General features: G+C 43.5%; 10 protein-coding genes and 1 long non-coding RNA gene across 15 annotated transcripts; 6 read left to right on the top strand and 5 right to left on the bottom strand.

Moving 5' to 3' along the window:
- Positions 1-1,917: 1,917 nt before the first annotated feature.
- Positions 1,918-3,916, top strand: LOC4348846 (large ribosomal subunit protein uL14). Its single transcript, XM_015759457.3, has 4 exons — positions 1,918-1,975; positions 2,082-2,366; positions 3,524-3,565; positions 3,667-3,916. Exons 1-4 carry the CDS (start codon positions 1,963-1,965, stop codon positions 3,747-3,749), a joined length of 423 nt encoding a protein of 140 aa, XP_015614943.1. The 5' UTR covers positions 1,918-1,962; the 3' UTR covers positions 3,750-3,916.
- A 2,758-nt stretch (positions 3,917-6,674) lies between these two features.
- Positions 6,675-11,667, bottom strand: LOC4348845 (uncharacterized). Of its 4 annotated transcripts, none has more exons than XM_015758324.3 (5): positions 11,433-11,667; positions 7,916-8,734; positions 7,655-7,828; positions 7,387-7,512; positions 6,675-7,237 (listed from the first exon to the last, which is right to left on the bottom strand). In XM_015758324.3, exons 1-5 carry the CDS (start codon positions 11,484-11,486, stop codon positions 7,136-7,138), a joined length of 1,275 nt encoding a protein of 424 aa, XP_015613810.2. In that variant the 5' UTR covers positions 11,487-11,667; the 3' UTR covers positions 6,675-7,135. The 4 variants fall into 4 exon arrangements, with proteins under 4 accessions (XP_015613810.2, XP_066160773.1, XP_015613811.3 ...); XM_066304676.1 differs by lacking the exon at positions 11,433-11,667 and adding an exon at positions 9,479-9,626 and having other exon boundaries at positions 7,650-7,828; XM_015758325.3 differs by lacking the exon at positions 11,433-11,667 and adding an exon at positions 9,479-9,626.
- A 9,053-nt stretch (positions 11,668-20,720) lies between these two features.
- On the top strand, positions 20,721-27,758 carry LOC4348844 (pre-mRNA-processing factor 19-like). The gene is made up of 18 exons (NM_001423058.1): positions 20,721-20,942; positions 21,026-21,111; positions 21,222-21,293; positions 21,460-21,522; positions 22,084-22,170; positions 23,884-24,025; positions 24,114-24,232; positions 24,420-24,536; positions 24,825-24,920; positions 25,018-25,077; positions 25,274-25,348; positions 26,098-26,202; positions 26,320-26,436; positions 26,533-26,610; positions 26,689-26,785; positions 27,020-27,071; positions 27,163-27,233; positions 27,330-27,758. The coding sequence occupies exons 1-18, from the start codon at positions 20,930-20,932 to the stop codon at positions 27,461-27,463; spliced, it is 1,584 nt and encodes a 527-aa protein (NP_001409987.1). The 5' UTR covers positions 20,721-20,929; the 3' UTR covers positions 27,464-27,758.
- A 486-nt stretch (positions 27,759-28,244) lies between these two features.
- Positions 28,245-29,822, top strand: LOC4348843 (large ribosomal subunit protein uL11m). Its single transcript, XM_015757551.3, has 2 exons — positions 28,245-28,344; positions 29,058-29,822. The coding sequence occupies exon 2, from the start codon at positions 29,077-29,079 to the stop codon at positions 29,542-29,544; it is 468 nt and encodes a 155-aa protein (XP_015613037.1). The 5' UTR covers positions 28,245-28,344; positions 29,058-29,076; the 3' UTR covers positions 29,545-29,822.
- A 623-nt stretch (positions 29,823-30,445) lies between these two features.
- Positions 30,446-33,000, bottom strand: LOC4348842 (uncharacterized). Its single transcript, XM_015758318.3, has 7 exons — positions 32,810-33,000; positions 32,532-32,649; positions 32,386-32,429; positions 32,106-32,216; positions 31,627-31,719; positions 31,424-31,542; positions 30,446-30,894 (listed from the first exon to the last, which is right to left on the bottom strand). The coding sequence occupies exons 1-7, from the start codon at positions 32,899-32,901 to the stop codon at positions 30,767-30,769; spliced, it is 705 nt and encodes a 234-aa protein (XP_015613804.1). The 5' UTR covers positions 32,902-33,000; the 3' UTR covers positions 30,446-30,766.
- Positions 33,001-35,683: 2,683 nt separating this feature from the next.
- LOC4348841 (RPM1 interacting protein 13) lies at positions 35,684-38,996 on the top strand. Of its 2 annotated transcripts, none has more exons than XM_015758607.3 (4): positions 35,684-35,769; positions 36,023-36,625; positions 37,130-37,216; positions 37,314-38,996. In XM_015758607.3, the coding sequence occupies exons 2-4, from the start codon at positions 36,251-36,253 to the stop codon at positions 38,523-38,525; spliced, it is 1,674 nt and encodes a 557-aa protein (XP_015614093.1). In that variant the 5' UTR covers positions 35,684-35,769; positions 36,023-36,250; the 3' UTR covers positions 38,526-38,996. The 2 variants fall into 2 exon arrangements, with proteins under 2 accessions (XP_015614093.1, XP_015614094.1); XM_015758608.3 differs by having other exon boundaries at positions 35,684-35,774.
- Positions 38,997-39,259: 263 nt separating this feature from the next.
- LOC112936645 (uncharacterized) lies at positions 39,260-40,874 on the bottom strand. The gene is made up of 2 exons (XM_026020832.2): positions 39,789-40,874; positions 39,260-39,698 (listed from the first exon to the last, which is right to left on the bottom strand). Exons 1-2 carry the CDS (start codon positions 40,214-40,216, stop codon positions 39,458-39,460), a joined length of 669 nt encoding a protein of 222 aa, XP_025876617.2. The 5' UTR covers positions 40,217-40,874; the 3' UTR covers positions 39,260-39,457.
- A 181-nt stretch (positions 40,875-41,055) lies between these two features.
- LOC112936048 (uncharacterized) lies at positions 41,056-44,800 on the bottom strand. The gene is made up of 12 exons (XM_026020831.2): positions 44,602-44,800; positions 44,417-44,506; positions 44,224-44,301; positions 44,001-44,075; positions 43,716-43,768; positions 42,911-43,061; positions 42,571-42,687; positions 42,336-42,462; positions 42,121-42,224; positions 41,860-41,995; positions 41,566-41,618; positions 41,056-41,462 (listed from the first exon to the last, which is right to left on the bottom strand). The coding sequence occupies exons 1-12, from the start codon at positions 44,731-44,733 to the stop codon at positions 41,379-41,381; spliced, it is 1,200 nt and encodes a 399-aa protein (XP_025876616.1). The 5' UTR covers positions 44,734-44,800; the 3' UTR covers positions 41,056-41,378.
- A 684-nt stretch (positions 44,801-45,484) lies between these two features.
- Positions 45,485-47,022, top strand: LOC4348839 (large ribosomal subunit protein eL21x/eL21w). Its single transcript, XM_015758609.3, has 2 exons — positions 45,485-45,816; positions 46,552-47,022. Exons 1-2 carry the CDS (start codon positions 45,580-45,582, stop codon positions 46,807-46,809), a joined length of 495 nt encoding a protein of 164 aa, XP_015614095.1. The 5' UTR covers positions 45,485-45,579; the 3' UTR covers positions 46,810-47,022.
- Positions 47,023-47,894: 872 nt separating this feature from the next.
- LOC4348840 (beta-amylase 1, chloroplastic-like) lies at positions 47,895-50,585 on the bottom strand. Its single transcript, XM_026020830.2, has 4 exons — positions 49,831-50,585; positions 49,538-49,748; positions 49,339-49,449; positions 47,895-49,244 (listed from the first exon to the last, which is right to left on the bottom strand). Exons 1-4 carry the CDS (start codon positions 50,325-50,327, stop codon positions 48,456-48,458), a joined length of 1,608 nt encoding a protein of 535 aa, XP_025876615.1. The 5' UTR covers positions 50,328-50,585; the 3' UTR covers positions 47,895-48,455.
- Positions 50,586-51,830: 1,245 nt separating this feature from the next.
- LOC107279155 (uncharacterized) lies at positions 51,831-53,237 on the top strand. The gene is made up of 3 exons (XR_010736955.1): positions 51,831-52,047; positions 52,175-52,404; positions 53,067-53,237. It is a non-coding gene; the product is annotated as an uncharacterized lncRNA (long non-coding RNA).
- Positions 53,238-63,313: the final 10,076 nt, after the last annotated feature.

Genomic DNA, 63,313 nt, shown 5'->3' with positions numbered 1-63,313 from the left:
GGATACTGTTTGAGGCCTAGTGCCTAGCTTTTATGTTTTGTTATTCGAAACCTATATTGCGAGCTTAAATACTCAGACTATGTATCTTTGGGGCTGCGTATATCCTGCTGCAGGATGTATAGGTCGGGTTTTAATCCATTATTAAAAAAAATTAGTTATATTCATTCGTCAGCAAGAACAACACATTCAGCCGTTGCAGAGTGTACATATCTGCTTAGTGACATGATGACATTTATCTAGCCTTTCCTTACGATCTTATCTACTCATAATTAACAAATTTCTAGGTCGTAGTAGTGAGCATCTCAGGAAAGCGAAAAAAGGAAAACCACTAAGCCCTAAAGCTAAATCTAGCTACGAGATCAAAGTGACATTAGATGATGAGCTGATGACTCACCGACCTGATCGGCTGATTCACAGATCTCACAAAAGGACGACGGATGGCCGGCAGCTTTAGGATTAGGAAAGTATAGTTAAAAAGCACAAGTCAAATTATCCGAGTCACTTGGCGATCAGCTTCGAGCATGGCGATCAGATTCGAGCATGACATCTTTCTTAAGCTCATCAGATTCACAGAAGCTGCCACCTTAACAGCAACATTTATATCTGATCAGATAGCACCACATGACTACAACAACAAACAATAGCAATGGTGCTAGTTAATCCTATGGGATTTGTATGGGTTTTTTTTTACCAATTTACTTATGCATTATGCAGGATCTGTATGCATTCTATGTTCTAAACAGATCATTAAAGTTTGCTAAAGCATTTATCTGGCATGTCATATATGATTTCACTTTTTTTGAATCTCTCATTTTCCTCTGAGCCTGTTGGACGGACCGAGATTGGTGCAGTCCTTACTATAAGCCCTATCATTTTGCTTATTCGACGATATATTTACAAACAAAAAATAGTTTGTGAATAATTTTTTATTGTATATGTTCTTAACAATTTAAAAGCAAAGGCTAAAAAATAAACTATGATAAAAAATCATAAAAATAAACTTTAAATTTAAGGTTAAAATTTTAAATTTTGGTTGATAAGCATAAGCATAAGTGAAAAGATGAAACCATATAACTACAACTTTAGCAGTTGCACCGCAACTGATGGATCAAAAACCAACGGCTTAGATCATAAAAAAAATATTGTTCATGAATTACTGTAGCAAATCTACAACGGTGTTGCTATAATTATGTCAACACATTTTGTGAGTAATCACAGTCGATTTCTTGTTCAATTGATCTCCCTTGAGATTCGTGCTACAATTGCAATACCATGTGCATTGAACGTCTTTACATATTTCGTGTTGCATCGTGAAGCCAATCAATTTAAATTTCTCATCTCGTCAGCATGTGTTTTCATGAAAAAACTACTACATATATAATTTCAGGACTTAGATATGTAATTTTAGAACTTACATTATAAATATACTAAAATTACATATGTAATTTAGAGACTTACATATATAATTTTAGAATTTACATTGTAAATACACTAAAATTACATATGTAATTTAGGGACTTACAATGTAAATACATGCTGACTATTTTTTGGTGAAAAATATGGCGACATAAATATAAATATAGTTACTCCCAATCTACAATGTACCGATTACTGTAGCATCGATGGTGCGGCATGATGGCAGAGCAAATCCGAGCCGTTGGTTCCATCGATCCAACAGTTATTATGTGCTCCTTGCAGTCATTACTACTACAGCACCGATCTCAGTTCCTCTCGACACTGATGGATCATTCACATAGCCAAAGCCACTTTAGGGCTAAGTACTGTTCCTAGTAATCTAGGCCCAATTAAAACTCTAACATTAGCAGTAAATGGGCCGCATATTGAGCCGAAAGCCCAAAGCCCAAAGGCCCACATGCCTCTCGCCTTATAAGTAGCCGAGGCAGTGAAGCCCTAGCCGGGTCCTCGTCTCCTCGCGCCGCCGCCGCCGCCGCGGACGCCGCCATGTCGAAGCGAGGTACGTGCGAGCCACCTCTCTCCCCACCTCCGCTCCGTCTCCTTCCTCCGCCGCTGCTTCTGCGTCGCTGATCTGGTCTTCGCGCGTGTCGGAAATGGTGGCGCAGGGAGGGGTGGGTCGGCGGGGAACAAGTTCCGGATGTCGCTGGGTCTGCCGGTGGCGGCGACGGTGAACTGCGCCGACAACACCGGCGCCAAGAACCTCTACATCATCTCCGTGAAGGGCATCAAGGGGAGGCTCAACCGGCTGCCGTCGGCCTGCGTCGGCGACATGGTCATGGCCACCGTCAAGAAGGGGAAGCCCGACCTCCGGAAGAAGGTCATGCCCGCCGTCATCGTCCGCCAGCGCAAGCCGTGGCGCCGCAAGGACGGCGTCTACATGTACTTCGAAGGTACGCGGAAGCTGCACCCAATTTCGCCCATGCCGATCTGTGAAATCGTGATGCTCTCTAGTGTCTTGATGATTAGTGTTGCATTATGACGTGTTATGAGCTGCGTTAAGTTTGGTTTCTAAGTATTTTAGTGTGATCTTTTAGTCCACCTGCATAAATTAGTGTCAATTTCATTATGGGTTACACGATTTACCATATTGAGAATGCTGATCAGTTGTGGCTGCTACGATTGGAGCAATGCTCTATTTTTTTATGCTTACGTCATTACGTGATTAAGTTACACATTCTTATGAGCTACAGTGAGCTTGTTTTGGGGGCTAGGCTTTAGGTTGATTTTACTTGAACTATCATCAAATCTACCAGAAAACACCAAATATGTTAGCAGGTTTTTTTTAGTTTGGTGAATTATTTTTAAGCAAAAATTTATGTGTTTGCTTATTGTGAGTTTGTAACATGGCATAAAAGAGGGTACAAATATTCTTCTATATTTTACTGTCTTCACTAGGAAGATGTTTTAGATGGGGCCTTTTGGTTGGGAACATGATCTTTATTGCCTGACATGGTGCTGGTCCTACTTTTAATAACTATGGTGTTCTCAAAATATTTTTCAACTGGAAGATGGCTGGCATTACTTATCTGATTGCGCTGTATAGGCCAATTGCTGAATTTTGTTCGTTGGAGCTTGTTCTGTTATTTTATTTGCACTGCCGTAGGAAATACACAGTGACGGGAGGACTGCAAGGTTCTTCAGCTTTTTCTGGAGCAAACTTATATACATGTTTGCATATTCCTAAGTAAACGTCACAAACAAAGCATTGTTGGATGTAGAGGTTTTCTTATAAAGATTTTATCTTCATAAGAGTTCCTCCATCTGGAAGCGGTCACATATTCCATTGCCCTAGGTAGTGGCATCGCCGCTATGAAACTTTGGGACTGGCCATGTGACATATATTTTTGTCTTCTGATGCCATAAATATAATACATTAGCTTTTATTCATTCTACATGTTTTGTGTGCTTTTATTCTTTGGTCTCTTTTACATTTTGAGCAGCATTTCATTTGTACACTATTCCCTTGGCTATTTTGTCATTGGTTTTATCATTTGGAGCTGCCATGTGGTCTATCGAATTAATACCGGTTATGAAATTTGATGTGCAGACAATGCTGGGGTGATTGTGAATCCCAAGGGTGAGATGAAAGGTATGGCGAGAACACTACTATACTCCCATATGTTATGTGTTATTGTATTTTCTCTCGAAGCCTACCAGGCAATAATTTACTCACTGTGTATTCTTTTCCAGGTTCTGCTATCACTGGACCCATTGGTAAGGAGTGCGCCGACCTCTGGCCAAGGATTGCTAGCGCAGCAAATGCCATTGTCTAGAGCTTGTTTGGAGTAGTAGTTTTCAGTTCTGTGCCGGATGTGATAATGTGCTCCAGTTCTTTTTTGTTTCCAACCAAGTTTAACCTGAACTTGAAGCAAACCTTCAGTTAAATTTTCAGTGCGGATTGTGTCCTTGATGAATGGAAAATGGCATGTTTGCTTGTTTACCTTGCTCCTTTTAATCAGTTCACAGTCAGCAACCAGATCGTATTCTGGAGAAACTAGCTGAATGAACATCAATCTCACCTTTCTGCCACCTGAAGCTGCCTGAAGATTTAGGCTTTGTTCTATGCTTCCCTACCTAATCTCTACTCGCTCATTTTCAATGTGCCGCTGCACAACCTCTGCGATCAGCGACGGCCCATTTGACTCCTTTCTATGTACGTTCTGACGTTATGTGATGTTCTAGGATGATTTCCTCTGGGGTTAATTGGATTCATGCCACTACAAATATGCTAAATTAGAAAAATAGCACTACTATTTGTGATATCGGTTGGGTGCCACTAGAATTTGGAGAAATTAGAACCGTGTTACTCCGTTGGTTTTCCATCCACTCCTCGTTAATTTCCCAACTTCAGTGCTTGGCCTCGATGCGGCAGCGAAGGAACTTCGGTGCTTGGCCTCGATGCGGTAGCGAAGGAGCTCGGTGGCAGGGAAAGCGATGACAGCCTTCAAGCATGACAGTGACAATGACGTTTCCCAACTCTGGCGGCGAGCGGAGCTTCGGCGACGAGCGACTAGAGCGGCGGTAACTTGGGTACGCGGGGAAGGCGGCGCTCGGCCTTGATGTGGCGAAGGAGCTCGGCGGCAGGAAAAGCAGCGACGGCCTTCTCCGCTCTCAAGGGGCACGATGGCGAAGCACGCCGAGAGGGCGAAGCGGCGGCGACGGGCCATGGCTGTGCGCGGCAAGAGGGCGAGGTGATGGCGAAGGGTCTCTAGGGGCACAATGGCAAAGCACGCCAAGAGGGCGAGGCAGCGGCAACGGGCCATGGCTGTACGCGGGCGGCGAGAGGTCAAGGTGACGGCGGCGGGTCTCAAGGGGGATGATGGCGAAGCATGCCGAGAGGGCGAAGCGGCGGCGACGGGCCATGGTTGTGCGCGGGCGGCGAGAGGGTGAGGTGATGGCGGCGGGTTGTGACTCTGTGTCGGAGGGGAGAAGGAGAGGCGGCGGCGGACTGTGGCTGTGAGTGGGTGGCGAGAGGGCGAGGTGATGGCAGCGGGCCGAGGCTATGTGTAGGCGGGGAGAGCGTAAGGCTGCGCCGGTTAGTGGGGCGAGGGCAAGGCGGCTCGGTTGTGCAGGGAAGGCGGTGCTCGGCCTCGATGCGCGATGGTGATGGTGGGGAGTTTCGACGATGGTGGAGGAGATGGCAGCACTCGGCACAAACGAAAGATGGTGGCGCCAATGGGGAGTAGATAACGCGACGGAGTGGCATGGATCCAATTTCCCCAAATTTTAGCGGTACTAGTCGATATCACGAATAGTAGCGATATTTTTCTAATTTGGCATATTTGTAATGGTGAATAGTAGCGATATTTTTCTAATTTGGCATATTTGTAATGGTATGGATACAATTAACCCTTTTCCTGTAGCATAGTAAGAGCATCACTAACAGTCCTTATATTGTTCCCAAAACTGATTTTTATGTTTTTAAAACTGATTTTTATGTTTTTAGGTGAAAAATCGGATCCAACATAACCCCACACACGTTTTAGAGTTCCTTCACCATACTGATTGTAAGGGTTTTAAAGTGAAAAATCGGATCCAACACACGTTTCAGAGTTCCCTTCACCGTACTGATTGTAAGGGTTTTAAAGTGAAAAATCGGATCCAACAGATCATCTACACACGGATATAACAGAACCCTGTTTCTTCCAAAACTGATTTTAATGGTTTTAGGTGAAAAATCGGATCCAACATATCCCCACACACGTTTTAGAGTTCCTTTAACTTACTGATTTTAATGGTTTTTAAGTGAAAAAATGGATTCAGCAGATCCCCTACACACGGATCTAACATATCTCAGTTTCTTCGTGATCTATTCTTATAAAATTTAGGTTTTCTATGAGAGAGATCAGTTTTTTTTTCTATTTTCAGTTTAGAAAACCAAAAACAAAATTTTCTATTTTCAATTTAGAAAAAAAAATTGGGAGAAGATTATTCGTAATGTCTTGATGATGCTCTAAGTTCCTCTTGCGTAATTTTCCAATATTCTCAATGGATGTGCATTGTTACGACGATAAATGGTAATAACTGTTAAAATTTCTGCCAACAGGATTTTCAAAAGATTCAGCCTTTGGTAAGGAATTTCTTTTTTTTATCTGATTCTTTTTTTAGATAGTCGTGTTTTTAGATGCCACAGATTTCATTGGTCCCTCACTTGTATTTCCTAATGAAGTAATGATATATCTGGAGAACTTTTGGGTCATTTTTTTATTTTTTATTTGTGATCTTTTTGGGACCTTAATTAGTTGATTGTTTGAATCAGGCATTCTGTGTAAACAAGGTTTGCATAACAGTTTTATTCGGTGTGCTTCTACTTAGCTTAATTTTATTCAGCCGCTTATATTTTGACTGAATAGATTAGGTTTCTTGTTCCCAATTACACGACATGTAGAAATTACTTTGACACGCAAAAGGTTTGCGCGTTCGCGAAAAAAGACATATAGAAATTACTTCATCCGTATTCAAATATATGATGTTGTTAACTTTATTTAGTTTGTTTTCAGAAAAGAAAAAGAACTTTATTCAGTCAAACTTTTGAAAGCTTGATCATTAATAGCTCTCATAATATTTAGTTTGAAAAATACCGTATGTGTAGATTTTTCTTTACTGGAGCATTTACAATAATACAGTTTTGTTAGATAGTTTTGTTGTATTCTAATTTAAAAAAAAGTACTGCTCAGACTTGAACACTAGAGAAGGAATAAAGTCAATAGTATAATATATTCATATAGAGGTATTATACCGTCAAACATTTGCAAATATATCCTTTTCCTTTACACCCTCAGATTGCTAAAGGCCTAAATCTATATTGATTTTCCCTGCTCCAATTTTCTCAACCGTTTCCAGGACCACCTCAAAACATACTAGGCATTTCAAAATGCCTTCTAACATCGTTAAGTACACACGACATTTGTATCTATACAAATTATGCAAATTAACTCTATCTATTTCATTCACCTGCAAGAATGACAAACAAGTGAAAAGCAGATTGATATGACAACAGACCGACCCTACAGCAACTCCAGCTGATCAACATACATCAAATTTCTACAAAATTATTCAGAGGTTTGAAGTAAAGGACCGGTTAAATCTGCACAAAATAGGGTGGAAAAAAAAAGAAAAAGCAATTCGAGAGAGTTTCTCAGTGCTGTGTCGTATGAGTTTATATCCAGGATTCCACTGTGTGATTGTACATGTATGAGCTCATCCCGCTGATATGCGCTAGAGCGTCAGAATCAAGCATGTCTTCTCCCTTCACGCCGCCCTGCAAATTCAAGACAAAAAAAAAAGGACAAAAAGTCCTCAAATCATTGCCAAATTTCACTTCGTAAATATAATCCCAAGTTTCAAACCGATAATATCACTTTGTTTTAAAGATTTTTTTGAGGGCGTTCTTGGCATTTGAATGCTTACAATTTGTTCATACTCTTCGTGATTCTGCGAGCCGATCGACCTGGATGCCTCGCAGTAGTCGTCGTTCTTGGCGAACCTACCACGGACGCGAGGCCGGCTATCCGCGAGGGTTTTTCTGCAAGCGTACTGCAGATTTTTTTTTTAAAAAAAAAATCTGAGATGTCAGTAACGTGGTCGGCGGTGAGGTGAAATTCGTTTGAAATATGGGTTGGGGGGGGGGGTGATATTTTGAATTTGAATTTGAATAATTTGGAAGTTCTTGCCTCACCTTGATCTTCTTGCTGAAATTCCTCTCGTTCCTCTTCTTGATGTACCTGTGGATCTTTTCCTTCCTCTCCTCGTTGGAGAGGCGGACGGTCTTGAAGCTCGTGTCCTCCAAGCTCGTCGTCTCCGTCGTCCCCGTCGCCGGCAGCCGCGCTGGGCTACTCCCGCCTCCGCCCATCTGTGGCACCACGACCACCATGGTGAAACGGTCATGGCGTCATGCTGCGCGTGCGCGAGAGGTTCTTGCATGGCGGCAATGTCCTACCTGCAACTCTGCGGCGGCGGCGTTGCCGAAGGCCATGTCGGCGCCGTCGGCGGCGTGGGTGGCGCCGAGAAGCGCGCCGCCGCATTCCATCATCCGCTGGTACTCGCCGATCTCGTCCATTCCCATCATCGACATCACCATGCTTCCGCCGCCGCCGCCGGCCGCGGCGAAGAAGGCGGCCTGCGCCGCGTGCGCGTCCTTGCTGAAGAACGCCTCGCCGGCGGCGGCGGCGGCGGCGGGGAGCATCGCGCCGGAATGCTGCTGCTGCGGGCAGAGCGGGTCGTCCAGGCCCATGTACCCTCCCGCCCCAGCTCCGGCTCCAGCGGCCAACGCCGCCGCGAAGACCTCGTCGGTGAACCCGGCGTACTGCATCAGCTCGGTGGCGGTGCTGCTCAGCTGCGCCTGCAGCGCCGGGTGCTCCGCCGCCGCGCCGCCCATCACCGGGAGAGGCATCTGGGTGAATTGCTGCTGCTGCTGATGCTCCGGTGGTGGTGGTGGCTGCGTCTCGTCGACGGCGGAGAACGCGTAGTCGTCGATGGGGAGGAGGAGCTCGCCGTCGGCGCCGGGCGGCTCGTCTTGCTCGAGGAGAGCCGAGAGCGTGGAGTCCAGCGACGGCAGCGGCGGCGACAGGGTGTCGCCGCCGCCGGCGATGGGCGCGGTGGCCGTCGACGACGACGAGGCGGACGCGTCCTCCGAGGAGGCCGTGAACATGTCCGACCCTGCCGCCGCCGCCGCGTTCACCGCCGCGAAGAGGTCGCCGCCGTTGCCGTCGTCGCAGAAGTCATAGATGTGCTGCGCTATCGGGCTCGAGATGCCATCCTGCAAAAACAAAAACAAAATTCAGACAAAAACCATCAAACCACCAACTCGTAACCATTTCTTTCTTCAGAAAAAAAAACTGTATTCTTCTACAGGCCTGTGCAATGCAAACATTCATCGCCAAAATCCTGAATTGACAAAACGGTGATTTACAGATTTGTATTAGGCTATTTAAACCCATTTCTATGATTCTTTTATAATCTCTTTTTTTGCAAGGAATCAAATGCCATACTGTTGTATTTGCAAATTATACTGTTCTATCTGAAATCTGAAATCTCTGAAGATGTCAAGAACAGTAGAGGTATAGGTCCGTATGCCGTATGCTGGGGGGAATGTTACTGTTAGGATCAGGCAACTAATCAAAAATTCCAATGCGCAATGTCATAAAGCTCGTGGAGATTAGGAAGCAGAAACTATCAAGTCGAGGCATCGATTCCCATCTGTACTGCAAGAGGTCCAAAAAGCAGAAAGATTTTCGCAGGATCTGGTGCCCCTTTCCGCTTTAGTATGATAGCCACCTAACAATTATTGCTCTAGCAAAATCTGATCAGAGCATTAGCATTTGCCAATTGCCATTGCTATGGAATCCTAATATGCATGGGCAAGCAGAATGCAAAATAAATTATCAGACCATATGCATGCAGAATAACAACAGCAGAAACTGCTGAAAACAACCATGCTGAAACTGACTGAAGCTTGCAAATAACTGCAGAATTGAGCCTAATTTGCTTTCAGGAGATTTACGGCGAAAGGCTCGTCGTCGACGTCGTCGAGCATGATGGATCTTGCACCAAGGAATGCTCTAAATTGATACTGAGAAGGTAGAGGCTCATCAACGGAATGGGAATTTGAAGAGGAGAAAAGCTCACGACCCATGCTAATGGCAGTGTGTTCTATTTATAAGCCCATGAACAAGAAGACCAAGCAATAATCCAGGCTAATTATAGAGCCATAAGAGCCGGAGACCTAACAAGAACTAGATGCGAAGTAACCGTAGCACTTAATTAGGACAAAGGACAAATATATTTACATGTCACATGGTGAAAATGTAAGTACATATGCCCAAAGCTAAAGAAGAAAAAAAAAGGGGAAAACACCTATTTTTGTGCATGTTCTATGCCGTAATTCGGCTCCTAACGAACAATTAAACCGCCCTTTGTCTCTCCAAGATTAGTTTCCCCTTACTCCTAGATCAGTTTTTGACCGAGACGTCGTAATTTTCTTTTGCGAGAAAAAAGGGATATTGCTATCTAGTTGATTCAACACATGAACACATGATCATTAAGAGATAACAGTATGTGATATATATAGGTTTTCATTTTTTTAAAAAAAAAGAATGAAAGAGTTCATGGTCGCACAAGATATAGGATTCCAGTTCCTATTGTCTTTCTTTGTAATTCTGTTCGTTTGCGATGTACTCAAACACCTCATTACGTCTTAATGATGCGTATTCGCCAAAAAAAAGAATGTAAGAGTTTTGCCTGATATATTGTTTTTTTATCTCTGCAATACTGACTCGATCTCAGAAATTGTACTCCCTCCGTCCCATAATATAAGGGATTTTGAGTTTTTACTTGTAATGTTTGACCACTTGTCTTATTCAATTTTTTTTGAAATTATTATTTATTTTATTTGTGACTTACTTTATTATCCACAGTATTTTAAGCACAACTTTTCATTTTTTATATTTGCAAAAAAAATTGAATAAGATGAGCGGTCAAACGTTGCAAACAAAAACTCAAAATCCCTTATATTGGTACGGAGGGAGTAGTTGATTCTTGTAGGTACAATGAGAATTGCTTTGAATATGTTATTGATGTGCTTATCTCTAATTTGATATGCTGATTCAATGGTTCAAACGGTGTCTATCCCGGGTGAAATTTTGACCCCCTTTTTTAAAATTTTCTTGTCAAATATGATACATATTAACTTATCATTGCTTCATGAATCCGGAACTAAAAGGCGGAAAGCGAAAAGACACACTATTACTTTAGAGACCTCTGCATACATGCAAGGTTGGTCACATATCTAACTAAGCTTTGGATGTGCGTTTATAGATATTTCAGGAGAACTGGATGCCAAACGTCATGGAAAAAAGCAGCCAAGTACATGCATGCCTGCCAGAGATGTATATGCTCTTATGTGGCAAATTGGGGCTGTAAAATGATGATTGATCAATAACTGTTTGCATGCATGAAGTTGTTCTCTATCTAAAAGAACAACCTGGTCATTCCGTACAAAAAGAACACTTCATGTAACTGAAAAAAAAAATGGATAAGAATAGCAAGAAACTCAGGTCTCACTTGCAGGAATAGCACACAACTCTTGCATGCAGACATGCAGTCATCCATGCTGTGAAGCAAAGTCGCCGCGGCGACGCCAAGCAGATGGATGCCTGACGAAAGAATTGAAACTATTCTGATTCCAGACTGATCGAATGCATGTCTGTCAGACTGTCAGGCGAAGATGCACCTCTATCTAATCCCACAGTGCATATGCATATCGATCTCCATTTGATCATGTTCAACGTAGTGATCATCGGTTCGTCGTTATATATAATTGAAGTAGAAATACTAGTATCCAAGTTAACAAACACACTCTGATTATTTATGCATGTATGCAGATTTTATTTTTTGTGTGTGTGTGTATGTAAAACTGGCATGCAAAGGAGTTAAAAGAGAGAAGTTAGAAGAGTTACAATGGCAGAAGGCAGCATGCCGATGAAATCCTGATCTTGAAACATCATCATCATCTCTACTGATCACTGCAGAAATGATCACTACTGTCTAGCTGAAAATTTTATGTATCTATAGTCTATGAGAAATATGTATATGACTGAATTGGGTGAAAGGGCTGAGAAGAAATGGTGTATGGAATTCAGGTGTGTAGGAGTAGTACTCTGAGTGAAGTCTCTGAAGTCTGCAAGCCATTCAGAAGGAACCATTTGAGTATATATAGATCATATGAGAATAACCAAAGTTGTGTGTGTGTGTTGTGGGCGTACATGGCTATAGAGATTTAGCCCTAGACGCCCCCCAGGCTAGGTACCATCTTTGGCATCTCTGAATCTATCTCTAAGCTAGCTGCACAGCTTGTGAAAAAAAATGTTCTGTCCCTGACGGTGAACAGTACGTACACGAAAACTCAACTGGGTTTTTTTCACACTGCTGCTAATGGGGAATAGTGATAGTGGAGATCTAGGAATCTGTTTCTGCTAATGAAAGGATGGTGTGGTATGATATGAGGAAGCAAATGCTTATCTGATTCTGATTCAGGCCAACCCTGCACACACTGAGATGTGTAGTTGCAGTACTGGTTTTTCTTTCTTTTGGTGACAGTTTGCAACTTTGCATGACCTGCTCTGTCTATTGTCGGATCCCTGGCTGAATTTTGGTGACAGAAGTTAGGAAGGATCGAGTGCGGAGAGTTGACTATGTCCTCTAGAATAATATACAGGAAATGGATTTTAAGCCGAGATCACACGCTCCTTTTTCTTTTGGCACGCACAACACAACAAATATAGTTTCGGAAGAAATTCATAAACCATGGTTTATTGTGTTATAATCTTTCCACAAACATGCGTGATCAAATCTGATCTAAATAAGCAAAAACAGAAATGGTAAATACAAGTGCCAATGCAAAATGCACTTTTTATAGTCAATGTTGCTATTTTTCTTCATATGCAGATCGAATTTGACCTTGATTGTACGTCGAAGGATTTGCAACACAATATAAAGTATATATTTTTCAATTTAAAAATTTTAATAATTATTTGCTTCACATACAATAAACTTAGAGCATGTGCCTTTGAGAGCTTAAAGCCACCAACGTACAACACCTCGGAGATATGCTCCTGTCTCTGAGACACCATGTACCATTAAGCTCGAAGCTCTTTCTCTAAGAATAAGTTCTCATATACTTTTTTGCTTGTTGGCTTATCAGCCGCAACTAAAATTTATATTTTAGAACTTAATTTTAGAGGTAATTTTAGGTTATTTTTCATCTATTCTATTTTTAGCTTTAATTTTAAACCACTAATAACATAGATATAAGTTTTACGCGTAACTTTTTTTCCTTCGTTCGTTTTTCTATGGCTTTTAAACCAACAACTTGACACAAATGTGATTCTTCCTTACTTAGTGATAGATCACTAGTGTCGTCTTGAGCTTGATGTGAGAAATTGTTGCATTCCGCTCTACCCAAACTAAAATGGACATGGAGTCAAACACAACACTTCAATAGGTTGTGAGTGACATGTGGGGTAGTCTCTAATCTAAAGAAAAAGCACTAATGAACCCTTTTAGTGGGAGATATGTCTAGTACCTTGTAAGTAACATAAAAATGTCATGGTCATTCCTATTTTGTAGAGTAGAGGCACATGTACACTGTAAACACATCTCTTTTTTGTAGTAAGAACAATAAAAGGCGTGTTTAGGTGTATGCACTCCTATTCTAGCGCGTATGTCTTATCCATGCTAGGCTTGACCTGATTAGATGAACGCAACCATGCAAGAGAGGTTGCTTAGTTGGTTAGATCAATTGGGCTAGGATTAAACGAGATTCAATTTGGTTGGTTGCATGTTGGATGAAGCCGATTTCGATCGTCTCGGTGGTTGCATCTACTGATCATGCACGGGTTACCTCTTCCAAGTTCCAACAGGTGATGAGGTATCACTCCAATAAAAAAATTGGTCAACTAGGAAAATTCATCAATTCTAAACCCCTTTTCTCAAGTTCCCATGGAACAGTGTCGATGCTAAAAAAAATGAGGTCTTCTGTTAAGAATATGTCAATATACAAAAGTAAATTTCACTTTAAGCAATGTCTATTGAATTATTGACCAAAATAGCATAATAGATAAGGGCTAGACCCATCTTTTCAATTGACGCTAGGAATTTCGCCATTCGTTGGGAGGGGACTCCACCGCCAATGCTCTTTGCTCAATTCGCATGCCAGTGGCTCTCTATCTAGAGTAGGAGAGCAAGCGATCAATCTAACGCTCCTCTCTCTAGCTATGCATTGATATTGAATGAGTAGTAGTTGCCCATGGCTAACAACGACCGGAGCTATACCAAGGAAGCTCACCAGTCGATAACGGTGGTGGTGCTAAGCCCAGGAAGAAGAATTGCATGATTATACAGCGGAAAGAAAATCGTATCTTCAACGTCCACAGCGTGCATCCACATTATCATAGTAAAATACAACTCTTTTATATGACAATGATTATCATCAAACCCTTATCAGAGCCAAGGAAAATAAGCTAAGTTTTAGCTGAACAAGTGGAGACAGGAGATAGAAACTTCGAAAAATTGAAATAAGAAGGTCCTAAAATATATTGTAACACATTGGCATGGATTGAAATAAACATTGCCCTAATTTGTTAGGCATGTGCCATCACCCATCTTGCACTTATCAGCCATGTCGTTTGGCATATGTTGATTATAAGCCGTAATGGCTTATGAGTGATAAAAATAATTTGTTATATATATATATATATATATATATATATATATATATATATATATATATATATATATATATATATATATATATATATATATATATATATATATATATATATATATATATATATATATATATGACACTAAAAGCTAATGCTGAAAAATAAACTACAATTAAAAAAATCTTCCAAAATCAACTTCAAGATTAAAATTTAAAATTTAAATTTGATAATGGCTTGTAAGCGGAAGGACAAATGATAGGGCTTTTAGTTTTTGTACCTTACTGTAATTTGAGAAAGTCACTCTATCCAATTGCTCATACTATGGGGCTGTTTGGATGGGACTAAAAATTTTAGTCCATGTCACATCGGATGTTTAGACACTAATTAGGAGTATTAAACGTAGACTATTGACAAAACCTATTTCATAACCCTGAACTAATTCACGAGACGAATCTATTGAGCATAATTAATCCATGATTAGCCTATGTGATGCTATAGTAAACATGTGCTAATTATGGATTATTTAGGCTTAAAAAATTGTCACGCGAATTAGTTCTCATTTATGTAATTAGTTTTGTAAGTAGTATATGTTTAATACTCTAAATTAGTGTCCAAATATCCGATGTGACAGGGACTAAAGTTTTAGTCCCTAAATCCAAACACCACCTATAGTTGCTAGCTTAGAGGCTTGTGCGTTACAATGGAAAACAAAATCAGTTTCTACCTCATTAGATCAATTAATTAGCATTTATTTACCAAGTAATATGATGATTTTTCTTATTAACAAGTAGGTGATTTTGAAATTTGAGGAGATCCAATAGTAAAATAGGAGATGACTCATAAAGATGGTGTAATAGTACAGATTAGGGGACCCACATATCAATGGTAGTGATGATGTGGGAAAGGACACCCACTATTATAACATTTTAAGTAGTAAAGAGTATAGATATTTGAAAGTATTTTTTCAAAAAATTGTGGAAAGTTGTATACTACCTAATACCATTACATATAGCCAGTTTTATTATAGAGTACTAGTATCATAAATATCAGAGTACTATGCATTAGTGTTCGACACCTAAGGCGGTGCAAAATCTGCCAAAGAACTAGATCAACGTGCTGATTAGGCAGGTGTCAATCCATCGAGAATTCGATCGATCGAGAGAGAGAGAGAGAGATCGATGCATAATCTAATCACCAAATGGTATGTACCGAGCGGAGCCCCCCGATTCACCACCGTTTTCACCATCACCGGCTCACGTACATATAGCAGAGTCTAACCGTGCGTGCCGATCGATGAGCGCGAGCGATATGATCCAGCGCCCACGACGATCGATCGACATGCCGCTGCTCCAGTGGGGGAATCCGGTCGGCCGCCCGCGTCTCGTCACGTCGATCACCTACGCGAATACTCCTACGCGATACCAGTAGTGTAGTACTAGGCATAAGCCGCCGCACGCGCTCCCTACTCGTACGTCGTCTCTCGGATCGGTAGCTAATTAAGCTAGCTAAGCTAGGTAGCCGCGGCCGGGCAGAGTAGACGATCGAGTAGCTGAGATGCGAATGCATCGTTGCGGCATCCGGCCGGGCGGGCGTTTCGTGCGGTCACCGCCGTGAGATTACTGGCGATCTCGGGGAGATATATTTGTTGGGATCCTGGGTAGAAAAGCCTCGGCCCTTTTGTCTACCTAGCCAAGCATCTCCAGCTAAATTTAGCCATGAGTAGGAGAGTACCATGCTATATGGTGTAGGAGACCTGCACTGCATAATATACATGAGTTCAACACACTAATGAGTTATATTTTCAAGCAATAATGAGTTATATTACAAGCATATGTGTGTTAGAGATCATAACCCGGATCGAAGGAAGCGTGAATCAACTGTACGATCTCAAATTAAGCTAATCCATTTCTTCACACTAGGAACAAATTAAACCATTAATTGCAGGTGTACTGTACACACCTGCAAGTGAGGAAAGGATTAAGGATCAAAGGAACCACGTACGCGCGAGATGGATGCGATGGCGGCGTGTAATGTCCAAGATTAAAAATCAATCCTGTCAGCAACACAACAACAATTAGCACCCAAAGGATATTACATTAGTCCATGAGATCGAACAGATAAAGCTATACCTTAGCCTACCAGACAGAACTAATGCCCATCAGTCCCCCAAAAGCAGCTTCCTCCCCCTCTTGTCACCCCCATGAGGGCTTATCTTCCAGCTTAGCTTAGCTTAGCTTTGCCATAGCTAGCCATGCATTGCACGGCCCGTGCACAACACACATCCATCAATCGTGATTCTTCACAACGTTCTTCACAACGCCATGCACGCTAGCTAGTACCCTTTTGCAAGTAGCTAGGTAGATACATATATACCTCTGATAGGAATCTTGTATCCGTTCGTCAATAGGCCAAATCGCCGTGGGCCAGCTGCCGACTACACTAGCTTTTTACCATTGCGTATAGTAGCATGTTTAATGCAGTAAGGCATACGTCGAACCTGTGTTTGCTGTCGCCTGCCGAAACGTATAGAAGGCGATCGAAAGTATGGTGTCTGAGATCGAAAGTGCAGGAGTAGTGTTAGCTTTACCACTAGCTATGGAATGTGCATAGGCCAAACCGGGGGATCTGACTGTCGCCGCTTTGCCGCAACACCGGCACACACCGCTACGTCGATCATCCTCGCGCGCGATTCCCGGATTTCTTCCACGTAGAGAGGCCGGGTAGCTAAGGATAATTTGGTGGAGACCGGATGCAAGCCCCGTCTTCTACAGCCCAGCTCTGGATTATTGACGCGTGGATGATGTATTGATCGGACGGGGCGCTCCGCTCGGCTCCAGGCTCACCCGAGCCCGATCTATGCGCATGCGGCTGATGGCGCTTGATCCGTCCCGGCTCGATCTGAGCGTGAGCGGCTCATGAGCAGGAGGACGCCGCCTGCCCGTTCGCCGTCAATCCTCGTTCAACCTCCATATTGAGGGAGTCGTTGTCGCTTTCTGCCTCCACCCCGGGTTGCCACCGCCTACCAGGCTACCACCGCTGCTCTACCAAGTAGCGTTAGATGTGCAGCTTGTCACCGTCGGCGGCGTCGAGGAGAAGCATGCGCCGGACTATGGCAAGAATGGGTCAATGGACACAAGAAGCCATGACGGCCGCGAAGGTGGACATGGGAAGGAGGTTGTCTCGTATTACTGGCCAAGGGAAAGATGGAGAATTACAGATGTTTTGGACATTTTCGAAGCTGCTGCTGTCGTTGATTGCAGGAGGTGAACATCGATCGAGGAGCAGCCGCTGCTCCGGCTGTTCTTGAATTCTTGATGGGGATTGGGGAAGATGAAGATGAGCCTGCGCGACTGCTGCCGGCCCTACTGGGGAGTGGGGATACGTCGAGCTCGTCACCACATTCGAAGATAATTGATGTAAACCAAATTGTGGCTCAAAATCATAAATTGATTGGTGTCAGTGTCAGATGTGCATGCCGATGCTATGATGTAGTCTGACATCGTTGTTTTGAATTTTGATTTTCAGAACAACACGACGACACACCGCACACAGCACAGGCTAGCGGCGAGTACGGTGGTACGGCCACCGCGTGCACATCCATCTACAAGCTCGAGCTCCCCTCGCCGGCCCGTTGTCACGATGATGCCGACGCCGCTGTCGCCGCCATCGAGCCGCGGGAGGCCATGAACGTGGATTCGAAGGCGTCCTACCTCATCCAGATCAAGAACCCCGAGCAGCCGCCATCCTCCGATGGTCGTGGCGGTGACAAGATCAAGCCGCGCGGGCCCAGATCAAGCCGGGATGGGACGGATCGAGCCTCGAGCTCCATCAGCCGCACGCGCATAGATCGGGCTCGGGTGAGCCTGGAGCCGAGCGGAGCGCCCCGTCCGATAGTCCGATCGATACATCATCCACGCGTCAATAATCCAGAGCAGGGCTGCAGAAGAAGGGGCTTGCATCCGGTCTCCACCAAAATTTTTTCCGGAGCCGTGTGTGCGCGCGAGCTGTTGATGCGGTGTGTTTTTCTCGCGCAAAACATGGTGGAATCGCGCGCGCGCACACGCGCACGGCCGGATGGGGGCCGGGGCCATATATATGGCACGGCCCGATCGTGTACTCATGTCGGCTCAAGGCCGTGCGCCGGCCCGCGCGAGCGTGCGTAGGCGGGAGCGGAAAAGGGAGTACCTATGCATCTTTCGAAATATTTTTATAATCGTATCACACAGATTTTTAATCTTTAGATTAAAATCTGATAGATATAATAAAAAGCAAAAAGCAATTAAGAAACACCATAATGGACACTAAATTACCATATCCTCAAGAAAAAGACCAAATCCAATACAAAATTTAAAATTTACATGCGAAGATTCAAAAATTACAGTGTAACTTACAAAAGTTACAGTGTAAGTTTCATAAATTACACTGTAACTTACAAGAAAATGCACTGTAAATTTGAGTGAGAAAATCGAGTGAGAGATAAGAAAAAATCTTTCGTGTGAGATATAGCAAAATCGAGCGGAAAATATGTGGACCTGTTTGGTACAGCTTCAACTCTTAAATTTAGCTCTAGGAGTTGGGTCTGGAGTGGAGTTGTGGAGCTGCCTAAACCCAGCTCAACAACTCTAGTTCATTTTGTGAGAGAGCTCCACCTAGGGAAGCTGAAACTGTTTGGCTGAGCTCCAGCTCCACCCCTGCTAAACAGGCCCATACGGAGCACTACGGGTCTATTTGATAAAGTTTCAACTCTAAAATTTAGCTTAAATGGTTGGGTACAGAGTAAATTCATAGAGCAGCTTAAATCCAGTTTCACATCTCGTTTTGTTTTATTGAGAATGTTCCATCTAGCTCCGCTTTATATAGAGCTGAAACTGTTTGGTTGGACTTTAGCTCCAAAAGGCACTACATCTCGTGAAGCCTAGATATCAGGATGGCGATGCGGTTCAGGTTTCAGCTGTGAGAGAGGGGCCGTGTACATGTCAACATGGATGCACAGGATCAGTTGCGACTTTGTGCCTTTAGGGGTGGGTCATGCTGTGAGGTGTCGATGCACATCGACAGGGCGAGATGCAGGGAGGCGAGATGCATGGTGTCCCGTTTATTACCATCACTAGGTGAAACTCCGTGCATTTCTGCGAGAATTTAGTATGATAACAATAAAAAAAATAACGTGTAAAATAGCTATATAACATCAGATTAAGTGAATTAATGTGGTTTATGATAATTTAAATTTAAATAGTATGTAGAATGGTGATTCAAACGTAAAAAGTAAGGTGGTATGACTTTATGGAAGAAGAAAAATATGGAGATAGTTTGGACAGTAGATTAATTATCTAAAGGCTAAAAACAATTGATGTGATATGACTTAATTAGAGGAAAAAAGGAGAAGATAATTTGGACCATAGATTAATCATTTAAGCACTAAGTGAGGATGAACTATATACCTATATCATAAAACATAATAAATATATACATTGAAACATTATGTGAATTATGTTGGATGATAATTTAACATTTTTGTATTTGAAAAGCTCTTAAATTATAAAAACTATAAAGATATAGCATATTTGCATGATGTTTAAATGTGATGATTGTTAGTGGATGATGATGTGGCATCTTGTTAATTAGTAGATGATGATGTGGCATCTTTGCATGTTAAGGTTATGGAGTTAGTGGGGGATAACTTTATAGTAAGATAGGATTCCCTTCAAGCCTGTACGATGATACTCCTTGAAGATTTTTGGCTGTGTTCGGTAGTTTGGGATGAAAACTAATCCCTCTCATATATAAAACGATGTGACTCATTAGTACATAATTAACTAAGTATTAGTATTTTAATAATTTTTCCATAGATTTTTTTTTGAAAAAACACAATCTATACTCTCTATAAAGTTACAACCCACTAACTCTAATGCTTAATATGCAACCATGCCACATTATCACCCACTAGCAATAATTACATACTCAATCTCATTCAAGCATGCAACATCATCTACAATCTATTTAATTCTACAAATCATTATGTATAGTATAAATCCAATCATCACCCCTCACATCATTTCCACAATATTTTTACAAACCTATCAATCATTCTTATGATATTTAACATAAACTTATCAATTAAAGTGTGAGTTTTATTTGTTTGTTTCATGATAAAAACTGATAAGCCTTGGTATTTCATTTATTTTTTTTACCCCTAGCTTGATTGTAGTGAAAATATATATATTAAAAATTAATTTTCACATCAAAGCGCTGAAAATCAACTGTCTTTAGCAAATTGAGAACCGTGCGTGGGGTAGAGGAGGGGAGAAGCTGAGAAACGGTATCGTAGGTACCGCCTACGTAGCCGTGTTCGGCCAGATATTTCACAAGCCTACAACATCTATAGCCCACGAAGTATTTTCCAGGACCCAAAATGCGGCCCACCAAACTTAGCCGGCCCACGCAGTTAAAGCCCAATCACCCAATGGAAACGGTTCAACTTGCGCGACCGATTTCAGGCACCGCGAGTGGACCACGGCGGAAGGAGGAGCCGCACAAGCGACGAGATTTTCGCCCCCGCTTCGGATTAAAACCCTAGCCGGCTAAACCTGCTCCGCTCCCCCCCGCCGCCGCCGGCGCCGCCGCCACCACCACTGCCGGAGAGAGAGAGAGCTGCCTGGGAGGAGCAGCCTCGGTGCGCGCGCGCGCGCTAATCCCCTCCTCCACTCTCCGTCGCCGCCGCCGCCGCAGCCATGATCTGCGCAAGTAAGCTTCTCTCACTGTCTCTCCGAAACCCTAGCTGTTCTCTCCGTGCGTGCGCTGATTTGTGGCCTCCGCCTGTTGTGAAGTCTCCGGCGAGGTGCCGGATGAGCCGGTGGTGTCGAAGAAGTCCGGGCTTCTCTTCGAGCGGCGGCTCGTCGAGCGCTACATCGAGGTCGGTTAGGGTTATTATAGCTTCCGTGGGTTTAGATCTCGCGTCGCATTTGTGTGTCGTGCTTTGAGCTGATGTTTCTTGTGGTGGTCATGGTCGTGGCCATGGCGCAGGACCATGGGAAGTGCCCAGTCACCAAGGAGGAGCTCACCATGGACGACATCGTGGCGGTGAAGACCAACAAGGTAAGGCTTCGCTGGAATGCTGAGAAAATTATTGTGGAGTGGCAGGCTTCAGCAGCGTGTGGCGTGGATTTACCTATGTTTTGTACAAGTAACTGATGGTGCTATACCTTTTAGCTGAAAAACTTGCATAATCCTCAAGGCCTCAATCATGTTATACTATTTGCAGGTTGTGAAGCCCAGACAATTGCAGGCTGCAAGCATTCCCGGACTCCTGGGGATGTTCCAAAATGTAAGTGGTTCCACTAACTTCATAGTTATCTGTGTTATAGACAGTGAAGATCTGATTCTTTTTCTTTGATAATAGTTCTCACATTGTTTTGTTTATTAAATGTATAGTTTGTTAATTTAAAACTGTACCTGAAAGTACTTTTTATCTGATGTTTGAATTAAAGATAAACACGTTGCATAATAATTGGGAATGATTCAGTGTTAAGTGTCTTTCTCCATTGCACACCAGCCAGTTTGACAGAACTTAATGCGCTGTTTCCAAGCATAGTCAGGTTACTAGAGGGAGTAAACTAATCTTCATAATTGGAGCTTGGCAAACTGCCTGCTCATTGGTTATGTTTAAAGCAGATTCAGAGATTCTGTGGTAGAGTTAAATTTCTGGTCTTTGTTTCCTAAAATTTGCATCGCCCTCAGTTTAAATGATCTCATGTAACTATTAGGAAGAGTAATATAGTACAGTGCCTTGATTTTGCCACAAATAATCATGGAACTAAAAATGTCTTGTGAGAACCCATCATGATTCACCCTAGCTCTCACTAGAACAATACCATGGCTTTTACAGGAGTGGGATGCTATCATGCTTTCTAGTTTTGCTTTGGAGCAGCAGCTTCATACAGCAAGACAAGAACTTAGTCATGCGCTATATCAGGTATGTCTTTTACCTATGCAGAATTTCTATTACATATTGTATCATGTTAAGTACAAAATCTTCCCTTTTCTTTTGACAAACTATGAATGTTATTATAGTTCTACATATGCTAGCAGCTTTAGCTGATGAAGGATCTGCTCAGAGGATTTTGAGCTTTTCCATAGGTCTATTGTTGGGGCATGTTAGATTGCTATGGAACAGTGCTCTCTTTTAGGAACTCTGGTGGCCATTTTGTATTTGTGTATGGTTAGAGCAGATGCAGTAGGATGTTGAACGTCCTTACATAATAAAAATTCGAATTTTTATTTAGAAATGCTACTTGACTCTTGATTCTAGATGAATTTATCCCTGTAATCAGCACTGTTGATTCCCAATCTTGAGTCACTCTTTTGACTCTTGATAAACTACCCCCTCCATCCAAAATATAGCAACTTCACCTATTCCTTCATCTCAACCAATCACACAACCATCTCTCATTTAATATCTCCACATACTTCCTCATATCCACTAATTACAGCCATACCTCATTAAATTCCACCTACTTTCTTAATCTCCCTCAAAAGCTCTAGAAAACCTTATATTTTGGGACGGAGGGAGTATCGTCTTTCTTCTTCTTCTTTTTTTGTATTTGACATTTGTCTTTTTTTTATCCTGCTGGTGCTTGTGCCTTTTCACTTATAGTACCGAAGATGGCTAATGATGATTTACAGATTATTTTTCCTTCTATGCTTCTTGTTGTGCATATGTACAAGGTATAGTTGTTGGCTTATTTCCTGGCACTAATCCTGTGGTGAAGTGGGCAACAATGTTAGCCCTGATCTGTTTACCCATCTAACTAAAGTTCGCTAATCTGCAAATGACCACTAGTTTTGTACGGGCATTGTTAAGTTGACTGTTAAATATCTATCCTTGTTCCTGCTCCTGTTCGAGTTGTACTGCAATTTATATTTTCATAAGCTGAAGAAAAAATGCTTATAAAATCAATCATTCACTGACCAGTCTAGAAATGTGTGATGCTGTTCTGGGTTCTTGTGCATACCATATAACTGGTGATATTTAGGTTGTTTTTTTGCTCTAGGCAGTCTGGTTTGAGCTTGAAAACAATAGCCCTGTTTGGAGAACTAGCCAAAAGTTATTTTGAGAGCTATTTTTTAGCACAAGGAAATAGCCCTCCAATAAAATAGCCCTAAGTTGTTTGGATCAAAGGGTTATTTTGAGAGCTATTTGGCCTTTAATGTAGCTTCCCATGGAGAGAGATAGAGAGAAGACACTTTTTCAGTGGGCCCCCACCCGAAATAGCCCCAATTAGCACCCCTTGGGTGGGATAGTTTTTTTTGGGTGGGTTATTTCCAAATAGCCCTCAAATAGCTCACCCTTTTGGATCTTTTTGGGCTATTTGGGCTATTGGAGGGAGGGCTAAAAAATATCCCTTGGATCCAAACAGGGCCAATGAAGTATTATTACTGCAAGTTGATATGTTAAAAAACTACTTGTAAGTTATTGAGGAAAAGGTCTGAAGTACCAAGCTTTGTTAAGGCATTGCTTGTCTTTACAGCTACATTTTTTTTTCAGCGCTTGATTAAACAGCTCTATTATGGGTTAAATGCTGAATACCGTTTTAATGAAATGCTCTTTTAGTTAACACTTTTGCTTTTAAGAACATTCATTATCCTGTAATCTGATCTGTTTAGTTGTTTTATGTCCCTTTTCCAGCATGATGCTGCCTGCCGTGTTATAGCTAGATTAAAGAAAGAACGAGATGAAGCCAGAGCACTTTTGGCTCAAGCTGAGAGACAGATTCCTGCATCGATGGCAGGAGCTGCACCTACAGCTGTTGTCTCCAACGGGAAAAGAGGTACCTACTTTCTGACTGTTTGAAGTTGTTGAAGTAAATTTCTACATATAATTTCAGCCTTCTCATAGTTCTGCATTGTTGGATTCAGCATTTGAAGATGAAGTTGGACCAGACGGGAAGAAGATTCGTCCTGGTATCAACCCTGTGATGATTGATGAACTAACAGAGTGTAATACCATGCTCTCTGCGCATCGTAAGAAACGACAGGTACATATCTGTATTCATAGTTATGCTACAAACAAGGTCTAAAACATGCATTAATGTTTTTATCCAATAGTTAAGATTATCTCAAGAATGCTAGCTCATCTCGCCAGGACATTATTTCTCAGTGTTTGTTGCCATCTTTACACCTTACTTTTGAAATGAGATAACAGTTCTCTACATTTTCTCACAGGTTCCTCCAACTTTGGCATCAATTGATGCAATTGAGAGATATACCCAGATCTCCAGTCATCCACTTCACAAGACAAACAAACCAGGCATCTTATCTATGGATATTCATCCTTCAAAGGTCTGTCTTTTATGTTTTTAGTGTACCTTGCTTTGAATATCATATACTCTGTGGTCTTATCCTTTTCAGTTCAATTAGGTGTAAGATTTCACATTAATTGAATAATTATATCACTAATACTTCTATTTGTACCTGCAACATGATGCTCTCCTGAAAAGCTTGGTTCACATGTAGTTTGTTTTATTTTGTTATCTGTTTGATTCGTCTTGGATTTAATGTTGATAATTTGATGGCAAACGGTGATTTAAATACTTATTATTTTACTTTGTTCTTATTCTGGATTAACAGGACATTATTGCAACTGGTGGCATTGATACAAACGCAGTGCTTTTTGACAGGCCATCCGGTCAAATCTTGTGCACACTTACTGGTCACTCAAAGAAGGTTTTCCCTCATTTTATTTTGATGATTTAGATGCACTCAATTGATTTTTAATCTATCTCTAAAATTTATGTTAACATTGGAACCTTCATATATATAGATAACCAGTTTGAAATTTGTTCCTCGGGATGAGCTCTTTGTAACTGGATCAGCAGATAAGGTATGCCATTCTCTGATAGATTAATTAGTCACATAAATTTGATGCAATAATCAAGTTTTGATTTTGCTAGTAAAATTGATTGCATCATTTCCTGCAGTACTTGATTAGGTTGAGCATGTTTGCAGTCACTGGTCCGACTATCTGATGATTAGGTTGTGCTGTTTATTCTTCTCTGAGTTGTTTGCAAATTATGCAGACTGTTAAAATTTGGCAAGGAAGCGAGGAGGGAAATTACAATTGCATCCATACATTGAAAGATCACACTGCCGAGGTTAGCAATTGCGTGGATATTCTTCTGCAAAATAACTTCACATTCTTTGCCATTTTATGTTTTTGGATATTGGAATTACAGATTGCTGGATAGCTGGTATTCTTCTTGCATGCATACAGTCATATTTCCTTTCTGTGGCTTCTAAATTTCTGTTACAGTAAAATTGAAAATATTTATGAAATTTCTATCTATCAAGGATTTGTCACAAATATGATTATAACACATTTTGGCATGTTGAGCTATGATACTCAAAACTCAAGTCATACTGCAAATGCAGTTCTTTCATCAAATTTTCTTTATCATTTGTACCGTTAGCTACTCTGGTCCATTCATGTTTCACAGTTACAAAACATGTGAAAATGCCCCACCATTGTCCTTAAAGGCCCTCTTCACAGTTACAAAACATGTGAACATGCCCCATCATTGCCCTTAAGGCCCTTGTTCTTTACAGATTATTCTCTGCACTGGATTATTGAAATGGATTATTTGCTATATACTTTGGAAAATACATCTTCTCAAAAAAATTTCTTTTGCTGCATTTCTTAGATAACTTATTTTAAGCTATTTATTGAGTTTATTTTTAAAAATATTTAATTTATATAGATAATCCATGGTAATAACTCAGTAATATAAATCAAACAGGGCAACTTTTACCATATTTTATATTGTAATATTTCAATTGGTAATATAAAATGTTTCAATTCAAATTCTATTGTTTCAAACTTATTTGTTTTACAAAAATCTGTCAGGTTGAAGCTGTTACAGTCCATGCGACTCAGAAGTACTTTGTGACTGCTTCCAAGGATAATACTTGGTGCTTCTACGATATTCCATCAGGATCTTGCCTCACACAGGTTTACTCCATTATCTTTCTCATGTAACCTGCTCCCATTCATCCATGTACTTATACATGCTTTGTCTGTTAGCTCCCAAGATGTTTATGAGTTAATGAATACCTTTTCTTTACTCAGGTTGGCGAGTCTTCAGGACAAGAGGGATATACATCTGCATCTTTCCACCCAGATGGTCTTATCCTGGGGACAGGGACCACTGAAGCTGTTGTCAAAATTTGGGATGTGAAGACGCAGGTGTGATACTCCGGCAACTCATTCAAGTTCTTTTTTCAGGTGTTCATGCATGTCTGCTCTTGAAATACCTTGCTAACAATCATCTTTTTTCTCTAGTCAAATGTTGCAAAGTTTGAGGGGCATGTTGGACCAGTGACTGCTATGTCCTTCTCTGAAAATGGTTACTTCCTTGCGGTATGAATCTCTCCATAGTGCAATCTGCAAAATGTTGAATTTCTTTTTTATTCTGATATATGTATCATCACTGTACAGACTGCTGCTCTCGATGGAGTCAAGCTTTGGGATCTTCGAAAATTAAGAAACTTTAGGACGATATCACCTTATGACTCAGACACGCCAACAAATTCTGGTAAGGAACTTTGCGCATGCTCCACACTCACAGTAAATTGTGAATGGTGCATGTGCTTCGATGTGTGTATAGATATAGCCAACAAGCGAGATTATGTTGATCATTCACCCTAGATATATCTTGCTTTCTAGGATTTTGATTGTAGCTGGAAGGACATCTCATTCCATTTTTGTTATTTGTACTGGAGTTCCATTAATCATATGATGCATGAATGTTTTTTTGTTTATCTTACAGTGGAATTTGACTTTAGCGGAAGTTATCTAGCTGTTGGTGGTTCAGATACAAGGTATTTTCTCAAAACCTGCAAGTCTGACCTTTTGGTGCAAATGTTATACCGTAAACTTTTATATTTGATACCTCCTCTGTTTGGCCTTCAGGGTTTACCAAGTAGCAAATGTTAAGCTTGAATGGAATCTTGTCAAGACCTTACCAGATTTGTCAGGCACAGGTTCGTCCCTTTCTTATGGCCCACATTCTCGGTTCGTGATTGGCATCTGTGCTTGCACTTAACTAATTTGGTTTCTGTGGCGTACACTTTTCTCAGGGAAAGTGACAAACGTCAAGTTTGGCACCGATGCGAAGTACATTGCCGTAGGTTCTATGGATCGTAACCTACGGATATTTGGGCATCCGGGAGAAGATGATCAAATGGACGACGCAAAGCCATCGGAAGAGTGATGAAACCAATTGTACTTCATTTGGCCTGCGTAAATTGCTCCCTGTTTGTGTGTTTTGACGGTGGATGAGCTGGCTGAGATTGGAGGCACATAACAACGGGAGACGAGAAGTTCCTTGCAGGAGCAATTTGGTGGGCTTTGGTCGATGTAAACAAATTTGACATTGTTATTGTATTTGTAGGCCTTACTACCTAATGAGGATACGGTTTGTTTTGGAGATGAATACAATGCTGAAGTGCTCGACTTGCGGACATGCCAATGAAATCTAGAATGTGTTTAAATTTGTGGTTACGTAATGTCCATGCACTAACGCTCGTTTATTCATTTCTCAAAGTTGCTGGCGCGATATTAAGGAATGGTTTGATGGTTAACTAATTAGTCGTCTAATCTGAGAAATCTGGCAGCATCCGAATTACCTTGAACAGTACATCAAGGCAGACTAAGTATATTGAGGACCTTTCCGTGCCACCGACAAGCGTGGTCACATAAGCTCACTGAAATGTGGGCAAGGAGGGTAAATCCTCAATTTCAAACAAAAGAATAATGAGGACTCTCCCGTGCCACTAACATGTGGGGTCATAACAAGCTCAATGAAATGTGGGCCAGGAAGGTAAATCCTTATATGTGATCAAATTTTAATTCAAAGATCAAACTATGGCCGTTGGATATAAATCGGATGGTGGATGAAATATGTTCTGGCATGGGCTGAAATTGTCGAGTGGATCAGTAATGGGCCTCGTGTGGGCCTCAACTAAAACCCTAACAAAGAGAGAGGCGCAGCCATCCCACTCACAGACACACAACAAGTCGATTCGATCCATCCCGGAGGATCCTCCGCCGCCGCCGTCCCGGAGCGCCGCCGCCGCCGCCGTCGTACCGGAGGTACCACTCCCTCCCCTCTCACATAGCAGCCCCCCTTCCCGTCTTCACCTAGGTCGGATTAGCTCGTGGTGCTCTCCCTCTCTCCTCGTTGGTTCTAGTTACTCTGGTGGTTTAGGGCGTAGAGGGTGTGGAGGGGATCGGGTTGGTTGATTGCGCTTTTTTTTCTGTGATGTTTTTCCTTCTGTGCTCCGTATCAAATAGATTGAAGTGATAATATGTGATTCTTGTGGAAATGGGTATGGTTGAAACCGCTATGTCCTTAAGAGAGAGATTGGTAAGGAACTCTGAAACCGCTGTGCCTTAAGAGAATTGATATGAATATATAATTGAAGTGCTAAAATAAGGATAGTTTGTAGCTTTCTTTCTTTCAAACAGCTCATCATTTTCAGGGTTTCGGTGCTGATTTACCTTTCTATAGTGAAGTCCCTTGTATAATGCAGCATAGAGGTGACAGGAGACGATGAAAGTACTCCTTTCTGAAGTTTTAACTCCTGAGAGGCATTAGAAGCTGTGTAAATTAATGACAAGTTTTTTCATTCAATAATAGAGAAGTTCTCTAGGAGAATGCCAACAATAAACTCCCTTGTATAATAGAAGTCTGATGTTGCGTTCGAGTTATCAACAAATATTTCTCTGACTTCTCTTTCATGTTATTTCCTGCTGGTTTTTGTTGAACATTAATGGTTTTGATGGAGGGTCTTGTTTCGGTTCAGATCTTCATAAGCCTACGGCATGGCAACCACTCTGAAAGATGCAGTTGCACGGAAGCCTGTGTTGGCAACAATCCGCCTTATCGTTCCAGCTGGTGCCGCCCGCCCTGCGCCACCAGTTGGTCCAGCGCTAGGTTTCTACAGGCTGAACCTGATGGCGTTCTGCAAGGATTTCAATGCCAGGACTCAGAAGTATAAGGCAGAAACTCCTATGCAGGTTACCTTAACTGCCTACAAGGACAGCACATTCGAGTTTGTAGTCAAGTCACCATCTGTCTCATGGTTCCTCAAGAAGGCCGCCGGGATTGAGACAGCCAGCGGCCGTCCAGGGCACACTGTAGTGTCATCCCTTTCACTTCGCCATGTCTACGAGATCGCGAAATTGAAGCAATCTGATCCCTACTGCAAGCACATGTCACTCGAGGCGCTGTGCAAGTCAATCATTGGCACAGCCAACTCCATGGGCATTGAGATTGTTAAAGATCTATGAGCTGCTTGGCCCCATCTTTGTCATGAGGGGAGTTGGTGAGTTGCTTAATGATTTTGTGTATTACTAATTTTTAGTTGGGGAAGTAAATTGTGTCCTGGTTTATTGAGCAGAGATCTTGAGAGTTCCATGCCTCTGAAATTGCCTTCAGCACAGCCTTTTTTCTCTCTGCAATTCTGATCTGAAACATGTAGTTCCCACAAATCGTTCTCACCGATGTCAATTTGTTCAATGTGGTGATGGTACAATGAAAATAATAGATTTCTCTGATGATGGACTCATCAAGTCTGGGTGAACCTTTGAGTGAACAACCTGTAATGCAGCATTTGCTCATATAAGCAGGATAGTTTTCCAGTTAATCTGTGATTCTTCCGGAAATCTGGTCATAAGATTCATCTAGCTTGCCTTCCACTGCCCATTATGATGTGCTTGCAGTTTCAACTTTAATCCAAATCTTCACGCTGTTTTACTACAAAGAACTCAATGAGTAGGTTGTCGGGTTTTTCCAGGTTTTTCTTTCTTTTTTTTTTTTAAAAAAAATCCTCCATTCTACAACCTACATTCATTGTTCATCTTGCTGTCCAAGTGAGTTTAAGAGAAACCGAGCAAATTTATTTTTTGTTCATGTGAGTTGAAGAGAAACCGAGCAAAAATTACTTTTTGTTCTTCTTTGAAAAGTCATCTTGCTGTCCAAGTGAGTTCAAGAGAAACCAAGCAAATTTAATTTTTGTTCATATGAGTTGAAGAGAAACCGTGCAAAAATTACTTTTTGTTCTTTTTTGAAAAGGAAATCGAACAAATTTACTTTTTGTTCACCTAGTGAGTTGAAGACCGAACAAAATTACTTTCTGTTATTTTCTAAAAAAAGGAAATCGAGCAAAAATTACTTGGTAGAAAACATTCACTGGGAGATCAAACGAATGTATTCCCCAGAAGTTCAAATTCGTATACATTAATCTGACTGCCCTTTATCTGAGATAAAAATGAACTAGAAGAACAGAATCTATTCACCCAGTAGCGGCTTGTTTTCGGGTTGGCTCTAATTCATAAATAGACATACATTCAATTAAGGATGCAGTTCTCGTTTACAATGAACACATTTGTGCCAGTTGAAATTGATACTCTTCGTGCATACCAAACTAGCTGGAACAGTCTTTTTTTCTGCTTCTCCAAGGTTATGATTGTACATGTTTGGGTACTGGGACCAAACAGTAGAAAATATGATCTATCCATTGCTGATATGTTCAAGCACAAGATATTGCAGTGCTATTGAGTACTTGGCTGCTCTTCCTTCCCTGGACCCACAATCTGAACTGCTAATGCTCTTGAGTATGTAGGATCCATGCCCATCACCTAAGGAAGCCAAATTAAATCGTGCAAACATAACGGGAAGAAACAAAAAGATTTAGATTGATAGCCATGAACTATCATAGACTAGAAACTGACATAGCACAAAGAAATGAAACAAATAAAGTGAATCAGTCATTTACAGTTTTGGACAATTTAGTTGGTATTCATAGCAGTCTCATCAAACAAAACTTTCTAAGACGGATACAAACTAAAATGAGAAGTATCTTGACTGTCATGCCATCTATGTAAGTGCAGTGAATGAAACCAAGAGGGTATCTCATCTATATATTTTGTTACTACAGTGAATGAACCAAGAGGGTACCTCATCAAATAAGATTTCAAAGATGGATATAAAATGCAACGAGTAAATGTCCAAACTAAAAAGAATTATATGCAAGCACAAGATGTTCTCTGTTAATGTGAAACAAAGAGCCGATGAATAGCAATAGAAACAAAAGGTTTACTTAACAAAATATGGGTGAACAATAAAATGACAACCGGCACTGTACATCAGATATCTTGTAAGATTTACCTTGGATTGTATATATTGAACTTATCCACCTCTTGTAAATGAACATGGATCTTGGGGTGTCACCTTGATGAACATCAGAGAGCAAGAGATTACAAGACCCAGGGACTCCGAGCTTTGTGCTAGGATAGAGATTGAGATGTTTATTCTCAGGAACATAGGAACATGCAGAAGTTTAAAGATCTGGCATTGAATTTATCACTCACTTTGCATGCGCAACAGCATTTTGACACAGAGCTAATATGCGAACCACTGCTAGATCCCGAGCCCTAGCATTTCCATATCTTTGCTGACAGCTCCTATAGTTTCAGTATTGTCAGAACTAGTCATACCAAAAATTGGGAATGCACACCATACATAATTCAAGTCAATTACTATAGTGTATAAAGTTCTCGCTTTGATGATGTAGATCAAACCTAGTTTTCTCAGAAAGATCAGAAAATCCCTAAAATAAATTTGTGCAGCAGGTGGTCTAATGCATCATTCAGTAGAACAACTAATAGCCATATCATAATGGAGCATACAGACCTAACAGAAGTCTACACCAAACATTCTGCACGTAAGGACTTGGATCATCATTATCACAACTACAGGTGCCCAGAATTCTCAGCTGAGATTATTGAGACCAAAAAAAAAAAAATCTAGAATGATCAAGCAGGACGACAAGACAAAATTAAAAACACACCTTTCTGAGAAGAAATCTGCAAAATCATCAATAATTACTGCAGCAGGGAAGCTGCCAAGCAGATGAAATGCCGCGAAGTACTTTCTGATGCCCTCATCATCTTCAATGTATCTACAAGCACGGAGTACATAAATTAGAGCATAAATCCCCATCTTTTTGTCATGAAGTAACACAAATAGGCATTTCAATACGATCACAGACCATATGCTTAGCTGACAATAGCATGCAAATCTCACAAATCATCAATAGTAAATAAAATGTAACTAGAGAGATCTCATACTTGATATGGATTCTCTGAAGCACGCTGTGTGATAGATCAATACCCTGAAAGAAAGAAATAAGAGTAAGATTTAGCTTCACAAATGAGGAGCAGGTGAGATTTTGTAACCCAAGATTCCAGAGCACGAGTAGAGAACAATCGCTCACCTGGGACAAGAACGGGGGGCTATTCTCCAGTCTCCCCTTCCTGCAGATGAACACCACGCCTCGTCCACTCTCCGTCGCGCGGTTTATCGCGAACTGGAAGAGAAGCGACGTCTTCCCGCTGTTCTAGCACCAGGAGAGGCGGCGAAATCGGAGCAAGAGCGGAGTGAGCCAAGCCGCAGCATCGGGGATGGGACACGGAACGCACGGGATTCGACAAACAGCTTCGGTTTGATTCATGGTGGAAAAGGAGCTGTGAGACGAGAGTACGAGACGCGTACCAGCACGAAGGGCCCGAGACGAGGGTGATGTCAGCGTTCTCGGGCGCCGGCGGCCGGGTGGCGCCCGTGCAGGAGAAGAACCTGTGCACCATTGTGCCCGTGGACCCCGGGGGTTGGGGAGAGGGGGGGGGGGGGGGTTGTCGCCGGGATACGGGGGAGACGGCGGCGCCGGCGAGGTGTTCGGCAGAATGCCACTGCGGCGGCCGGCACCAAGGCAAAGGCTGAGGAGTTTTTTTTTTTCTTCCTCACGATTTTTTTTTAAAAAAATGCAAAGAAAATTGGCAGCGGTGCTTAAATTTTTTTTAAAAAAAGATAATCCGAGCATGTGTTTAATTGATTTGGCACAAACTATTGACTTTTGAAATGAACATCATTATTATGTGCTTCCTCCGTCATATAATATAAGGGATTTTGACTTTTTCTTACACTATTTGACCACTCGTCTTATTCTAAAAATTTGTGCAAATATAAAAAAGAAAAATTGTGCTTAAAGTATTTTGGATAATAAAGTAAGTCACAAATAAAATAAATAATAATTCTAAATGTTTTTAAATAAGACGAATGGTCAAACAATATAAGCAAAAAGTCAAAATCCCTTATATTATGGAACGGAGGAAATACCAACACTACATGTTTGTCTTATTGACCAAAGTCTAAGCTGTGAATTATAAACCACTCTAATAATTCTTTTGTATATGCTAAAAAATGAAAATAAAACTAAAACCATTGAAGTAAAAGAATGACACGTTCACTTAAAAGTAATAAAGGAATAAAGTAAATACTTTACGTATTGGTTACTTCTCTATAGCTCTATAACCCATTTGAGAAAAATATATTTTACAGATCTAAAAATTAAGATAAGATACACAAATGAAAGTCTAAAAATTTATATATTATAGATCTAATTGCGTTTGATTTGCTCAGGTCATCTCGACTAAAATTTTTACTCTCTACGATTAAATCTAAGAGTAAAAAGATTTACTCAAGATAATATGGATAAATCTTAAACACCCATTTACATATCTAGAAGTAGTTTTCGGATTTACAATATATGTATATATGTATAGTTTGCATCATATATTTTCCTCATTTAGGATGAGCCTCATCGGCCAACATATTATACGTTTTGTGTTGAGTTAAAAAGAGACCGGATGCTTATAAAAGCTACTAAGGATGAAAAAAATAACTAAAAACATAAAAAAGCAGTAGAGTGGCTGCCGCTACAAGCCTACAACCAATGATATGCTACTATGGTTGCCGAATATGATCCTTTTTACTATGGTTGGTGCCCAAACTATGAGCTCACGGAATTTTCATCACTACTCCTTCCATTCTAAAATATGAACACTTCTGGCATTTAAAATTTACACTAAAATATAAATACTTCAAGCGCTATTTAGAGTATTTTCTCCACCGATTATATCCCTCTCAAATATGTTCTTATGGTTTCTTAAAAAAATATATGTTCTTATGTTGAATCCTAATCATTATGTCATTTCATAAATCTATCAAAATATTTTCTACTTAAGCATAAATTCTACTCCCTTCGTTTTTAAAATATAACAACTTAATAACAAATTCAACAATCTTACTACTACGGATGAGATTACAAAAAAAAATAGATTTTAGAACAGATGAAGTATTGTATTAATATAAATTTCTTACCCTCAAAAACTTGTCGATCCTTCTCTATTAGTACAACCAGCAGCCTACATTTCTAGATGAGTAAAGTCCATCACCGGTCCCTAAACTTGTACCGCTGTGTCATCCCGGTCCCTAAACTCGTAAAATCGACCATTCAGATCCTCAGACTTGTTCGACTGTATCATCCCAGTCCCTAAACTTACAGATCACTCGTTTAGGTCCTCCAACTTGTTCAGTTGTGTTACCCCGGTCCCTAAACAGGACGGTCTAAAAATTTTATATCAAAAAATAATTCATAACTTTTTCATGTGAACTCTAATGAAGACAATCTTTATATCAAAATTGTAGCTCTAGACGTGACCTACAACTTTATAGTTGAAAAGTTTTTGAATTAAAACTGTTTAGGGTCCCAAAATATTGTTGCATGTTTATATATTTTGAAATTTTAATTTTAAAATTACATTTTGGGACAAAAAATGACTTAAAATAAAAAAAATCAACTACAAAGTTGTAGATCGCGTCGAGGACTGTAAGTTTGATATAAAGTTTATCTTCATTAGAATTCACATGAAAAAGTTATAAATTATTTTTAAATATAAAGTTTTTAGACAGTTCTATTTGACCCAGATGATATTCAAATACAAGTTTAGGGACTGGGGTGACACAACTGAATAAGTTAGAGTATTTAAACGAGTGATCTGCAAATTTAGGGACCAGGATAATACTGTCGAACAAGTTTGAGAACCTGAACAGTCGATTTGCTAGTTTAGGGACCGAGATGATACAACGGTGGACCGGTGATGGACTTTACTCTTTCTATATTCTAACTGCTCCTAATTGATTATGCAACTACACCATCTTTTATATTGGATTCTCGGATGATATTCATCCTAATATCCAATATCCACTCATTAGCAGTTTAGCACCGAGACTTTGAGATTAGGCCAAGTCAAAGCGGATCCATCTGCTCATCCCGGAAATGAATCCAACCCTCTAAACCCGGAAACCCTAAACCCTCTAAGAGCACGAATGCACGATGCCATTTCCACTCGGTAAAAAAAAAAGAAAAAAAGAAAAAAAAAAGAGCAAAGCAAAGCAACGGCTTTTCGCCCATCGGAAAACCAAGCACGACGACGTATAAAATCCACGTTTTTGAGCGCGAGAAATTAATTTCTCTCGGTATTTTCTTCTTTCTTCTCTCTATACTCCAGTACTCCACCCTCCAGGAGCAGTTAGCTTCTCCCCCTGCTTTCTGCTCCTGACGCGAGAGCAAGAAGAAGAAAAGGCCATGGCGGAGAAGAGGGCTTCTTCTTGAGGTGAGGTTGGTTGCTCGCTTCTCTTCTCTTCTCTTCCTCCTGCTGCCGATTCGGTTGGCGATTTTGCTCGAGACTTTTTTTTTTCTTCTTCTTTGTTGCGAGTCTTCGCGCCGCTTTAATCGGGAGAGCATTTGGAGTCTGACTTGGCTTCCACTCGCGCGCGGTTTAATCCCCTTTTTTTTTTCTATTTTTTTCTTCACTTCTGATGATGATTTCGTGCTCTTCTCCCTCATCACGATTTCTTGGCTTGCAGGCAGCTGCTTCGCTTTCCTCACCCCCCAAATCGCGCCAGAATTCGATCTTTTCCGGCGGCGGCTGGTGGAGCGCAAGATCGCGCTGCGCGTTTGATGGGCAAGGCGTGTTCTTGGTGGAGTTTCTTGGGAGCCGCCTCTCGTCCTGGATCCGTGGCGGCCGGCGACATCCTGGGCCGGGGAGGGTTTCTCGGATCCGGTTCTTGCTAATCCGATCGGAATCCGAGCGGATGGGGTCAGCGATGGATGTGGTGGACATCAGCTCCGACGAGGAGGGCTTCGCCGCGGCGGCGGTGGCGGTGGCGACGACGACCAAGAAGGCGTCCGTCGACTCCCTCGGGTGGATTGCGGACCTTCTTAGAGAGGAGGATGAGAGGGCTTTGTCGGATGAGTTCGATGATCTGGAGGTGATGAGTGAGCTGTCGGCGCCGCCGGTGATGGCGCAGCAGAAGGGGGGCAAGCCCGATTGCGGCGGCGAGGAAGACGACGATGATTGCGTGGTGCTGGATGGGGATCCTGATGATGTTGTCGCTGTCGCGGGGGAGAAAGGGAGTGAGGGAGATGGCAGCTCGGATGAATTGCAGATCGTCGCAGAGAAAGGCCCGGTATTTTGGCTTAATTGCTTATTACTAAAATTTTGATCTGTATTTATTGCATTCTGTGCATGAAATAGGAGCAGCTCAATTGTTATGTTTGTAGGCTATGTATATAGAGATGAAATGTTCTCGTAATTGGGGGAAACTGTTCGTAATAAGTCATTTTGTTATGATCTGAACTTTGAATTACTATATTGTTCTGATTTCATTTGAAGGCTTATTTACTCATTGCATAGTTTAGTTTGATCTCCTTTGTTCAGTGATGTGGAATTCAGATTCAAATACATTGGATAGCGTGGAAGTGGTTTGATTTAAGTGCATGTGTTTCTTTCCCCATCTGTACTTGCCTATTTGTCTATGAATACATGTACCTCTAGTTCATGTCACTTGTAATAACGAAATGATAAATTTCATGCTAGCTTTTTAACAGAAACCACAGTGTGGAGTGGACATGTAGTAGCATTCATTTCTTTTGTTATTTTCCTTAACTAGTAGTTGTCTATTTATCCACAGGTAGCATGCAGGGACTTCCCTCATTCCCGCCATTTATGTTCTAACTTGCCCTTCAGCACCACTTCTCATGTGAAGTATTGTAGCATGGTAAGTAAGAAATAATTTTCCCTCCAGTGAATCTACTAGAGGAGCAGCTTATAGATTTTGTTTTGACACGATTTCCATGTTCGCTTTTCAAATGCAGTGCCACTGTTTTGTATGTGACACTCCAGCCCCATGCAATTATTGGGGTAAGGGCACCGAGATTTATGATCATTGTCATGCTACAGATAAGGAAAAAAAGTGGAAAGCAATGAGACATACATTCAAGAGCAAAGGTCTGCCAACATCTCATCCAGAAAAGCGCCAGAATGTCGTATACCCAACAACAACGTCATTTGTACAGCAAGATACACAGTGCGAAATTTCACTCATACAATCGCATATGACTACTTACTTTCCCAACCAAAGTCATCTTGCGAATGTTGTGAACCAGGGGTTAACTCAAACAAGACATACATCAGTAAGAGTCTCACCGAGTGTAGGGAGAACTGTCAGTGCAACAAGAACAACTCCTGCAACAAGGGCTGGAAGAGGTATGAGCAATGCTCCCAGCATTCAGATTCCTCAATCACGCACAAGATTCAAACGAGTAGGGGCTACTTCTCCAGGCATAGTAACTCTAAATGATAACCAGTTTGGTTCTGCTGCTCCGAACAATACCCAGTTGCACCAGCCATCCTCGCCACATGCATCCCAGCCAGCTCAAGTTGCACCAAGAACATTGTTTGGTACTGTTCAGAAAAATCCCCCTCAGAGATCGCTAAGTGCCCCAATAGCGCTTCAAGGGCAACAAGATCAGTCGGCGTCGTCCTATCAGGCTGCCTCAAACGGAACACACGGTACAGGACCACAATTTTCTCGGTGCATTTCTCTTACGGCTCAGAGAACACAATTACTGCCTGAACCAGCATTGGATGTTTACAGCAAAAGCTGGCAAGACATAATTGATAGTCTGGCATCTGATCTGGAGGTACCAGATTACAATATGGGCGCTGCAGAGTCTCAGCAGCCAGACAGGACTATTTCTCAACCTCTTGATTCCATTACATTCCAGGGGGTAGGTCTTCACAGTGAGCCTGTTGTGGCATTGGCGAACTTGATGCCTTGTAATGGGCAGAATGTGGCCAATGGCATGATAGGCAGCAATTGTCTTGCACAAACAACACAAATTTTGCCTCACCTCAATCACCAGCCTAGCCTTGTTCCCAATGAATCCCATCTTAATAATTCAGTAAGTTCCACTGCGGACGGATTACTAATGGAAGCTGCTCATCAGAGAGACACGCAAGGATCGGATTCTCTAGATCTTCTATTTGACTTTGAGTTTGAGGATTGGGATTCAGCAGAGCCCTGACAAACAACCTCCGCATTTCTGAACCCCAAGGACAATAAAATCTGGCGTCACCGACAAGCTGGTTCGTTAGCTTCCTTCCTAGGAAGAGGAAGAGATGTTCCTTGTACATTCTGTAGGTTCAGTGGTAGAAATGTTTTTTTTTTCCTTCCATGGGTGCTTGTTTACAGTAGCGGCTATACAGGCCTTCTAGGCCTTAGATTAGCAGTTATCGCTCTGAAGTTTTAGGGATGAAGTTCAATTCCCAAACTGTTGTTGATCATATATCTATGGGCCATAACTCCATAATCCTATATCTATGGTCCATAACTCCATAATCCAATTGCCAGAATGCATGTTTCAGGTAGCATAGCACTGAAGCAAAATCTTCTGAGCACTGGTGTGGATTGGCTCTAGTAACTGCTGATCCAGCGAAGCAATGTATAGTTTTTGCTTGATAATGGCAAAGAGTGATCTGCTCTTGAAAAGCCTTAAGCTTTCCTTGCAATGTGAAATTTGTGTTACAAATAGCTGAGTTGGCTATGCAGAATACCAAGGCAAGGAGGAAGAAACCAATGCTTGCGTTGTTCTACCTCCATTGAGGTAAAAATCTTTCCTTTTCCTCTTATCGTAGAGATTTGTCATTTATATGACATGAGTTACTCCGGCTATAAATATTTGATAAAATTAAGTCAAAAATTTGAAATTGTGACCGTCAATAATTTTTCTCCAATACTTATTAGTTACTTTGAAAAGTACTGCCATAATATCATAAACTTATTTAAATGTAAAACCGATGGCCAAAGTTTTAAAAGTGTAATCGAATCTCATTCTAAACTCAAATACTCCATTTATGACCAGTTAACCACAGGGAGAGTACACAATTCCTTTTGTTAAGAGTCAGTAATAAAATCAGCATGTAGAGGGGATAATAATTTCTTTGGTGGCCCCACTTGTCAGGAAGGGTCGAAGGCGTAGTGCATGTCCACGGCGGCGGCGATGTGCCAGGTGCACCGTGTGCCCTTGGGGAAGACGACGATGTCGCCGGCGCCGAACTCGACGCGCCGCCCATTCTCCGGCGAGCCCTCCGCCGCCGACGCCGCCGCCGTCGCCGTCGCCGTCACCTTCCCTCTCACGATGTAGCACGTCTGCCGCGCGCCGTAGCTCAGCGCCATCCTCCCCGGACCACCGCCCCACCTACAACACAAGTACATATATACGGTACAATACGTGTATTTTGTACACCGTATAAAATACGCGTATGATGTATCGGAGGGAGATTTATACTTGGGCCAGGACCTGGCGCCGAGCTCTGACAGGCGAGACTCCGGCGGGCTCCTCTCGACGGCGATGCCGCCGCCGGCGGCCACCGTGCACGGCGGCGGCGGCGACGAGCTCGAAGCCATGGACAATGGACGATGCAGTGGTTTGGATTCGCCAGGTCTCTCGGAGAAGTTGCAATCTCTTGCCGGAAACAAGACATAGTAGCATACTTTCCGACGACTTGCTGCTGTCGTGGACCGCACCTCGACATGTCGGCAGCGGCCGCCGGCGGCGGCGGTGGCAGAGGACATGTCGGCCGCAGCCTGCAGGTGGCGCTTGGTCAGCCACGTTGACCGGCTGCCAGCTGGCTGATGACGTGGCGACGCAGCACTGGGCATAAATAAATGTGTATGATGCTGATGCCGTTGATTTTTCGCATAGCATTTGGCCATTTGTTTTATTTGAAAATTTAGTATAAATATATAAAAGTATAAGTTAAGATTATATTTTATTTGATGATAAAATATGTGCTAACAAAATAAATAACATTCATATAATTTTTAGTAAGACAAATGGTTAAACATTACGTCAAAAGTCAACAATGTCATACATTAAAAAAAACGAGAAAATTGACATTTTACCATCATCAAAAAGGGGTTTCGCCCAAATACCACTATGCAATTGGGATTCACCAAAATACCATTCTCAATTGAGGGGCTTCACCCATATGCCATTTTCTTCCAATTCTCTCTTTCCTCTCATCATTATTGACCAAAATGGCCCTAGTTGAATCAATTTAAGTATATCAAAATACGTAGATTATAAAGTAAATACGCTAAAATATTTTTACATGCTATTTTTTTCTTACACAGTATGCATCGTATTATATCCATAACATAAAAAAAAAGACACTATCAACGGAAACTCTCATAAAAAATACGTAATTATTTTTTTATTTATGCTGTGGAGATAGTGTCTTATACTCTGTAATTTGGTGTAAAGAAAAAAATATATTGCATGTCAAGATATTTGGACGATATGTACTTTGTCTGTAATCTACATATTTGCTTTACTTGAATTAATTCAACTAGGGGCATTTTGGTCAGCAAAGATGAAAGGAAAGAGAGAATTGGAAGAAAATGGTGTTTCGGCGAAGCCCCTCAATTGAGAATGATATTTTGGCGAATCCCAACTGCATAGTGGTATTTGGGCGAAACCTGTTTTGACGATGGTATTATGCCAATTTTCTCGATTTTTGTAGTTGTTAACCTTTGCTATGAAAAATCTGAACTTTGACAACGGTTATTCAACCCATTCATTCAACTGAAAGTCCTTAAATTCAGCAGGGAGCTGAAGACTTTTGTTTCTGATTGGTTTTGTTAAACCAAACATAATGCTCTAGAACTTCAAATGATAGCTCCAAGGGAAGAAATCACAAGTCCAATCCTTGACCTGGTAGTCTATGACTCTATGTTACAAAGAGATCACCATGTCCCAACCTGTCGACTTTTGAACAATAGCTGAAGCATGGATCTTTTTTTTTTTTGAAAGTAGAAACATGGATCATTTATTCAATGACAATCTTTTTTTTGTCCCTCGCAATTTCGACAAGGTCTAACACAGGTACTTAGTCAGGCGTGGATCGGATTGCCATGGTAGGCCAGATCGTGCGCCGATTGCTCTACATTTGATGCCTGCCTGAAGCATGAACAGGAAATATCCCAATCAAGGTAAGAAGTGAAGAACAAAAAAACTAGTAGTATTTTTGTTTCATTTCTGTAAATGAAGGAAGTTGTTATACCACTTGGCAAGCAAAAGGCAGCATCTTTTCTGGAGGCATCTCTGTGGATAGTCCTAAGTATATTCAATAGAGGAAACATTGAGGTCACAATAAATAATTAATGATAGGCGATAGCTAACTGGATTTTAATATTTAGTTAAAACAAAAATACTTGAATAGCATCATATATATAAGAATCATATTCTTGAGCAAAGAAGTAGTAATCTTAATAACTGTTTATGTCGAATTCCCGTCTCCTCAGGGAGACATAATGAAGAAAGTAAATAGTTATTCTGGAAGAAGTTAATGGCTCACCATGAAGTACTGCTCCTATGAATGCATCACCACAACCAGTTGTATCAACAAGCTCTGAAGCTGGAATACTTTCTGCTGTTCCTATGAGCAGCCTTGCAAATATATTCCCAGACCCTCTTGCAGTAAGTCTCATGAACTAGAAAGTAAAATGGAAAAAGGTTAGGTAAAGCAGTAAAAGAGATCCAAAGCAGTCATCAAATTACTCACATTTCTGATGACATAACAATGTAAACGATTTTGATTGCCAGAAATATCTCATACCTTAGATGATACACAAGTTGGCAGGATATCATCTTTATCTACTTTCAGCCTTAAGGACTCAGCGACATTCTCTATATCTACTGGCTCAGTTTCATAATTTTCACCTATTTAAGAGTGGAACTGCAGATAAATAGGTTGAAGTCACAAAGGCAAAACTTATACACAAACTTTATCCAGCATGTAATTAAAATTGTCTGGACAAGATCAAAACTAACCATCTTTGCCCCTCTCAAGCATCATGCATCCATTTTCTCCAAGGGTTACAACTGCGAAGCATGCACGAGGATATTGCAGAAGGATTTCTAGTAGTGCAGAGGGAATAGATGGGACTGATGTCCATTTCTGTAGGTAAAGAGTCACTGTAAATAGTGAGTGGGAAAAAAAACTAATGCAGCTTTACTAAAGCATGCCTTTTAAAACCATTCATGCCTGTCAAAATGTATCACAAACCTCTGGAAATTTCCCATTACAGACTATGTAACTTGCTAGGCTGAGCAAACCTCCCAATTCTTCCCTTGTTCTTTCTGGTTCGGCATCAACCAAAATAGGAATCTTCATCTGATCAGCCTGTACATTTCTGGTTTTAATCAAGCAACAAATCAAAATATGATCTAATTCTCTACAGGTTTATGATACTGTTACTGTAAAACAAAGGTCATTTACATTATTGAAATTTACCTAGACAGTACTAACTACTAAGATGTATGAAGATTGGACAACCTAGACTACATGGTGAAAGCATTACATGATACATGAATGGATTAATGTTGCACACTCCAAACGAACTTACCTGCTTAGCAACTGCCAAGGCCATCTCATCTGAATATCCATCTAAGTATAGTAAGCTTACGTCTTGCAGTGCAGCTGACAAACTTGACATTCTCAAGTCACTAGGTATCATTGGAGGGTACCCTGATGTGATTATACACGTACGAGTTTTTCTGCAAATGTAAATGGCCCTTCTATGAATATGCACAGAAACTTGCTATGATGCCAGAAAGTGTTATTGTAAAAAAGCAATAATTGAGTAAGTGTGGCTAAATAACCATATTGCTTAGACAAGCTTAACAGCTTCAACCATATAAAGGATGTTCAGTAACCAGCAAAACAAAAAAGTAGTGACCAAACATCAAAATGGTCAAGTATAAAGGGTCAGTTGGAGGGTAAAATTTTTATCCTTATTTACATGTATCTACTAAATGCATATATGCCCTATTTCCATGCATTTTTTTCCTTTATCTGATCTAGATGCCCAGTCCTTTAGAATAACTGAGCGAACGGTGTACGCGCCGAAAGGGAAGTTTATAATGAAGTGAGAACCATGATTTATAAAAGCACCTTGTTTTTATATATAAAAAGGTAAGTCAGGTTACTCTAATATAAATAGGTGTAACAAAACTAAAAATTGGTTGAACTTCATTCGAAATGTACCTGATTGAGTGTGCAAGGTGACCAGAAAATTCATTTGGAATATTTCAGAAATGCTTATCATTACAACCTAGGAGCATGCCTTTAATTGTTCCATTTACATGTATTGCTACATGAAGATACAAACTAGTTCTCTTATCGTAATGATGCAAAAGAAATATTCTTACGTTTGCTTATCAATAATGACATATACAAATGTTGTGTTTCCACCATCAGAAATCTGCAAAGCAGAATCATCAAAACAATGAGGTATAAGATAACATGGAAGAAAGTCCAGTGCATTGATAGTACCCCAATATCTTTCACTGTGCATCTTTCTTTTGTTAATCCTTGACATTTTGGTTACCAATTTATTGTACCTTACTACCTTCTCGATGTACACATGATTACTTGCATTGCAGCGCTTGATGAACAAAGATGCAGAAATTATATATTTGTAAACCAAGCCTTACTATAACATGAGATATATCAATCCCAGCTTCCTTAAGCTCCGAAAGAACGGTTCCTCCAATTTCATCGTTTGCCACCTGATGAAAAAAAAAAGAGAACATCAGCACTTCAGCAGGGTTGTACTTGTAACTAGGCAATGCTGTACAAATAGATGACTCAATTTGACAATTCAGTAAATGCTGCACTGTAAATGCTAATTTCAAAATGACTCTAAATTCAATTTACCTTGGAGATGAGCCTCGTGTTGAGGCCCAGGCGGGCGGCTCCTGTCAGCGCGTTCCCGGCGTTGCCACCTCCAGACACCTGCAACAATGGCGAAACACCAAGAAATCGCCAGGAGCGAAACGTCAATCTTTTCCCCATGTTTCTTGGTGAAGAACTAAAGAAGTGGGGGGTTTGGTTTGGTGTGGTGTGTCACCTGCAGCTCGCCGCTGCGGATCTTGTCGTCGGGCCGCGGGTACGCGTCCACCGTGGCGAGGTAGTCCAGCGTCACCAGCCCGCAACCCAGCTGCAAGAAGAAGAACACCTCACGCCAGGAGTCAGGTCAGGTCAGACCAACCAAAGGCAGCGGGAGAGCAGAGGGCGCAAATCACAGTAGCTCACCACGACGCGGCCTGCGGCGGCGGGGAGCAGCGGCCGGCGCCCCGGCGGCGCAGCGGAGAGGAGGGAGCCGCTGCGGCGGCGCGGGAGCAGAGGCGGTGACGCCGCCGGCGAGCAGCGGAGGAGGAGCGGCATGGTGAGAGCGAGTGATTACCGCTCGCTGCTGCCGGTGGAGCCGACGAGAGTTGTTTGGTGGGTAGTTGGATGGATCATGGATGGCTCCCGTTGTCATTGTCGCGTCGTCACCTCTGATTGCGTCATTCCATTTCCATGGATTGCTCGATCAGTTCAGACATTTTCGAGTTGAAGAAAAAGTTTAGAAACTTTCACCTCAAAGAGGGGAGAATTCCATCTCAAAGAAAGAATTTCCGAAACTTTCAGTGCCTGTAATTTTTATTTACCGGCATCCAAATCCCAAGAACTGATGTTCTTATCAGTGAAGTTTGCAGACCTATCTTAGACATGCATGGTTCTTAGAAAAACTGAACACATATGTCGAAAATTTTTTGGGACTCTTGCCTTTTTAATTTCAAGTAGGATTGAGCTAACAATGATGCCAGTACAGCAACAAAAAAATGCAAATATATTTCTTTCACACCCTCAAGTTCACTTTATAACTTAAAAACACACAAAGAAAGGAAAGAAGAGCCCTCACATTTGCAACTTTATTCTGCAGAAAAGCCCCTCATTTGGATCGCACAGAAAGAATGGCTGAGAGCCAGACGAAGACGAACAGCTCATGGGCCTTAATTCGGGATGTACTATAGACTTTGTTTCATGGACCATAAAAGGCCCACATTGCGAGCCCAGCCCAACTCCGCCACGGCAAGACGCAAACCTAAGCCTAAACCGCAACTATAAAATGCAGCACTATCTCCAAACCCTCGCGAACCCTAGCGCCGCACACACGCTCACCCCACCTCTTCACCCGCCGCCGCCGCCGCCGCCGCGCGAAGGGAAGCAGGAGGAGGAGCCGCCAGGATGCCGGCGGGCCACGGGCTGCGTGCGCGGACGCGCGACCTGTTCGCGCGGCCGTTCAGGAAGAAGGGGTACATCCCGCTCACCACCTACCTCCGCACCTACAAGATCGGCGAGCACGTCGACGTCAAGGTGAACGGCGCCGTGCACAAGGGGATGCCGCACAAGTTCTACCACGGCCGCACCGGCCGCGTCTGGAACGTCACCAAGCGCGCCATCGGCGTCGAGATCAACAAGCAGGTATAACCCCCGATCCCCAAACACCCCGGCGGCGGCGCCGCCTCTTTGTCATAGATCTGTGGTTGTGTCGCTTAAGTGACTTGGTGTCATGTTTTTGCCCCAAGTGACTTTGGAATCATGTAGTTTAGTTGTGCCAATATGAAATTTCATTTTTGCAGTTGCAGGAATGGGAAGCCATTGCATACTCTTGCATGGTTGTGTAAGATCTGATAAATAGTGTAGTCTAGATGGTTTACTGGTTATATTTACTGGTAACATTTGTGCGATTTTACTTTGTGCTTTAGTATTTGGATTTTGTTTTCTCTTTAAATGTATTGAGAATGTTGTGTACTGAAGTAGAGCTATTGTGATTGTGGCTTTGGTTCATTTCATTTCTAGGTTTCCATTCGTCCAAGTAGGATAGTGGCAAATCAATCCTCAAGTTTACGTCGATTGTATTGTTATCGGTTATGTGGAAAGTTTAACCGTTTGGTTTTATGATGTAGTTATGAGAAGTGCATTTAAAGATATACTTCTGATTGTTCATTTAATCCTGTGTGCATGTGTAGTTATATGTTTCAATCATATAACATGCTACCGTCTAAACACATTCTGTTGGTGTAGATAAATTGGATAGATATGTAGTTAGCTGTCGGCATGTGTAATGTTCAGTCATGTGGATATGTAGTCTTCGGGATTATTTAATTTTTGAAATCATGTATCTGTTTTACTGATTGTTTGTTAATCTCTTGGTAGGTTGGGAACCGCATTATCAGGAAGAGGATCCATGTCCGTGTGGAGCATGTGCAGCCATCCAGGTGCACTGAGGAGTTCCGCCTGAGGAAGATCAAGAACGACCAGCTCAAGGCAGATGCCAAGGCTCGTGGTGAGGTCATCAGCACGAAGAGGCAGCCGCAGGGTCCTAAGCCCGGCTTCATGGTTGAGGGTGCAACACTGGAGACTGTCACCCCCATCCCGTACGATGTGGTCAATGATCTCAAGGGTGGTTACTAGGATTTTCAATCTATCTGCCTGCGCTACCAATTCTATATCCCTGTCACTCTAATGAGTAGAAGTTTGCTCGCTCTGAGCATTATTAGTCTGGACCTTTGTTCTGTGTGGTTCCTGTCAAAAAATTATTCGTCGCAGATCACTGTGCTGAGTTTTGCAGAATGCTTTATACTGTGCTACTATTTGCTTTTAAGAATGAAGATATGCTCTGTTGAACTTCTTGGTGTCTTGTAGTAGAATTTTGCGATGCATATAACCCTATTTACGTTTGATGGGATTTCATGATGTTATGGGTGCCGATCAAACATCTTGTCTTGACTTTGGGATCATGATACATGAATGTGAATATTATCTTTGGTTGCAAGTGTCAACCTGCCTGTCTAGTTGATTGGCTCGATTACGTGTCTTGGAGATCATCTTGCCGTGATTTTATCTCCTTACCTTGTTTGTTTCTAGGCTTGTTGCTTTGCTTCCTTGATGGATTTCCGTCTTATGTGGTTCATATTATCCAATACATGTTTGATGTTAGGATATGGGGCTTGAAGGAACTCATGTTGTTCATATTATCCAAAACTTGTTTGATGTTAGGATATGATGGGACTGTCAGTGTGCTTGGCAGCTGGACATTAGTAATCACTGAATTATTGCCATTTTGCCAACTTGCTGCGTCATATTACTGGAGTCCCACACTGTAAGTTGCAGAATCCTTTCAGTTTCCACAAACTAGCATGCCAAAGATAGTAATCCGCTCAAGGTCGACGCTTGTAAACTCTTATCGTTTGGAGCAGGGAAATTTTCCTATTTCTTGCAAGAAATGAATTACTTCACACCATTTGTAGCAGTGATTCTTTTCCCTACTTCTTGTAAACTCTTTAGTTTGGAGCAGGGAAATTTTCCTATTTCTTGCAAGAAATGAATTACTTCACACCATTTGTAGCAGTGATTCTTTTCCCTACTTCTTGCAAGAAATGAACGACTTCGTGTGAAGTTCATGTGAAATTCGCCAGGCAAGTTTTTAGAGGGGAGACCAAAGACGTGAAGGCACCAATGTTTTGTGACACAAGAGATATGTGTAGATTGCAAATCAATAGGCAAACTTAGCTCCTTTATAAAATTCCCAACAAACATAAGGTTAGGGATCTACCAGAAAGCAAAATCTGCCGACGTAGACCCTAAACACAACCGTGGAGTAATTACTCGTGCAATTAACTTAGCTTAATCTCCCTCTAGGCTCTAGTAGTTTCAGTTTCAGTAGTACTGTAGTTTTTTCACCAGCTGAATCTGACCCACAGCAGCAACGAACCAGAGCGCAAGAACACAACGCATTTCTGCGTTTTTTTTTTGGCTGGAAATGGATATATTCCCCAAGCGTGACAACAACTTTTGAGTGCCAGTGTGTGTGTGTTCCCCTCCCCTCCCTGCTTAATTACATCATCTCTAACGTAAATGATTCGTGATCTTCAACGGGAGGAAAATGACGCTCTCTTCGACCTCCAGAGCGGTTTTCCTCCCGAGACAAAAAGCACAAATCCAAAGCTCCCCAAAAGGCTGTACAAAATGGCAAAAAGAAGAAAAAAAAAAGGGAGATCGAATGATCCCACATCGGAATCCGACCTCGAGGCGACGGTGTATATGAGCGTCTGACCGTGCTAGCTCCGGAGCGCGACCGCGGCCTCGTGCACGAGCGAGCCGGTGGCCTGCGCGACGCCGTGCGCGGCGCTCTCGGCGGCCTCCCGCGGCGAGCCAGACTCGGACATGCGGCGGACGAAGGCGACGAACCGGCGCCAGTTGTCCGGGTGGAAGAGGTCGGGCCCCATCCGGAGGTAGGTGAAGGCGACCATCCGGTCCTCCGCCGCGCGGTCGGCGGCGGCGGCGACCACCTGGTCGTGCGCCGTGCCGTCGTACCGCGGCAGCGCGTTCTCCCCGGCGAGCCCGACGCCCGCCGCGCGCGCCGCGGCGGCCACCTGCCTGACGAGCGCCTCGGGCATGCACTGCGCCTCCTGCGGCTGCTCGTGGTCGCGCATCTCCACGCAGGTGAAGTTGAGCACGGCGCCGTGGCGCGCCAGCATGCGCGCGATCGGGAGGTAGCCGTCGCGGTGCCGCGTGTTGTAGTACCCCGCCGTGAGCTCCGGCGCGTGCGACCGCGTGCCGTAGTGCCAGTGGATGCCGGCCACCTTGACCGAGATCTTGGCGCCGGCGCCGTCGCCGAACACGGACGTCGCGCCCGACAGCACGCGCTCGCCGTGCTCCAGCAGCATCTGCGAATACCACGACAGGAAGAACTCGCCGTACTCGGTGCTCCACCCGCCGCAGTCGCCGCGGAAGAACACCGTGTCTTCCGGCCAGTTGTTGTAGCCGCCGGCGTCCGTCGGCCCGCCGTGGCCCCACTCCGGCTTGCCCCTCGCCTCCGCCGCCGCCTTCAGGCTGCTACGCATGTACTGCACCACAGGACGTCAAAATTTATCCAGATAAGAGTTTTTCTCGAATCCATGACGACCCAAATGGAGTTTTTGCTCGTCGGAGATTAGTTACCCTGTCGTTGCATTGGAAGGCGCCGATGCCGGGGAACCTCCAGGTGCCGTTGCTCTCCGGGTAGGACGGGTACCGAAGCTCGCCGGCGGGGCCCATGCCGACTTGGATTTCCTGCACAAGGAGACGCACGGATGATCAGCGTCGTCGTCGCCGCCGGCGAAACGGCAACGATATCAAAAGAGTCCTTCCTCCTACTTACGACGATGGTGTCGCCGAGGAAGGAGGCGAAGTGGTCGCGGAAGGCGCGCATGAAGTCGGTGTAGCACTCGACGGGCGTGCGGCCCTTGAAGACGGGCATGGCGTCGCAGCCGAGGGAGATGTACTCGAAGTTGCGGCGTCCCCATTGGTCGGTGTAGGCGAGGTCGTTGTCCTTCTCCATCTCCTCCACCACCCACCTCGGGAGCGGGATGCTGCACGCCACACCAACAACAAGAAGAGGTTAGAGGAGAAGGATGAGATAGATGATCGAGGAAGGAGACGAGAGATGCGTACTTGACGGAGTCGCCGACGTTGCCGCCGCACTGGTGGAAGGACATGACGGCCTGGACCTTGAGGCCGGTCTTGCGGGCCATCTCCATGAGCTCCACGTAGCCGTCGAAGTTGTACCGGCCGGGGCCCTCGCTCTCCACGATGCCCCACCACACGTCCACCATGATCCCCTCCACGCCGGCGCTCTTCAGCGCCGCCAGGCTCGCCGCCACCGCCTTCCTCCGGTTCAGCGCGCTCCCGCACTTGCTCACCGTGTCCAGCGGCATCATCACGAACACCGGCACGCCGTTCCTCCTGCTGCTCGCCGCCGCCGCCGCCACGTGCCTGGCCACCGCCCGGCACGCCACCGGCTCGCACGCCGCCTGCCTCTTCATCCTCAGGCTCGTCGTGGCCGACGACGACGACGACGGCATGGCGACCACCGAAGCAGCTCGCCGCGCATCACCGGCGGTCGCGAAGCACGCTGCCGCCGCGGCGCTCTGAGCCAAGTTCAAGGCCATCGTGTAGAAAATCTTAACCCGAAAATCGAATCCCCAACAAAACGCGGGAAACAAAGAAGTGATCAACAGATGAACCACCCCAAAAGGAAATTGTTTTTTTTTTCTTTTTTGCGATCGACACAGCCTTGATCCGAACAGAACTGGGAGAGATCGGATTATTGGGAGGTTGGGGATTGGGAATATATCTAAAGCCAAAAAAAAAAAACTAAAATTATTAAAAATAATTATTCAATGTGGGGTGGAGGTCGATGAGGAGGAGGAGCCGAGCGCGAACAAGTTTATATAGGCGGGCGGGAGCTCTCGAGAGAGTGCCACGTGGCTGGTGTGAAGGGAGGAAACGAGTGGTCGAGATGAGGCCGGGGCCGCGGCGATGGACGGGCGGGATTGTCGGAGCACGTGGCGGTTGTGGATTGGGCTACGTGGACTGGCGAGAGCTAGTCTCGCGGCGGAGACGCGGAGTGGCCGTTTTTAACCGTTTCCTCCTATGTGGGATTTTAGCTCGTTTTTTCCTACTCTCCCGGTGATTCGAAGAACCTAATTACCGTGGTTTCATCGGTTATTTCTTTTTTTCGCGAAGAATATGTTGATTTCTTCTGAATTATCTAGCTCTCACTTGCTGAAGATTTGATTCGAGTAGCAGGATGATTAAGCTCAATCTAGACCACTCGAAGGGAACGGAATGATTGATCAGCGAATCTACGAGTGTCTAAAATTCTCAGATCAGGGACAGATTGCTGCTGCTACAGCACGTACTCCGGATTGAGAACAAGATTCAGAAAATCTGAACAACACGTTGCATTCATTGGAGCCATGGAAACGATGAACCAATCAATCAGAGTAAGGTTCTGGGAGGAGCTGCAGATTGGGAGCCTGAAACTCAGCCGCGTGGAAGCCCGCCCGGGAGGAGAGGGAGAGGACCAGATTGTTCAGATACATCGCCATCGTCGTCGTCGCATGTTCAGACTGTTCTAGAATCTGAATCTGAACTCCATTTCATACTTGCCCCTGCTCTCCCCCCATGCGGTCCTGATGGAAAGATCGAAGGCTATAGTTTGGGCAAGACGACGAGATCTTGCAGAAGGCCAATTTATGGGTTTTTTTTTTTACTTTATTCACCCAGCAGGTTCAGTGATATCACGAACCACAAAGCCATTTACAAATTCTGGGAGAGGGTCTATTTTGGTTTGATGCCAAAATGTGGTCTACTAAATCGGGAGAATATAGACTATTTACCATTAAATTCGCGTGCCTTAACTTTTTTTACCACCCAATCCGCATACCCCTTTATAATATATCATTAGGACTGCTAATTAGTCTATTTGGTACCACTTTCAGGTTTTTTACTGTGTTTCTCATTTCTTAATTCCATTTGCATATTTTTTCAAGATTTGTGGACGTTTTTGCCCCTAGGCCCACCCGTCAGAACCAAAGAGAGATATTTCTCTCTAGATCGATCGATCCCTCCAGTCTCGTCACCGTGAGCACCAACCTCGCCGCCGGGCACCGCCAACCCCGCCGCCGAGCACCCCCACTCCGCCGCCCAATGCCGCCGCAGCTCGCCGCCGCCGCCACTCGCCTCAGCCCGCCGCCCCACCACCGAGCGCCGCCCCCAGGTCGCCGCCCCCGAGCGCCGTGCCACCACCCCGCGGAAGGGGAGGCGCCGATGCTGGTGCCGCCTCCAGACGTGCAGCTCATCTGGCTCTACCACTGCTTCCACCATGTGAGAGCTTTACCTGCCACCTTGGTCGCTTCACTAAATCTTCTGAACTGAGAAACTAACCTTGTTTAATCAATATATAGTGTTTGTGCCCAATGTCATTTACTAATTGTGTTTGTGCACGGGGGAGCTGCTCGGCCTGGGCGGCGGCTCCAGGCACGGGGGAGGCGCTTGGCCTGGGCAGCGGCGCCAGGCCTGGGTGATGATGCGGCGGCGGGGTGATGGCGCGGCGTTTGGGGGCGGCGCTCGGTGGTGAGGCGGCAAGCTGAGGTGAGTGGCGGCGGCGGGGTTGGCGGCGAACGGATGAGACTGGAGGGATCGATCGATCCAGAGAGAAATATCTCTCTTTGGTTATGACAGGTGGGCCCAGGGGCAAAAACGTCCACAAATCTTGAAAAAAATATACAAATGAAATTAAGAAATGAGAAACACAGTAAAAAAAAACATGAAAGTGGTACCAAATGGACTAATTAACAGTCCTAATGACATATTATAGCGGGTATGCCGATTGGGTGGTAAAAAAGTTGAGGCACGTGAATTTGATGGTGAATAGTCTAAATTCTCACTAAATCGTTGGTATTTTGAATAGTAGTTTGGCTAGTGTTTAGTTTGCTATCAAAATATACCAATAAGACACATAAATTGCTAAAATATTTGGCACTATCAAATTTACCTATGGTTTGGCATTATTAATATTTTGGCATGGTAGCAAACAAAACAAGTCCTATGTCTTTGGCTGATTGATTAGCCGTGTATGGCTGACTGATTGATTACTAGGGTGTCCTCGATGATCACCGTGCTTAAGCTGCTGTAGCCTGTAGCAGAGGGCGATCATTGTCGCTAGTCAGTTCGTCATCAGAAACGCGGAGGGGAGAATGGACGGACAGCGTTGGATGCCTCCCCTGGGAGGCAATTAGGCAAAAGCTTGGCGTCTCACGCGATGTTTCCGCGCACGCTAGCGTCTTCCGGATTGGAGTTTGGGCTCTCCTGATTTGTTGTTCTTGTTGTTTTTCTTTGATCAGGTGTATTTGAGACGCCTGGTTTACGGCAGAGAGGATTGCTTCAGGAAGCAAACCCGGGCTGCTGCCTCACGCCATTGCTTTGCTTCAAGAGGGCGTATGGTATCTACGTAGATAAATCATAAATGGTTGTATTTATCTCGTCGTAATTAATGGGTGAAATTGGAATCTCTACTTGTTTAGGTACTTCAGCTAAAAGATGGAAAAAATTCTTTCGTAAAAAAAAATGATTTACAGAAATGCACAGTACAGCGTGTGTTCTAGCTACCTGCTTTGAGCCTGAGGCCCCCGTTGTTCGGCTTATTGATGGAATAAGACAAACGGCATATTTATAAATGAAAGATAATTTGTGAATAGAAATTTTACATACGTGTTCTTAGCGATTTAAAATTAAAGACTGAAAAATAAACTTCGATAAAAAAAACTCAAAATTAACATCAAATTTAAAGTTAAAAATTTAAAAATTAGTTGATAAGCATAAGCATTAGCGAAGAAATGAGGCTGTTAATCTTACCCCCGCGTGCAGGGGAGGGACGTTGTATGGTCTTGAGCTAGGCATGCTGAAAACGCCAGAAATCGAGCTTAGCTCCTCATGATCATCTGAAATTGAGCTCGTGCAGTGAGGGCCACCCATGTGCATGAGAGAAGGGTCGCGCATCCCATCACCTCCCTTCAGAGTTGAAAATTTCGGTTTATTTCCCTTTAAAAAAATTCGGTTCAAAATATTACAATAAGCAATCAAATATTTATCAAATTTGAATAGCTTGACTATATTAAAAAATAAAGAAAATCTATGTAAATTTCGGACGAAATAGTGTCAGCCGAGAGAAACTCCCCGAAATGTTGAAATTGGACTACACTGTGGTGCAATTGTAAGTACTAGTTTTTTCTTTTAAGGAAAGAGTATTTGAGGTGGTTTAAAGGACTGATATTGAAGAAAGCAATTTTTAGTTATTTTTTATAACTCTATTTTCAGTGATTGATTGGGCCAAAAAAGAAGACCTTAAGATCAAAGTAACCCGTTAGTACCGAAGTAGTACTAACCATCCAACGAAGCTCAACGAGTGAGAGCAAAGCCAAAAATCCAGTGTTGATTTCTGGACGAAAAGTTTTCTGACTCCAGATTCCCGGTCTTATCAGCAGTCTACTGTCCAACCCACAAGACAACAACACTGATGATATCCTAATCCACGAGGCCTCCGACGGCTCAGATCCAACGGCCAGCATCAAACGGACGGTCCAGATCTCTCCAGCGCACACAGGTGGTCACACGAGGGCTTGTTCGCTTTATTTCCCAAATCAACCATACTAAATTGGTAATATCAAATTTATATACATTTTAGCATTACCAAATTTTGATAGTATAATACTATAAGCTTTGTTTGCTTTGATGCATTTATCAAAATTTGGTAGAGTTTTAAGAGAGAAAGCTTCTATAATTATCAAATTTTGGTAAAGTAGTAATGGTTGAAGTGTGTTTAGTTTATTGCCATACCAAAATTTGGTAAGGTTTAAGTAGCAACAAACTGAAATAGCCCATAAATCCAAAGGAGAAAAAAAAAACAAGTAGCTCTTCAAATCGGATCATTTGTAAATCCACACTGCCCCTCTCAAATTCACCCGAATTATCCGATAATTTTTGCAGATTTCGAGCTCTCCCTAATCATTTACAAGAAATTTAACAATAAGCCACTCAATAGAGGTGGCTTTAACAAAATGCCATCATATAGAACGACCTTATAAAAATGCCACTCCATAGAGGTGGCTCTTTAATAGAATGCCACTTTTGGGCTGTTTTGATGCTTTTTTTTATATTTTTTTTCCAGACTACGCTCGTGAAATGACCGAAATGCCTCTTCCTCACCTTCCTCACCTTGTCGCTCTTCGACCTCGTCGTTGTCATTGTCGGTGCCAGCGGCGAGGAGGCGGGAAACCGATGTGGGGGTAGAGGTAGCCCCTCCCGCGGCGGCGAGGTGGAGTGGGGTGGAGAGCGATGAGGCCGAGGCGCGGTTGGGGTCCACGAGGTAGGGCGGCGAGAGGAGCACGTCGAGGCAAGCCACTGAGCCGTACGCGGTGGCGACCATGAGCGGGGTTAGCGGTTCCGTGCCGCGAGCCAAGGAGTACCATGGCGCGGGCTCGTCGGCGAGGGAGGGGCACGCGGCGAGGAGCTCCCTGAGCCCTGCCACGTCGTCGTCGAGCTGGTACCACAGCGTGGGCCCGTTAGCGAGGAGGGGCATGCGGTGAGGAGCTCCTCGAGCCCCGCCGCATCGTTGTCGGCCTGGTACCAGGGACGGTCCTCGTCGATGGCGGAGAGGTAGAAGCGAGGGTGGAGCGAAGAAGAAGAGGGAGTGGCCATGGACGTCGCCGCAACCAGATGCAGCGAGGTGGTCGGAGGTGGCCTTGGCGCTTGTGGAGAGGGCGTCGTGGTCGCCCCCACTACAGCGTTGCCGCCCACGCAAACCATTGTTGCCACCGGGGAAGGAGTCCCCACAGACATCGGCCCCTCCTCTACTCTGGACATGTGAGAAAGGAACTAGGGGTAATTTTGTCATTTCACACATCATTTCTGATTAAAAGCTTCCAAACAGCCTAAAGTGACATTATGTTAAAGAGCCACATCTATTGAGTGGTATTTTTATAAGGTCATTCTAGAGGATGGCATTTTGTTAAAGCCACTTCTATTGAGTGGCATATCGTTAAATTTCTCATCATTTACTATCCTTTAGTGCATGGAATTTTGATCGTTTTCGAAGTTCACTTGTTGTGAGAAATTGTCCCCCCTTTTTCTCGCTCGTTTGAAGTTCTGAACCGTGTGTTTGCCTTCAAAAATTTGGATGCTATACTAACATTGTTATCATTTGACATACTTTTGTGCCACACTTTAGCTAATTTTTTGATGGGCTAATTTGCCTAGTACCATCACAAAAATCACAGAGTTAGAAAATACATCATGTGTCACTGAAATGTGGGTACAGGCCCCATATGTCATTCTCACGTACGATGATATTTTACAACTCACGTATCTTTGCAATGGTATTTCCCAAATCTTCTCTTTTTTGATCTTCTGTTTGGTTGGTTGAATTATGTGTGCTGGATATATATCGTCTTTCCGTACATCTTATCCCCATCAGCATATACGAGTGTCTCCTTTGATCAGTTTGAAGTTATCTGCTGCTCAGTAAATATATTCCAAACAGCATTATATGGGGTGTCGTCCTTTTGTCATCAGATTTCTCTGTGCTCTGTGGTGTACCGATTGACAACAACCAAGAGACATTGTCTTGGGCAGTAAACCCTGCCATTCATGAGTTCTAAAAAAACCCTTCCATTCTATCTAATCAATTATCTGAAAATTTTCTGGAAAATGCGAAAACTACACTGTTCATACCCACAAGGTGTTCGACACAATGTCTGCCCCGGCCAGTGAGCCTGAATGCACGGCCCAAATCCATAACCTCTCACCATAGCCCAACTTCGATCCAACCTTTACCAGCCGGGCGCCAACCACGGCACGCCGCCGCCGCCGTTTCATGCCACTACCCACCTCCACAACCACACCTTGATGCCTTGCTTCGCTCCCTCCTTCCTGGAGCCATGGCGGAGCGTCGATCAAGCACCTAACGTGCATACACTCCGCCAGCAATCCAAAGCCAATCTTGCTGTCAAGACCCGGCGGAACACGATCCTTGGGCGTCGTTCTGCCACCCTTCAAGATCCGCCAAGTTCTCCGCTGGCTATCATGCGGCCCGAACCACGCCGAGCTCTGCGCCCACGCCACTTTGCTCTGTTTGGCATCGCCTGGAGCCGAGCGCCGCCTCGTTTTCGACGTCAAACCGGATCCCAATGATCCATTTCATCTATAGCATCTAATTGAAGCTTGTTTGGTTTGGTGTCAAAATATCAACCTTGCCAAAATTTGGCACCGCCAAAAGTTGGCACATTTTGGTGTTACCAAATTTTGGTAGTGTTGGATGCGTTTAGTTTGTAACCTTATTAAAATTCGGTAGGGTTTGTATAAGAGGAAGTTTCTGAAAGTACCAAATTTTGTTAAGGTTTGAATAGCAATATAATATTTGTTTTGTTAACCTATTAAGTTTTGGTAATGTCAAAATCTGAAGCCTTGTCCCCCATCTCGACCTCTACGTTCTACCGACCTATTTAAGGGAGTCAAATTAGAATTTTTCCCTATTTTGTTGGTTCAGATCGTGGTTGGACTAGCAGGCCGAACCCAAGTTTTTCCTGGTTCCTTCCTCGAAACGAAAAACAAAAGTAAAAATTGCCGCCGCCGCCGCCGCTTTGCTAAATTGCTTCCGATCCAATCGAATCCCCTCTCGCTGGACTTCGCCGGACGACGATGGCACTGGCGTCAATACTCTCAGCGGAGTCATTTCTCATTGGTTTTAATACTTTGTGGGTCGACATAGGGTAGAGGGATACAAATTAAGCTAGTATTGTGAAGAGACGAATGCACATGTTCGACGGAGAGGGTACCACCAAATGATTAATTGGTATACATACGCTTAATCGGAATTTAACGAAAATTGGAATTTAACGAAAATTTAACGACTGTGAATACGTAAATATTGCTATGCAGATTGTAGATTCATGTATTGGAAATTCACTACGCATAAGCTACAATTAGGAAAAGGTGAAAACGATGATGCTAGCTATTATACAGATATATAGAAATCTGACTAGCATTATTAGTGCATTGATAAAATATTTGCATGAATTATCTTCTGTTCTTCATAGAGAAACTTCAGGCGTGCACATCTATTTGAGATATTATTATAAACAAAAGATCAACTGGGAGTTAAATTGCATGTTTTCCTTAAAAAAATTTGGTGGTTCGGATCGTGGTTGGACTTCTTAATTTCCAAAGCAGGCCGAGCCCAAGTTTCTAAAACTAAAAATCTATAATCTATATAACTAATATAAATATTCGTATTTTTGCGGTTGTAACATCTAATTTTCGTCCATCTTTTGTCCATGCACAATCCTATTCGGTTAGCAATAGCCATGGAAAAAATTGCCAAAAAAAAAAAAAAGGGCGGCCGCCGACGCCACCACCGCCGCCGGAGGGAGCCGCCGCTGCCGGATCCGCACGCGGATGAAGCCGACGCCATCGCAGCCGTTGGGAGGGCGCCGTCGCCGTCGAGGCCGACGGGGAGAGAGAGAGAGGGGGAGGGACGGCCGTCGCCGCCGTCTCCGCCGCACCCCGCCGTCGCTGCGCCAAGCCGACGAGACGGGAAGGAGAGGGGGAGAGGGAGCGCGGCCGCCGCGGACGCCGTCGTCGCCGCCGTTGGGACGGCGCCGTCTCCGCCGAACCCCGCCGTTGCCGCGCCGAGCCGGCGAGAAAGGAGGGAGATGGGAAGGGAAGCGGCGCCGGTGGCGGGGGAAGCCGCCGGCGGGGGGGCGGGGGAGTGGGGGCGGCGCCGCCGGAGGGGAGGGGGAGGGGAAGCGGCGGCCCTCTAGCCTCCCTCTCGCGGCAGATCCGCCGTCGCACCGCCGACGCCGCCTCTCCCCCCTCCCCCCAACTGGCCGCCTCCCCCGCCACCGGCGCCGCTTCCCCTCCCCCTCCCCTCCGGCGGCGCTGCCCCCTCCCCCCCTCTCCCGCCTCTCCCCCTCCCCCCAGTCGCCCGCCTCCCCCGCCACCAGTCGCTGCCCGCGGTAGGGCCGGTATGCCGCCGCCTCGCCGCGGCCGCGAGAGCGCCGGGCGCTCCCGCCGCCGCCGCCGCCGCTCGCCGACTCGCGGTGGGAGAGGGAGGAGAATGAGTTGGGGGGGGGGGGGGGGGGGGGGGGGTGGAGGGTTAGGGTTTTGATAAGGCCGTGGGCCGACCGGAAGGGACGGAAATAAGTCTATTTTGGGTCCCTCGGGCCGGAAATAAGTCTATATTAGGTCCCTCAGGCCGAAAAAAAAACAGAGAAGTTCATTTTTAGTGCTTAATTTTTTCAGAAGCATTTACAATTATAGTTATTAAATGTGTTTATTTCTAAGCAAACCTAAAAGGAAGGATTTTCTTTCTTTTTCCAATTAAATAATTATTAAATAATATTTGTATTATTAAAATTAGCAATTAAGTTCTGAAAATTCCAAATAGCGTAACTAATCATGGAGAGTTTAATAAAATTAAATTTAACAATGTCATTTTATTTCTCGCACTTGCTTTACTTGTAAATTTATTTAATTATACACATACCTACTTAAAAATACCAAATATTTCAGTGAATTTGTGTTTTAATTAATTTGCATATTTTTACTGATCTGTGCGCTTCCCAGTGCAACGCACGGGCACTTTTGCTAAACCAAACAACAATTTTGGTCAATATACACACTCCGTAATCACCCGGTGCAACGCACGGGCACTTTTGCTAGTAAAAATAAAAATCAGAGCCGCGCGGCGTAGTCGGTAAATACTCGTCTTCTATCCGGTTTCCACTCGCCGCCGCCGCCGCCCCTCTCGCTGGACGCCGCCGGCGGACGATGGCGCTGGCGTCCAGCTCGCTGCCGGATCTCCGGATATACGAGCCATGCTGTGTTGGTGGGTACCCGTCGCCCGATGAAAAATCTGCTTGCAAATCGCATTTGCTGCGCAAGATCGAGGCCTTCTACCCAAAGGCGTTCCAGCGGATCAGCCACCACCACGCCGCCGCCGCCTCTGCTTAGGCCTCCTCGGGTTGGTCTCCAACATCGTCATCAACACTCTCACCCCCTCCTCCTCCGCGATGCCCGATCCCCAGGCGACCACGCAGGAGCTTGCGGCGCGGCCGCTCGACGGCATGAAGGCCTTCCTCGTCCGCTTGTTCCCCGACTTGAGGGAGTGGTAGGCCGTGCGCTACCTGTTCGTCGCCGGCGCCGACCTCCTCGTCGCCGCCACCGCGGTCCCGGCGGACATGGGCATGAAGAAGAGGAGGAGATTACTCGGGGACGACGACGACGACTTCGCCCTCAACGAAGGCCTCTACATGGCGCTCGAGTGCGGAGCTCTCACCGCTGGCCACCCCGACGCCGACCGCCTCGTCCGCGCCTGGCTCGCCGTATCCCGCCGCCGCCATGCACTCGTCCGCAGGCTCGTCGGGCTGCTTGAAGACTCATACGGCGATGGCAGTGATGGAGACGGCTCGTCGTGGCCGTGGAACCGCGCGGCTCATCGTCACTGTCCTCTCGGTGTCGAGAAAAGAAGGAGAGTCAAATCACTCCTAATCCTGGTCTCCTGGGAAATCTGGAAGGAGAGGAATAGCCGAGTGTTTCAAAGCATCGAGACAACACCATGCGGAATCATCGATCGGGCGACTGAGGAAATCTGGCTCTGGCGAGCTGGCGGGGCAGAGAGCATTCAATCTTTAATGCCAGATGACCGTGGTAGCACAACAAATAATCTGTAGTTAATTTTTTTTTGCCTCTCCACACGTTCTTCTAGTGGACGCTCCCCCGTCCCCCGCCCCCAACTCTCTTCCTTTTTTTTTCCTTTGTAAGTCCTAGCCTTTTGGCTATTGTACAGTGTTTCCCCCTTATTTAATACAAATACACCTCGTTGGGGTTTAAAAAAAAGATTTCCACCAAGCCATGCGCCGCATCCTCCAAGCGGATGCCCACCTTCTCTCGGCAGATTCCAGCATCAATTCTTGCGCCGCTACCACCATCCGCCAAGGCTTCTTGGCTGCAGCCACAGCTGCCTATCACCCCGACCCAACTGCTCAAGCAAGCTTCCTCGCATCCTGCAAGTCGATGATTGGATCATCGTCTGATTTGGCACGACGTCTGCAGAGCGGTAATAACCAGCTCTCCTCGCAAGATGTTGAGTGAATTGCGATGTTGGTATGTCCTGGATCATCCCGTAGTTGTGAAGAGCCACTCCCTTCACTCTCCTTTGCTAGGTACTACTCCCTCCGTCCTAAAAAATATCAATTCCTATAATCCCATAAAAAAATAGTGGAGAGTAAAAATGACCAAAATACCCCTCATTATTAGAAAAAGTAGTGATAGTGATAGATAGGTAAAGGGTATTTAAGGGATAAAACTTCTTTGTTTTATGTGCTGAGAGTATGTAGAGTGGTAGAAGTTGATTTTTTGTGGGGACAAAATTCAAACTCTAAGTCTTCTGAGGACGGAGGGAGTATTACTATTTTGGAGAGCTCACACGCACTCGTGCAATGATGTGCTGAATGCATACGAGCAGACGGTGCCTGGGTATGTAAGGTTTTTTCATTGTTTTTTGTTGGTTGCTGATAATCTCTAATGTTGCTTACCAAACTGTATTTTGTCTAATTTTTACAGGTCTTGGAGCTCTATCTAATATGTGGTGTCAATAACGAGGAGTGCCCATACTGTTTCGAAGGTCTCTATGGTCATCATTACCAATAATCGCACCCACCTCAACTTTCTAGCGACTCATGATAGAGCCATGGTTTTTTTTTTTTGCTAAAATTCATAATGATGACAATGGTGCATCCTTTTGTTGCCCGGTGTCTCTGCCGACACCATGCACTGGTAAGCTATCGACTTGAAAAGTAATTTTTCCATTGTTAAAAAAAAGCACCAGAAGATAATATATTTTAACTCTCTGAATTTAATTTTATAAGTAGCATAAAATTTCTCATGTACTTGCAGCCCCTCCCCCAATCAAAAAAAGTCTTAAACCACATGGTTCAATGTTGTTGTACAGCAATAAGTTAATGCAATTTTTTTTATGTGTTGACAGGACGAATCAGATGTCTTTACTATGATTATATGGGCATTAGAATTGTGCATCTCAGTAAGGAGAACTTTTGTGGGCGCGAGATGGAGTTGGAGAAGATGACTTGCGGAGAAGACTCCCGCAATGATCACGATCGATCATTCCGTTTTGATGAGCCAATTAATTCTACACTTATTGCAATATCAATGGCTATAGCCGTCTGATGGCACATAATGTTTGTGGCAGTGCAGAAGGAGATTGCTTTTATAATAGTGATAGAGATCTGAGTGATAGTTTCATGAGTGACATAGATATGAGTTCTGAGATACAAGGTTCCATGACTGATGCCATGTTGTTTGATCGTTTAGCATACGGCACGCTTCCTAGTTACAATATATATATATATATATATATATATATATATATATATATATATATATATATATATATATATATATATATATATATATATCACTCAAAAATAAACTACATGATAAAACTGGTGTGCTCACTAATTTAAAATATGTATATACTTCTTTTCTTATTTGAAATTTTATACTTTTCATAAAATATTATAGAAAGAAAATTGTGAACCACTATTTTAGTATTGACAAATGAATATATGATATTAAAAAACATTTATGGATGTATGTATAAATGATTTATTTATTATGTATAGAAGTGAAAAACATATTTGTTATATAAAATTTAGAACTTGTATGTCATGTGAAGCAAAAATACTAAAATTTAATGTGTCATTTTATACATAAATTTTAATGAAATCCAAACAAATAAAATAAATTTTGAGATTCATCAAAATTAATTGGTTCAAATATATTTGCTTGTGGATTTTAATTTTTTAAAGATTAATCATTTAATATATTCAGAGTTTTTTAAACATATCCCATACAACAAAAAAACACAATCATTTTTTTAGCTGAGGAGATATTAATGATCTTATTTCGTGATAGATGAAATCAAGATTGTTTTCTTTATTTATTTGTTTTGGATTTTTTTTTGCATAATAATTTTGGGTTTACTATATATTCTATATATAGAGTTATATGAGTAGGCGTAGGATATTTAAAGAAAGATAATGGATGCAAATTCGTTGTTTTAGATTTGTTTTTTTCCCTAATAGTTTTGGGTTTCCCTCTGTCTCCCCGAGGGGTCGGACCGCTCCCGTTTCGGCCCCGAGGGCTGGGGCGCCCCCGTTTCGGCCCCGAGGGCTGGGGCGCCCCGACCCCCTGTGGTTTTGGCGCCACGCGTGTGGGTTAGGTGAGCACAGCGGGGCTCACCTAACCGCATTTATAGCAGGATTGGACGAGCGCGCCACGCCGCATTTAATGCGGCGCAGCGCACGCTTATCCGGTCCGCGACTGGTCGCGGTGTGTGACCGGTCACAGACCGGTCAGATCGCGGGTTAGGTGGCAACAGGCGGCCTGTCACACGCCTCGCCCCGTCCCGTCGGAATGATGAGAGCTTCCTGGCTCTCGTCCCTAGCCGGAGCCGGCGTGCTAACTCCTGGAGTTGGTATGTCAGTCCCGGTCAGATCCATTCCAGGCTTCAGCG

This window comes from Oryza sativa, chromosome 10, assembly GCF_034140825.1.
Source record: "Oryza sativa Japonica Group chromosome 10, ASM3414082v1".
Classification (NCBI taxonomy): Eukaryota; Viridiplantae; Streptophyta; class Magnoliopsida; order Poales; family Poaceae; genus Oryza; species Oryza sativa.
This window is presented reverse-complemented; position numbering and strand designations above follow the sequence as displayed.

Coding starts and splice junctions, on each gene's coding strand:
- LOC4348846 (XM_015759457.3), top strand. Junction 2,367..3,523: donor CGTCTACATGTACTTCGAAG/GTACGCGGAAGC, acceptor TTTGATGTGCAG/ACAATGCTGGGGTGATTGTG. Junction 3,566..3,666: donor TCCCAAGGGTGAGATGAAAG/GTATGGCGAGAA, acceptor ATTCTTTTCCAG/GTTCTGCTATCACTGGACCC.
- LOC4348845 (XM_015758325.3), bottom strand. CDS start 9,610: ATGGGTCGTGAGCTTTTCTCCTCTTCAAATTCCCATTCCGTTGATGAG. Junction 7,829..7,915: donor CCGCCGCCGCAGAGTTGCAG/GTAGGACATTGC, acceptor GTGGTGCCACAG/ATGGGCGGAGGCGGGAGTAG. Junction 7,513..7,654: donor ATTTCAGCAAGAAGATCAAG/GTGAGGCAAGAA, acceptor AAAAATCTGCAG/TACGCTTGCAGAAAAACCCT.
- LOC4348844 (NM_001423058.1), top strand. Junction 26,203..26,319: donor CAGGATCTTGCCTCACACAG/GTTTACTCCATT, acceptor TTCTTTACTCAG/GTTGGCGAGTCTTCAGGACA. Junction 26,611..26,688: donor AAAATGGTTACTTCCTTGCG/GTATGAATCTCT, acceptor ATCACTGTACAG/ACTGCTGCTCTCGATGGAGT.
- LOC4348843 (XM_015757551.3), top strand. CDS start 29,077: ATGGCAACCACTCTGAAAGATGCAGTTGCACGGAAGCCTGTGTTGGCA.
- LOC4348842 (XM_015758318.3), bottom strand. CDS start 32,901: ATGGTGCACAGGTTCTTCTCCTGCACGGGCGCCACCCGGCCGCCGGCG. Junction 32,430..32,531: donor GCCCCCCGTTCTTGTCCCAG/GTGAGCGATTGT, acceptor TCTTTCTTTCAG/GGTATTGATCTATCACACAG. Junction 30,895..31,423: donor TTCAATATATACAATCCAAG/GTAAATCTTACA, acceptor TGGCTTCCTTAG/GTGATGGGCATGGATCCTAC.
- LOC4348841 (XM_015758607.3), top strand. CDS start 36,251: ATGGGGTCAGCGATGGATGTGGTGGACATCAGCTCCGACGAGGAGGGC. Junction 36,626..37,129: donor TCGTCGCAGAGAAAGGCCCG/GTATTTTGGCTT, acceptor ATTTATCCACAG/GTAGCATGCAGGGACTTCCC. Junction 37,217..37,313: donor ATGTGAAGTATTGTAGCATG/GTAAGTAAGAAA, acceptor TTTCAAATGCAG/TGCCACTGTTTTGTATGTGA.
- LOC112936645 (XM_026020832.2), bottom strand. CDS start 40,216: ATGGCCAAATGCTATGCGAAAAATCAACGGCATCAGCATCATACACAT. Junction 39,699..39,788: donor GGCGCCAGGTCCTGGCCCAA/GTATAAATCTCC, acceptor CTTGTGTTGTAG/GTGGGGCGGTGGTCCGGGGA.
- LOC112936048 (XM_026020831.2), bottom strand. CDS start 44,733: ATGCCGCTCCTCCTCCGCTGCTCGCCGGCGGCGTCACCGCCTCTGCTC. Junction 43,769..44,000: donor TTGATATATCTCATGTTATA/GTAAGGCTTGGT, acceptor TCTGCTTTGCAG/ATTTCTGATGGTGGAAACAC. Junction 43,062..43,715: donor GTCATTATTGATAAGCAAAC/GTAAGAATATTT, acceptor TTACATTTGCAG/AAAAACTCGTACGTGTATAA.
- LOC4348839 (XM_015758609.3), top strand. CDS start 45,580: ATGCCGGCGGGCCACGGGCTGCGTGCGCGGACGCGCGACCTGTTCGCG. Junction 45,817..46,551: donor GCGTCGAGATCAACAAGCAG/GTATAACCCCCG, acceptor ATCTCTTGGTAG/GTTGGGAACCGCATTATCAG.
- LOC4348840 (XM_026020830.2), bottom strand. CDS start 50,327: ATGGCCTTGAACTTGGCTCAGAGCGCCGCGGCGGCAGCGTGCTTCGCG. Junction 49,450..49,537: donor TCCTCGGCGACACCATCGTC/GTAAGTAGGAGG, acceptor CTCCTTGTGCAG/GAAATCCAAGTCGGCATGGG. Junction 49,245..49,338: donor CCTTCCAATGCAACGACAGG/GTAACTAATCTC, acceptor CCTGTGGTGCAG/TACATGCGTAGCAGCCTGAA.